Genomic DNA, 72,089 nt, shown 5'->3' with positions numbered 1-72,089 from the left:
CGAAGACCAAATAAACACCTACATTTTCTTTCCTACTCACTGAGGCGGTTTTCATGTGATATGTCTGTAACTCGTCCAGCTAGGGTTTTTTTTTTTTTAAAGAAAGAATAAGCACTCCCTTTATGCTATTCCATCTCAAAGGACTTCTAAGAGAGATGCAGTTGATCTTCCTTGTTCTGAGGTGAATTACACGAGAGGTAATGGAGTGAGTGCCTTGGTTGGTCTGAGAAGATGAAACACCAGAAGGTACCAGGGGGAAATTAGAAAATATAGCACCCTCATACTAACATGTAAGAAAAAAAAACACCCAACACTTTAAAAGACTATATTTCTGTCCCTTCTGACTGCATTTATGTCCCTTCAAGCTACCTTCCCCTTATTGAAGCTTATCTTTGGCAAGCTACTCAATCCCCTGTGGACATGAGAGAGAACTTGAGTCAAATCAAATACGCATATTCTTTTAAAAAATTGTACAATTCCAAGATGGTGAAAGAATTCATAACTTGAATAGAAAAACTTCACGTGAAATCGTTCTTTTGTGTCCATCATCTGTCCTTTGTGGTTGCTCTGTGATTTCAGGATTGGCCTGAGAAGAGGCTAAACAAGGAAAGGATGACTTATCATGAAGAATTAAGTTACTACCCCTCAGGCTCTGGAATTATCAAGCTATAACATGTTTCCAGTTTTTGTAATAACTGTGACGACCCAAGGATGGTTTTTAGATTGTTCTTTGAAGAGCGAGGAAAAATGCACAAAAGAGGAATCATTTGTGATGTGTGGAATTTATATGAAATTCAGGTGTCCATCAATCAAGTTTGTAAGAACACAGCTAAGCTCATTTACTTTCACACTGTAATGGCATCCATGTTATAATGACAGAATTTAGGAAACTTCAGTATCTGTCTAGACATGATGGCCTTCAAAGCATGTACTATTTAATATTGTAGTATCTCCTTAGTACTTGGCCCCCTATAGAATGTTAGCCAATCCTCACTCTGGTGAAACCATTGAACTCACTTCTCTCCAATGGCAAATTTCTGCTTTTCTGACTAGTTTACTTCTTCATATGGTTGAGTCAAAGCCAACGGTTATTTCATTGACTTAAAATCCCATGGCTACAATGTAGCTCATGAGCCACAAAGGTCCATGTGTTCAAGACTTGATTGTTAGCCCCTGGTATAATTGGCTTGAATCTCCAAGAAGTGGGACCATCTTGGAGCAAAGTTAGGTCAGCAAGATAAAGCTGGAAGGCAATTCAACCCTGTCCTTTGCCTGTTTACTCTCTAGTTGCTGTGAAGTGAATAGGATTTCTCCATTGTGCTTTATGCCTATCTCAGTGCACTCCCTTCCTCCCCGCCCCCAGCAGAAAAAACAACTGAGCCCACTTACCATAGACCAAAGCTGTGCAGCCATGAGCCAAAATTAATCTTTTCTTCCCAGGGAAGAATGGAATGGAATGTCAGGGAAAATGGTAGACAACAATAGATTTTAAGGAAGGAAGGAAGGAAGGAAGCAAGTACACCTGATCTAGGGGCTGAAACACTTATTAGCTTACCCACCCCGACTCTCTTTTCTTCAGTTGAGTGTCTTATGAGTGTCCAGATCATTCCAGATCATTCCTTGTCCATCTCCCCCACCTGGTCAGAAGTTCAGGCTCACCCACCCAACATCACAAGTATGTGGTCATGCTCTACTAATCTCAACACCTCAACTCTTGAAATTTCCCTTGGAGTGTCTCATTCCCACTTGAAAGTCTTTGTGTGTTTCATTATGTTTCAAGCCCTCTTTAAAATAGATGGTAAGAGGCAGAATCAAAAGGGGATAAAAGACGAAGGCGGGGAGGAAGCCAATTTTAACATTTCTTTCCAAAGAACAATCTGGTTTGGTATTTCCCCAAGATTATGCATAGAACTTCAACAATGATTCAATATCAGATGATGAAATTGACTGTATCATTTGAAATAGCCTGGGATATCAAATCAGGTTAGCTGGTAAAGAATTGTGGTACCAACTGGGCACCAGTGACTCATGCCTGTGATCCTAATTATTCAGGAGGCTGAGATCTGAAGAATACGGTTCTAAGCCAGCCACAGCAGAAAAGTCCATCAGACTCTTACCTTCAATTTCCCGAACTGGAGAGGTAGAGCTGTGGCTCAAGTGGTAAAGTGCTAGTCTTGAGCTAGACTTGAGCAAAAAGAACCTCAGGGATCGCATCTCAGCACTAAGTTCAATCTGCCTAGTAGATGGGAAGGAATGAAAGGAATAACTTTAAAAAATCCTCCCAAGTGTTAAAAGTTATATATGTGCATATGTTTATTGTGGACAACAGGAGTTAAGAGTTCAAAGTAATGAAAATCACCCTTCTCAATTTCCTTCAGCATAATTTTTCTCCATGTTTTTCTTAATTGCTTTAGCAGTGAACAGCTTTTCATTCAAGGCCGGTGCTCTACCAGTTGGGCCACATCTCCACTCCTCGATTTTTGCTGGTTAGTTGGAGATCTGAGTCTTGGGTTTGGGGCTGGCTTCAATCTTGGATGCTCAGATCTCAACCTCCTGTGTAGCAAGAGTGACAGTATGATCCACTGGTACCCAGCTAAGAAATCCTTAAGACCTAATTGACTCTAATGAATGCTGACTTTGTCCAAGGGAAAATTTCAGAGACCTACATGGATCTTACTAGTCTCAGTCACCTCACTGAATTCCTCACCACCCTGATCGTCTCCATCCTATCCAAGGGACATTAAATTCTCTGTGTCACTTCCCTTGCCACAGCCTTCTCAAACAGACGCATAATCCTTTCCTTCCCAACTTGTGCTCTTCTGTACTGCTTTACACTTTAGTGATGGATTATAAAATGGAAAGACCTTGTTCCCTCACCCCCTTCCCAGACATTTCTCCCCCTAATGCCTTCCTTTCCCCCCAAACAAGAATTAAAAATGATATTTCTTTTGACAGCTGGTAACTAATCCCACTTCAGCAGGAAAGAGAAGAGGAAGCCAGCAAAGGAATTTTCCATTCCTGTCTCTTTCAATTTTTTTCCACATCAGGTACGTCTCAAAAATCTAGACATTTCCAGTGTGTCTGTATATCTCGTTGTTTTGTCTAGCAGAACTGTGGGTCCTTTAACTTCTGTGTGGACGGGAAACCGGACTGAGCTGATGTTTGTATTTGGAGGAGGGAAAATTTGAGAACCTTGGAATCTCCAGGGGAACTATAGCTGAAAGGTGATACCCAGGCTTATGCAAATAGGCTTTTTTCCCCTCCTTTGTAAAGATGAAATTCACACAGTCCATCAGATCACAAGTCAGAAATGTCTCCTACGGAAACAAGAAATACAGTGTTGACTTTTACAATAAGTCTGAGCTCAAAAATATTTTCCCAACTTTATTGCCTTCCTCTGTTTCCTGCCTCCTTCCCCCTCCCTCTTCACCATTTCTTCATTCCTTTCTTCCTTTTCTGTTAGTCACTAAAGAACTTTGAATAATTCACTGTGTTAAAGACCTCTAAAACACCAATGACAAGCTACAGAGTTACCTGCTGGTTCATTCTTCTAATGCTAGCAATCTAGAGAGTGAAAATTTGATGCTACCCTGGTCAGAAAAGTTATCTAGACACAATTTCCAAATAACCCCAAATAGCAATGTTGGAGGCATGGCTGATTTGGTAGAGCACCAGCCTAGCCAAAAGAAGGCTGGAAGTGCAAACCCTAGAAGAGGGGTAGAGTGGGGGCAGGGCCAGGGGGGAGGGGAAAGAAGAGAAGGTCCAGAGGAAAAAGAATCATCTTGAATTTTCGTTTACAAGGACAAATCCAGTCCAGTATTTTCATAAGGCAATTTAAATATATTTAAAGGAATAATTTTTAAGGTGGTGACATGGGTTTTCTAAAGCTGATAAGTTTGGAATAGGAATGAAAGGTATTCGTGTATGTTGATGTCAATCTAAGTGGAATGAATTACTTAATATCTACTGGGATATGTTGTGCTCTGTCAAGAAACTAAAGGTTTCCCTCTGAGAGGGAAGCAGACCTTTGCTGAAATGCAAATCTGGCCCATAGGAGGGGCAAACAAGAGGGAGCTGGGAAGAGTGATCAGTAATAACTGAAGTCAGAGAGTACTGGAGAATTGAGTCAATGTAAATGAGACAAGATTGTCCTTGCTATTTCAGAAAATGATAAAACTAGACAATTTGAGAGAAATAAGGAGCTAAAGATAATTCTAGGTTTTCATGTATGTGGGGAGAATTATTCTAATGTGTCTCATCTTTCCATGAGAAATAAATTCTTTTTTAAAATTTTTTTTTATTTTTTCAAATTTTTATTATCAAACTGATATACAGAGAGGTTACAGTTTCATACGTTAGGCATTGGATACATTTCTTTTTTTTAAAGTTAATTAATTAATTTATTTTTTTGGCCAGTCCTGGGCCTTGGACTCAGGGCCTGAGCACTGTCCCTGGCTTCCTTTTTGCTCAAGGCTAGCACTCTGCCACTTGAGCCACAGCGCCACTTCTGGCCGTTTTCTGTATATGTGGTGCTGGGGAATCGAACCCAGGGCCTCATGTATACGAGGCAAGCGCTCTTGCCACTAGGCCATATCCCCAGCCCTGGATACATTTCTTGTACTGTTTGTTTCCTTGTCCCTCATACCCCCCTTCCTCCCCCTTTCCTTTTCCCCCCCTGAGGTGTTCGGTTCACTTTCACCAAACAGTTTGCAAGTATTGCTTTTGTTGTTGTTTGTCTTTTTTTACCCTGTGTCTCTTGATTTTGGTATTCCCTTTCAATTTCCTACTTCTAATACCAGTATACACGGTTTCCAATATACTCAGAAAATATTACAGAGATAGTGTAGGTACAAACACTGGAAGGTGATACAAGAACATCATCAATAATAGAAGCTACAGATACAGATGGGACGTTGAAAGTAGTTACAACTGTGATATAACAATCGTTTCCATAACATGGAGTTCATTTCACTTAGCATCATCTTATGTGTTCATAAGGGTATAGCTATTGGGCTCTTGTGATGCTCTGCTATGACTTGCCTAAACCTGTACTAATTATTCCCAATAAGGGAGACCATAAAGTCCATGTTTCTTTGGGTCTGGCTCACTTCACTTAATATAATTTTTTCCAAGTCCTTCCATTTCCTTACAAATGGGGCAAAATAAATTCTTTAATGGGATCAGTTAAGTAGATTTAGCCAGGCACTGGATCAGGAGAGAGAGAGAGAGACAGTGACAGAGAGAAACAGAGAAAGACAAGACAGATGAAAGAGATTAGAGAGGAAAAAGGAGGAGGGGGAGAAAGAGGAGGAGAGGGGAGGAGGAAAAGAAGAAGGAGAAAGTGAAGTGAGAGAGAAAAAGGAGAGGAGGAAAGGGAAAAGAGTAGAGAGGAAAGAGAAAGAAAGAGAGGGACAGGGAGGGAGCGAAAGGGACATGGTTTAACTTTGGCTTGGGAAAAGTGCTGTGAAGACCCCATTTCAACTACCAGAATGGTGGATATAGTGGTAAGTACCTGTCGTGCAAGCTATGTGGGAAGTACAAATAGGAGGATCATCATTCAGACTATTCTGACATAAACCTGACACTCTATTCAAACACTAAGCAAAATGAGAGGCATAAGGTGCATAGTGCCTTCCTAGCAAGTCCAAAGTCCTACTTTCAAGCTCTAGTATTGTAACACACACACACACACACACACACACACACACACACACACACACACCTCTGTATATCATGTCTAACTTTATCCAAAATAAATAAACATGTGCTTTTAGTCATTTATGGGTGGGTTGTTGTTTTTTTTGCCAGTCATGGGGCTTGAACTCAGGGCTTGAGCACTGTCCCTGGCTTCCTTTTGCTCAAGGCCTAGCACTCTACCATGTGAGCCACAGCGCCACTTCTGGCTTTTTCTATATATGTGGTGCTGAGGAATTGAACCCAGGGCTTTATGTTTATGAGGCGAGCACTTTACCACTAGGCCATATTCCTAGCCCCGCTTTTAGTCACTTATAAAATAGCATCTTTCATGGGAAATTTAGAACAAATAAAGACTAAGCAGAAATTACATAGTCTAACCATAAAGGTTTTGTTTTTGTTTTTGTTTTATCAAGCTCAGTATTAGATGTCATTATCTATTAGAAGTGAATTCAGAACGGGATTTAAATGAATTTACTTTTCTCTCTTCGGTAAATTGAAATCTCCATGGAGTGGAGATTGGTAGAAGCAAGAAATTATTCAATATGTTTGTGTGCCTGTGTGTCTATGTGTGTCCACTCTAACTGACGAAATAATACTTCTGTTAGAAGAACAGAATGCTCTTGAGCAGTTAAAATGTTTAAGCTTTCTTAAAATGCAAGCTAGGACTATTAGCACTAGAGTTGTGATTTGTGAGGCCATCCTTTTTGTGTTTTGTTTTTTTTCTTTTGGCCTGCCCACAGAAGAGAAAGGTATATATTATGTATATATTATTCTAGTACCCCCTCCACCACCTTGATTCAAATGCCACAAAGCAGAATCCAATGAAAGAATACACAGCCCTCCCAAAATGCATATTGAAAAGCAATCCATTTTTCACTCATCGGATAATGTTTAATGGCTTGGGGAGCCCAACTTGACTTCCCTATGTGAGTAATGAAAGACCAGTTCATTTCATTAGGAAATCAGTGAGATGAATCGTAATGAAAAACCATGAAATTCTGCCAGGATCTAGCAATGGCATGAATAGCCCAGCTTAAAAGTTGAATTTCTTGTTTTCCTTCCTGTGGGGCTCTCTTTGAAAAGGCAAGAAAAAAATGGTACAATTAGTCTTTGGAAAACCCATCACAGAATGTGAGGCACGGCCAGCTAGTTAGGTTCACTGTAGGTAAAGAAAGCCATGGAGGGAATGAGGAATCCAACCACGAGAAGACGAATTTGTAAAGGAAGACCAAGTTGTGTGTTTAGGTTCTCTTACTCCCCTGGTGTGACAGACAAGAGATTTTGTTATATAGGAAAACAGCATTTCCAAGGCTGAGTCCTGAAAAGTGAAAGTATTTAGTGCCACATGGTTCCGACCTCCATGTTTTCTTCCCAGTGGCCTTGGCCAATGTGTCAATCACAATGTGTTAATTTCACAGCACTAATCAGAGTTGCATTGCTAAAGCTCACTAAAGTATCCCTGATTCCCAGGAAAACCCACAGAAGTCTTTAAGAAAAGCAGGATTGGGGACTAGCACTCAGAAAAAAATAACCTTGGTAGTACATTATTTTAAGAAAAATAGGAGTCTAATAAAATAGGCAGCCCCATTTTACATATGTTCCATGTTAAAGAATGCATAAATACTACACTAAATAGGAATCACCATAGCACTTTGCCTTGAGTAATCCCAAAGTTTATTTCTGGACCTGGACATTGTAAGAAATCGTTGTAGCGAGTGAGTTTGGGGGACACGGTAGGTGGAAAGGCATTCTGAAATCGAATGGAAAATCGCAATGCCAGGTGTGAGTGAGCTCATGCCACACACAGTGAACTGGGGGGATTGGTACACGTTTGAGGTTTCCACATGTGTGCTGTGGATTTTACAAAGCCCAGGTGAGCTTTCCTTTGGGGAGATTTGCCTTGTGTTTCTCACAGCACTTGGGAAGACATGGTTTGCTCAAACTTCATGCGAAGCTCAAGCAATCACAGGCATGTTCCAGTCATTCCCTAGTAGATTAAGTACACTGGAATTTGTTTGCTTCTATCTAACCCTAGAAAGAGTAGACTGTGTGTCTTGGGTAATCCTTAATCCTTGAATAGTCAAGTCAAGATTTAAGTTTTTGCTTAACCTTCTGGAGATTTCTAGAAAGTTATTTGGTATTCTGCACACATATAAGAAATTGGATGTTTGTGTATGCAAGGCAAGCACGTGTGTGTGTGTGTGTGTGTGTGTGTGTGTCAGTCATGGGCTTTGAACTCAGAGCCCTAGCACTGTCAATTAGTTGTTTATCTCAAGGCTAGCACTTGAGGCAAAGTTTCAGTTCTGGCTTTTTGGTGGTTATTTGGAGATAAGAATCTCCAGGTCTTTCCTGCCTAGGCTACCTATAAACTTCAGTCCTCCGATCTCAGGCTGATAAGTAATTAGGATTAGCAGGGCATGAGCCACCAGGACATACAGGTAATTTTACCATGAAACTGTACCTGGCCTCAGCAAGACTGTTTCTCTCTTCCAAGCAGAGAACTATAATATGGTAGCCAAAATATATGGTTCAGGAGTATCTTTTCTTCATGCAGTCAGTTTGCTTAATTGACTCGCTTGCATTATACTTCCAATTCATCTTTCATCTTCCATCCTAGGCTCAAGGTTTTAATTCTTCCATTTGTTCCAGATCTTAGTTAAGGTATCCTATAGCATATCAGCTTTACCACTGTTATGCTCCTGAAATTTTATCTAGTGATTTCTTACCCTTCAAATGTTTTTCCATGTTTTTCATTAAAGTTGGATTTAGTCATTCTTTGGGAGGGGGGAGGGAGTTTCTCCCCAATGCTATAGCCTTTTATATACATAAAACACTTGAAGCAAGCAGTCTCCAATATTTTCCAACTGGTCTTTCAACTACTAACTACTCTTTGAGAAGATATTATCTGGATGTAATGTAAATATTAAATACAGTAACACTCATAACATGCATGACTTCTTTATCACAATGTCTTCAACCAAAATTCAATAAAACAACCTAGAAATCATACACATGCATCTGTACATTCCAGATCTTCTTACAAACATCTTTTCTAAGACTGAATTTATTTCTGAAGAATTAGCTAAGGCACCCAGTACCACGTGTCACTTTTAAAGTTTCCTGTAGGCCCTAAAATGTATTGTGCTGATACTATGCATTAATTTTATATCCACTTAGGAATACTTATTTTATGTCAAACTAGACAAAAAGCCAAGATGAAAGAAAATCAGCACTAAAAAAATTTAAAAAATAAAACATCTCACTATCTCTGAAGAATCAGAGGGACACAGACTCCTATAAATGAAAGCTTGGTTTTAGAGGATTTACTTAATCTTTTTATAGTTTGTCCCGGAGTGTACAGGCAGAAAACAACAGAAAGCTGAGGCATCTGAGGACAGGGGTCATGAAGTGATCCAGACAGAATGATAGACGAGGAACAGGGGAAACTGCCAGGGCTAGGAACACACACACACACACACACACACACACACACACACACACACACACCAAAACAGAGCAGGGTAAATGGCTTCACAATGCTAATAAACTTGCCAAATGGAACTGGCTTAATCTTTAGGGAAAAAATATATAAAAATTTCAGAGAAAAAATTTAACCTTCTAGGTATTGAATACCAAACTAGGTTTCTCCTAATTCTTTTTATTTAAATAAGTGAATATCAATCAACCTACCCTGTTAGCCCTTTTCTATATGAGTACTATCTACGAGCAAGATTTGCTCCCTAGAACTTAAAGGAAATCAGTATAAGTTTTATACATAAGATGTCATTGGAGATATGAAGCCATCTGCCCTATATATTATTAAAGGTAAATATTTCCATTTTTTATTAAATAATATACAGGAGGTTCTTAATTTGCATTGTGGTTATAGTCTGACAAATCTGTCAATTGTTGAAAATACCATAAATCAAAAAATCCATTGAGCACACTTAAACTATGAAACTCCATTAGACAAACCTACTTTTAAAACATGATCAGAAAAAAAAATTAAAATTAAAAAAAACATGATCAGAGCCCCTAGATATTAGCTTACATTTGGGCCAAATCATTTGACCCAAACACTAGTTTTCAACAGCCATTGAATGGCTCATGCAATTTGTTAAATATGGTTAAATGGGGACTATAATCTGGGTTCGTTGCCTTTGTGATCACATGACTGACAGGTGAAATAGCTGAGGTCAAATATCTGAGAGAGGATCCTGACGGTCAACACAAGCCCAGGAGAAGATCACAATTCAGCATCGGAAGCATCAGATGTGTATTACTACTGCACAGTGGAAAGACTATAAGTGAAACCATCACAAATCAGAGACAACCTGTAGTTGGTTTTCATGGAGTAATGCAATTCAGTTTCCTAAACTATAGATGGCCAGTGATTCACTTTTCATTCCTTTTTCTTGGAAATCAGAGATTATCATAGCTTGAATGCTGACTTCTTTTTTTGAGATTGACTTTTTTTATGCAAGGATCCCAACTTCACTAAAAATAGTTTCCTACAGTTTTTAGCAAAGACAAGAAACATGTATGTTTTTTGATGATGCTGTTAATTATATTCTTTTTAAAATAGGAACTCAGATGATCAATGGCATGCTTTATTTTCTTTTTGTATTGCTATTATCCTATGCCATTGAGAGACTGCTCTTACATGACCATAATGGCCATCGTAATCAAGCTGCTAACATACAGCATCACAACCAGCCTAAGGTGATCCGTTAAAAGAAAAAGTAAATAAATAAAGTGGAAGACCTATGGATAAGTGAACCATAGTATCATAGTCATTCCAGAGATAAGAATGTTGAATTGTGCAGTGTGATTCATCCAACATTACTTCATGCTCACTCATTTCCCCAGCTCTGGTGTCAATAATTGGAGAAGAACAGAGCGGGGGTCATCAGTTGAAATTACTGGATCTGTTCTGTGTCTGTGACAGGTAACGCTCAGTATGGATCTGCATCAGTCCTTGGGGCAGAAAGGGATGTAGTCACAAAACTGTAACCTCCTTTCCTAGTAAGTCTCCAAAGAACAGAGTAATAGTAATAGTAACTTTGCATTACTATGGAAAATGGTATTACTATCCTGCTTAGTGGTTATGCTAATCATATGCTAATGGTGATAATTTTACACTGATGATGTCAATTCTAACAGGAAATATTAACCTGTCAAGCCTCATTAATCAAGAAAACTGATGACATGTCCTGCCATGGTTCTCTTGGGTTTTTCCTGTATTAGATGGCTATCCACAATAAACTAGAACAAACACTGTCCTAATATCTTTGGTTTCCTTTGTCATGATGAATTTTCAGAGACGAATATCATGATGATGTAATAAGAATTAAGGTTTCTCTCCCTTCTCCAACAGATGCATAAGTATTGCAGTCATCTAGTTTTTTTTTTAAAAAAAAAGAATCATTGGAGGGAAAAAAATCCTAACAAGGAAACAACAATCTGGAAATGTAATCACAGCTAAATTCTGTGTGAAGTGGTTTAAATGTGTTATCATATTTAATCCTTATAACCTTGTGAGTCAACACAAAATTATCACTTCAGTTGTATGACTAAACACAGAAGCCTGCAATTGACCTTGAGGTCACCTAGACATAGCAGGACTCTGTTCTTTCCATCATTGGCCTCTTCCCCCCACTCATAGAACACTCAGGCAGACTAGAAAATGACCTTGCAAGTCCCTTTAATGTGAGAAATTTCCTGTTGCATTAAAACCAATATTGCTTTTCAGCTAAGTGTTTTATAAGGATGGGAAAAGGCACCTTAGCAGTGATCTGAATGCTGCAGTTGTCTTAAAAGTAATCAGCATATGTCACACTTGCTTTTCTGTCTCGTCTTGATCATGAGTGTAATACATTGAACTAGTCACTTTTGTGTTGGGGGTTCTCTATGTCTATTTCCTTAGGAGATGTATTTTCCTGTGAGTGTTGGAAGAGGGCTTATGTTATTATAGAAGGGGTTTGCAAAGTCATACAAGGAATATGCCAAGCGTACCTCAACCAGTCTACATGCTTACTGGAGGTCAAATAGGACATGTCTATTCATTTCCTGGAGTTACTCAGCTCTTGAAATCAATACTAATCTGGGAGTTCCTGGATGTGCAAATACCCAAGCCACAGTGCAAGTGTGGAGACAGGAAGTCACCATCTAGTTCCATGGGATTATCTTAATGGCACATTCACTTGACACTATAACAAGCAAATAGAAATCCAAGAGCTTGAGAAAGAGCTCAGTGCTGACCAAGAACTAGAAAGCTGGCAAGATTGTAATGACTCATTCTAAAATCTACAGGAAGGGGTGATCCAGCCTGCTTTTCTAACTCTATTTTAATGCTTAATAATCATATGTAGTGACTCTTCTACGGACTTACTTGAAATCAAACATTATCTATTTTTGAACTTTAAATATCACTAGAGTTCTTTAACCTTTTGACTCTCTAATCTATGATACTTTAGGTTATTAAATGCAAGGGTAAAATGAGAAAATTTTGTGTGTGTGTGAGTGTGCATGCGTGCATGTGTGGTAGTTTTTCTCCCTTTCTATTTTTGCCTTTTTGTTTCCAGTGATACTTCCTAAAAGCCCTGGCTAACCAAAAATATATTTGCAACACAGATGCACACACACACATGCACACACCCACACACACCAGTGTAAAGTGAGAAAAACTGTATTGGAAGCTTCATAAGCAATATTTACAACAAGAGAATCTATAGATGCAAATTACACACTGGAATCCTTTGCAGAGGGCAAGCTTGGGCTCCTCCTGTCATCGGTGGAATCACTTCCTACTGTCAAATCCAGAACTCATGAGGTCCTTCAAGCTTACAGGTCTGGGATTTCCTTGACCATGCTTTGGTTTTACCTTCCTGGGACTCAGGTGCTCCTGACACAGTGAATTAGGAGTAGGAAGACTGCAGCCCAGATCTGCCTGACCATAAGACAAGATCCCACTATGAACGTAAACAATGCAGAGAAGGATCTGGAGTCATGGCTCAAGAGAAGAGTTCTGGCTTAACAAGTACAAAGCATCTGAGTTCAGTCCCCAGTATTAGCCCCAAACCAATAAACAAAATGTCCCCTTAGTCAGATTTACTGCACAAACGATTCACTAAAAAGCCCAGGCATCTCTGGAAATCTCCCTCATCTAACCAGGAAAAATGTGAATTTCCATACACACTGTTCACATCTCTACAATCACAATCACATTTATAATCGCAAACTCTATATGTTCACACCTTTCTCTTCTTCCACCATATTGGTGAACTTCCCAAAGCCCTTTCTCCACCTTCTTGGTACATACCATTCCCCCTTTTCTATCCACTCCTACTTTTTATGAGAAAAAAGAAGTAAGCATCCCATAGGGGCTTTAAAAATCAATATAAAATGGGACAAATTAGAGACCCTTGGTTATCCTCTACCCTCTCTTGGTATGGGAGACAATGCTTTGGTTCACAGCAAATGCTATGGCACATGTGATTCTGCAAGTGTACATCATCAGAAAATAGGTGGGCCTTGTGAGTGGAGGGCTGGATTATCCATCCAAGCCAATCAAAGCTTTCTTCTTGGCGTTGACATAAAGATGCAGGCTTCCTGTTTGCTATAGGGAAGGCTGCTTTCCTTTGAGGACATTTTATAGGCTTTCCTCAGTTATTCAAAGACCCCTTCACACAAGGACAGTTCATTTTTGGACCTAGCTGCATTTTACAAAGTGACTTACATTTTCTAACCCTCCAAACAACTCTCTCAGGTTGGCTAGTGACATAGCTCAGTGGTAGGTTAGCAGATGCAAGGCCAGTGTTCCATACATAAGTAGGTAGATAGATTGATATGAGAGAGAGAGAGAGAGAGAGACAGACAGACAGATAGATGGATAGAATAAAACACATAAAATAGAAAAAGAACTTTTATTATTTTGACGGTTTCTTTGTCTTTTAATTTTGATGACTTCGATTCTTTTTTTCTGAATAATTATTTATTGTCAAAGTGATGTACAGAGGGGTTACATAGGTAAGGCAGTGGGTACATTTCTTGTACAATTTGTTACCTCCTCCCTCATTTCCCCCCTTCCCCTCCCCCTTTCCTTCTCCCCCTATGAGTTGTTCAGTTGGTTTATACCAAATGGTTTTGTAAGTATTGCTTTTGGAGTCATTTGTCTTTTTATCCTTTGTCTCTAGGTTTTGCTATTCCCTTTCCCTTCCCTAGTTCTTGATCAACCTTTTCCCAGAAGGAATGAATTTTAAAGCCACATCCTGAGATTCAGAGAGAAAAGAAGAATGTCCTTGAAAACAATGGTTGTATTTGATAAATAGATATCTTGCCAAGTTCTTTTTCTTTTTGTAATCCACATTTTATTCACACACATTGGTTTATAATTATTAGCATACATTAGTATACATTAGCATGGAAGGGAGAGGGTTATTGTGAAATTTCCACAAATGTATACAATCACTCTTACCTTCAGTAATACTCTCTTACCCGTCTCCCCATATCCTAAAATAAGTCCAACAGATTTCATTGTTCCATCTTCATACATGCAAGCCAACCATTTCCACCACATTTATCCTCAATCACCTTCCAAGTTAACCTAGTTTCCCCCGCAAATCTCTCTTTCCCCACCCCACAAACCTGCTATTGATCAACAGCTTTCATGGAAATTGCTAATGCTGTCTTCATATATAGTTGCAACAGATTCCAAATTATTCACCTGCTGTCTTTCTTTCTTTTTCCTCTTCCACCTTCCCTAAGAGTTTTAAAAATTCACAAAGAAACTATTCTTTCAAATGCAGGCCAATATATATTTCCTGGAGTTTCATTCTGCAGCCATGATTCCAGGCCAGATTAAAATGTTTAAGTTAGTTTGAACTTTCAAAGCCAATCAGTCCAGGAAGTAAAAAGCCTACAGAGGTCAAATAGATCCTGGCAAGAGAAGAAAACTCAGGGGAGATCCAGTTTCATAGATTCCCTGTGAATGTCACATGAACTAAAAGGAGACCTGGCCTTGGGGAAGAAACTGGCTTCCTGATAGGTAGCTGAGAAAAAAAAAATGACAAGGCTCCAAAATGAAACTGCTAAGTAGTTTAAGTAACTTTGACAACATTCCATGGAGGGGTGATATGAAACTGAATTTCTAATTTCCTCAAACTGAACAAAAGAAGCTACAGCAGTTGCATTGTAAGTCCCTGTAACAGTCCTGCCAAAGAACTATAGGAAAAACATAAGAAGAGCCACTTCTGCACATGACATAGCAACCCAGCAGGAAAATCAAGGAACATATCAATAAATCCCCCAGGAGCTGAAAGAAATCTTCATTGACACACAAAGACAACTTGGTAAACATGCTGTCTTCCTGTTGCACTGAAGAACAAAGCCTCAAGGATGTGAGAGGAGCTTTGTAGTCTGTGAAAAGAGTCCTGGTCATGGTGCTTGTAACAACAAGGTACATTGAAAAAGTAGGAAGTCTGATTTCTGTGTGGGAGCTATGGTGCTATTTCTTATCAGTATAGCAACACTACCTGGTCTTTTGCAATATTCAGATGAAAGAAACCTGTCCGAGAGGAGAGGGGTGGGGAGAAGGCTGTCATAAACTCTAATAAAGACCCTACAAATTTAAGAAAATTGAGGGGTTAAGGTTGAAAGGGATGGGGCAGAATGATGAAAAAGGTGATATGATCAAGATGCATTATATTCAGAAACTGATTTGTTGAATGGTAATTCTTGCCTATAACTACTTAAAGATAATAAAAAATGGAGTGAAAAAAAGAAAGTGTGTCACAATAAAAGTTATGATCATCAGAGAGGGTGTAAGTGGGGAATGGGAACCACAGATTCCATCTCTTGGATGATTGTAAGCATAAAATCTTTAGAAACAACAACAAAACCAAGCAAAAAAAGAGCTGTTAGCACCTCATGTTTGTGGGTAGATCCTATTTCAACAATTCCTTCAAGGCTAGTTTATTTATTTCCTATACATCTCTTCTGCAAAATTCATCCATGTTAGAATAAAACCATCCAAAGTAAGCCCTGAGGGTTGACACCTGCTTAAAAACTTAACAAAAGATAATGTGAAGGGACCTGGTTGAAAAGAAATTTGAGCTTTTAACTCAAATAAATTTAGGCTTAAAAATTAATTCAAACCTGAAATTGTCGTAGGTATAATTTTATTGTGGCTTCGCCATTACCTGAAAGCTCTTATTACTGAATGCATTTCTCTCTTCAGTCATTGGCTCAATGTCATTAGTTAAGAATTACATACTTAAAATTATGTACTTCTCATATTTGGTTCTAAAAATATATTCAATTTCACTGTCAGATTACATCTATGAAAACATTATATTCTTTTTTAATGCAAACAAATGACTTTGACCATATTTATTGTCATTTACCCTCCATATGAACCCCAACCCCTCTCACTACTACCAACCTCCCAACAGAGTCTGTTTATACTTATAATTCCTTAAGTCCAATTGATTAACGGCTTTCGTTGTCTCCAAAGTCTACTAGAGTAAAATAATACTTGACATATGTAATGTTTCTAAAGAGATAAGCCTCATAAGTTAAAAATATAATGAAAATTTAATTTCAAAATACATGAGTTCTGGGCTGGGGATATGGCCTAGTGGCAAGAGTGCTTGCCTCGTATACTTGAAGCCCTGGGTTCGATTCCCCAGCACCACATATACAGAAAATGGCCAGAAGTGGCACTGTGACTCAAGTGGCAGAGTGCTAGCCTTGAGCAAAAAGAAGCCAGGGACAGTGCTCAGGCCCTCAGTCCAAGGCCCAGGACTGGCAAAAAAAAAAAAAATACATGAGTTCCAAGCCAAACATTGGGGGTTCATGCCTTAATCCTAACTAATCAGGACGCAGTAATATGGGGATCACAGTTCAAAGTGAGCCCAACGTGTCTCCAATTAACTACCAAAAGGCCAGAAGAGGAGCTGTGGCTCAAGTGGTAGAAGCTATCCTTGAGCAAAAGAATCCAGGAACAAAGCCCAGGCCCTGAATTCAAGCCCCAGGACAGCATTAAAAAAAATAGGAAAAGAAAAGAAAAAAGTCTTATCCATCTTGTAAAAGCTTAGAAGTTTGTACTCTGATCTTGCAGCATGTCAACAAGCGGAATAAGATAAAACAAAAATATAAAAATGTTTCCTACATCCATCAGAGGCAAATGGCTGGCTATCCCTCAAATTGGGTAGATAGAATCAGAGCCCAATGGGGGCCCAAAGCCTCTTGAGAAACACTTCTGGGTAGAGAAGTAGGAACTGTAATTGATACATCACCAGAGGCTGGCTGTGGACAAGCTTGACAATACACAATTTCAGGGAAACACAGTCATGAGATGGGTAAGAGTGAGGGGGCACACACTTGTGAGCATTGCTTCCATACAGCAGGCTCTCATAGCAAACACTGCTCAAACAACAGCAGCAGCAACCAAACAAATCCCATCATACTTCTTTCATGGAGAGGGAGGAACGGAACCATTGTGAAATACACATGGGTCCCTAACTTACTTTATAAAACCCATATCTCTTTAATAATTTCCCTTTGTACTTTCAGTATGGTATTTAGCACGTTGCAGGAGACAACTCATTAGGAAGTAGGCTTTGGTGAGATTATTTTCTCCCAATTACAGCTAAAGTAAGTGTTCCATACACATTTAAGCTTGGTAAATTAGTTTCATTAAATGTGGTTTTTTGTGGGCTTGTTTTTTGTTTTCTACTTTTACTTAGTGACATTTTCAACGGAGGATCATCTGTATGGAATATTTTCTTCTCAACACAGTCTACTATAAGAGAAAGTAGTTAAATGCAACCTAACCTGCTAGGATTTTTATCAGAGTCTACCTGACCTGATGGTAGGAGAAAAATCACCACCACTTCCTGCTCACCAGCCTTTCCTTCCAGCTTCAGAGGAAGATCATTAATCACATGGGAAGTTTACAGTACAGAGACTCACAAACGTTCTATAACTGGAGTTAAAGAATGTTTTATGCTCCTCAACGTTACCACAAATTAAGAACAACAACAACAAAAACCCAATTTATACCATTTCCTTTTATTCAGCATATCATCTTCAACGTAGTCAAAGTTACCATGTACACTGAGAGGGAAAGCTAGCATCCATCAGAAACAGATTCTATATGGTGGAACATTTGGAGTGTAAACAAGAATTTAAAACAACTATGATTAATAGGCTGTGGGTTCTAAGGATAAACAGCATGTATGAACAAATGGGCAATGTAATCAAAGCGATGGAAATTCTAAGTAAGATCCTGAAATAAACACTAAAGATCAAAAACACTGTAACTGAAATGAAGAATGCTTTTGATGGGTCCATTAGTACACTCAGCATGGCTCAGGAAAGCGTTTCTGAATTTGGGGATATCACAAAAGGAACTTCCCAAACGAAAAGCAAAGAGAAAAACTAAAACTGGAAAAAAAAATCCAGGGACAGAGGAACAATTCCAAAGGCAAACATTTTCCTGATGGTAATTCCAAATGAAGAGGGAAGAAGGAAGTGAATATTAGTAATATCTGAAATAATAAATACTGAAAATCTCCACAAATTAGTGTCAGGCCTCAAATTACAAATATACAATGCTAAGTGAAAACCAAATAAGACAATTCTTTTTCCAAAAAATATACAACACTGACACATAGGCATACTATATCCAATCAACCACAAACCAAAAGTAAGTAAAATGTCCTGGAAGAAATCAGAGGGAGGAAAACATTTGCCCCAGGGAACAAAAGATAAACATTCTATCCCACCTCCTCTCAAAAACCATCTACACAAAAAGTAAGTCAATTAAAATATAGAACTATTGAGAAGGGGTAGAAGTCCCTAAAAATTTGGATCCTGTGAAGGTGTCCTTCAAAACTGAAAGCAAAAATAAAGCTTTTCTTCAGATAAAGAACTCAAAAAAATGTTGTCAGCTGGCCTTCCTTGTAAGAAGTTCTTTAGAAGGAAGAAAAAACAGGTCAGAAACTGACCTACACACACAGGATAAGCAAAGGAAAAATCAGCTAGAGACTTTTATCAGAAATGGACAGATACAACAGTCAGAAAAAGGACACTGATAAGCTGAATCCTGGGTTTCCTCTGAGCTGGACTGAGGGATGGCTGGAACATTTTACTGGAGGTGTCAATGAGGCTATTTCAAGAGATGATTGTCATGCAGAAAAGCAAATGAAGTAGGGAGTATCGCAGTATCCAAAAGTACTGAGACCTAGACACAATGAAAAGGCAGAGGAAAGAGAAGCTTGTGTTTTGACAACACAAAATGCCAGTGAGGCTCTGAGACCACAGGAACTCTCAGTCACCTTGCTAGACAGCTTGGTAGTCACTAAGAAGCTTCACATACTACTGCCATAGATTTGGCATTACTCTTACCCCCAAGGAATTGAAAACTGTGTTCATCCCTAAACTGGAAGGAAGGTAGTTATATTCACTTTGCTCATATTTTAAAACACTTGGAGACAATCAAATGTTATAAATGTCCTTCTTGGGGATGGGAATATGGCCTAGTGGTAGCATGCTTGCCTTGTATACACCAAGCTCCAGGTTCGATTCCTCAGCATCATATATATAGAAAAGGCCAGAAGTGGTGCTGTGGCTCAAGTGGTAGAGTGCTAGCCATGAGCAAAAAGAAGCCAAGGACAGTGCTCAGGCCCTTAGTTCAATCCCCAGGAATTGCAATAATAATAATAATAATAATAATAATAATAATATCCTTCTTTATCCCTGGCTGAAGCGAAACAAAGTAAGCTTCCTATTCTGGATAGTGTCCAGTTTAATCCTTTAATCAGGATTTCAATTCCATGTTCCTTAAAGCCAGGTGATCAGAAACCTCAACTCTCTTAAGTTTGGAAGGTGATCCTATGCTGACAGGTTGTTCAAAAGGCACTGCTTCCCTCCAGTCACCCCACATGATCACTGGATGTTGTGGAGAAACTCACACAAGGGTGGAAGTATCCAAGCAAATCCCCAGTGTTTCCCACCCCTTCAACAATGGCTTGCCGTGGAAGTGGGGACACTGGTTTTGATTGGACAGAGCCTCCAGCTCTCCAGGACCTGTTCACTCTGAAGCTCATGTTGACTTTCAAATTTGTGCGTGCAGACCCTGAAAAATCTCAGACTCCCAGAGAACCAGACTGTGATTTCTCTACCTTGAAAGTTCATTGAGCATTGCCTCTATGTTAGGTAGTGTCAAAGGTACTCAGGGGTTGCATCCTAGTGGTTCACAGCCTCGCCCCCCCCACACCCAGATTCACCATGAGTGATAAAGCAAAGGGAGACCATTGCCAGACCCCCTCCAGGACACTCACCAAAACAAGCATGTTTTCTCTTATAGTGGAGTCCACTTCAGATGTGCCACTAGGATAGTGAAAAATAAACTGATGTAGGAGTTTTATTGTCAAATATTGTATAACCAAAAAGTGGCCCAATTCCAATAAAAAAAAAAAACCTGGGCAGGCTGATGTTAGAACTTGCATCTTCAATTTTTGTCATTTAAAGTAAGTACAAAGGCTTAGGCACCAAGGGGCTCACATCTGTGATACTAGCTACACAGAAAGCTGAGATCAGAAGATCAAAGTGCAAGACCAGCCCAGGCCAAAAAACCCCCACAGTTCTTAAGAGTCTATCTCCAAAATTATCAGTGAAAAGCTGGGCTGGACACATGACTCAAGTGGTAGAGTGACAACTGTGAGCCAGCAAGGCAATGAGGTAGTAACTTTAAACCACAGTAACAAAACAAATCAACAAGCAAATATACCAATGACATTTTAAAACTTACCACAAAATAAAAGTGGAAAAGAAAATATAAAGTTTAGGAAAACAAACAAGCAAGGCAACATAAAAACAGAAGTTTTGAAATACAAGACAAATGGGTAATAAATGTGAAAAATACTTGAACTTCTGTAACCAGTCACACACAAGTTGAATACTCTGAGACACTGTAACATCAGCCATAAAAGTCTATGCAGCTTTGTGTTTGTTTATTCTCCTTTCCAGATGACTGTACTCAGAATTACCAAGAGCTTGAGAAGATATCTTGAAAGCCTGTTGTCAAACTGCTTTCCAAAAATGACACACCAATTTACACTCCCAAGTGGCCAAAAAAAATAAGACTTGAAAGTTTTTTTTATAGTTTTTGACCTAGAAAAGATCACTTCTAGGAATTTATTCTAAGGATAACTTAATCATAGAGGTTGTTTCCCAATTTCTTTAATTAGAATAAGGAAATTATTGGAGTAATCTACATGTTCAGATTTAAGAAAAATGGAAATGTAAAGTATATTTATAAGATATTGTACTGTATTATACTAGTTTAGGATCCAAACACTATGGATGCTGGACCAAAATCCAGCCTACTGCATCTTTGCTTCGGTTTCTCCCTACTTTAATAAATAAAGTTTTATTGAAACACAGACCCATTCTCCCATTCACATATTATTAATGTTTCTTTTTGCAATGCCAGAAGCAGAATCAGGTAGTTGCTGCAGGAAGTCTGCAAAGCCTACATTATTTATTTGGCACTGTAAACCCCACTTACAGTCAATTAAACATGTTGAAAGATTTCTTCAGCTAGGTTAAATGTGAAATTCATAATCTTAAGTGAAATGGGAAACAACTCTTCTAACTATTTGCATAACAACTACTTATAATTAGAATAATTAATAATAATAGTGGCAGGATACCAAAAACAAAGTGAAATTTAAAATAGCGTCTATCATGTGTTAGGGTCAATCAAGCTGCACTACTTTCTGTGGAAAATTCTTCCCAGTGCTAATCATTTCTACAAGGTGCATCATATCTATTTGCTCCAATACAAACAGTTCTGCACAAATACACACATCAACGATCAATTCTGAGACCTGTGTCCCTATGTAGCCAGTGAGGCCACTGTCCAGGATGATGTCATCTCTCCGGCCCTCAAAAGGCAATTGTCACCCACAGCTGCCTTCCTAAGTCAACACTCACACATAGAACAGTACTCATACTTAGAAATCTGAAATTAGGTGCTTGATCTGTACAGTCACAGATGCATGGGAAATTAGATCCCTGGAGTACTCTGTGGTTGTCTTTTTCTTTTTCTTTAAAGTTTTAAGAAATTGCAGTGATGAGAATAGGCCTTCTTTAGCTGCTTGGTTCTGTAAACAAACAGTTCCTTCCCATTCATAAATCACCAGGAAATCACCAGTAGGACAGAGATCTATGTTCACTTCTCTCAGTTGTTTCTGCAGGGTCAAAAAAAATGTTTAGTGCCTGATAGTGCTTTCATTGTTTGCCCAATGGGAAATGGCAAATTCTGCAGCCAGGTTTCTGTCAGGGAGGAGAAAATTACTGTGTATAACACCTTGGAGGTTTGCAAGCTTTCCAGGAGCACCCCAGTGTCCTAATAGAATTGCCAGTGTAGGTTTTATAGCAGAAATTGTAGAACTAAACTTGCACTAAGGATAAATAATCACTTTTTATTAATTTAGAGTAGGTAGAATTATAACAAAGAGTTAGGTAGTCATACTCTAGGCTTGTATTCGAGAATTGCCATTCTTCAAGAAATTCTTACAGGAAGTTGTGGTGACCATTGACTCTAATTCCAGCCCTAGAGAGGCTCAGACAGGTGGAACATTATTTCAAGCTTGAAATAATTCCCAGACCTTACCTCAAAAATTAGTAAAATAATAAAATGAAGCATTTACCTTAGTTGCAAATGTGTTCTTCAATCAAACAAATAAATAGAAAATTTAAATTGCCTATGAACTGAAATGCTAATGATGGTGCAAACTATCACATTTCAAAATAGAAAATGGCATAATTTTTAGTCAATTGATGTGTCACACACAATACGAACAATACTTAATGTTTAGTTTATGTTGTTATTGGGTTTACTCATAGTATAAAAAAATCTGTTTACCCTTCCCTTAAGTGTTTTTTGGTTTTGTTTTCATATACTTAGTGCATTACAGAACTCTCATATATATGTTGAATACAGCAGGTCTTAAATCATAATCTGATTTTCTGGGCAATTCAAAATCTGATGAGAGAACAAGTAACCAGGCAAAGCAATGGGGACAGTCATTGAAAGCTAAGTGCAGAGGTAGAAAAAACTCAGGTAAGCTAAGGAAGATATTGAGGATAAAAGAAGAATGATCTGGGTAGATAAAATAAGAAGTCATTTCAGGGAGAGAGAAACTGGGAGGAGAAACCAGACACAAAAGTGCAAAAGCATGAAATTCGGAGGGAGGGCTCTGCAAAAGAAAGCACAAAAGTAGCCAGCCTCCAGCATATGTCACATTGGATGGCAAGGAGCTCTCTGAGCCCAGATAAAGAGACTGAATTCATCCTCCAGGTAGAGGAAAAGCCAATTAAAAGCCTTTTATAACACCTTAGAAGCATCAATTGGAGAAAATGCTAGAATGAATTGAAATGTTGGAAAAGAATCAGGGACATGAGTCAGAAACGGCCCAGGGTAATACCAGCACAAGAGTGGTTCAAGTGAGAGGGCACTGACTGTTGAGGACCACAGTTCAAACCCTAGTACTTCCCATTTCAAAAAACGAAAGAGTACGCCGGTGCTGGTGGCTGACAACTGAAATCCTAGTTACTCAGTAGATTGAGATCTGAGGATTAGAGTTCAAAGCCAGCCTGGACAGGAAAGACTGTGAGATTCATATCTCCAATTAGTCTCAGAAAATAAACTGGAAGTGGCACTGTGGCTCAAGTGGTAGAGTACTAGCCTAGAGCAAAAGGAGCTTAGAGACAGTGCTCAGGCCCAGAGTTTAAGGCCTAGGACTGGCAAATAAAGAAAAGAACTAAATGGGCTGAGGGAATAGCTTAGATAATGTTGTCCTACTTGCCTAGCAACAAATACAAGCCTGTGTTTAATAATGCCCAGTTACATGAAATAAAATAGATGAAATTTTTAAAAAGAAGTGAAATGAAATAAAATATAGGAACTACAGAGTTCTGTAAGTTTGTAAAGCAAGCATGTATGGATTTAGGGGGTAATGTGTTAAAATTAAATGATGCAATAAGTTCATTTTTCTTTTATTTGGAACCTTGTGTGATTCATAGGGGAATTCAAATGTATCTGTAACATTGCAGTAGACTTCATTTTCGAGCAGTTTTGTGAATCATTGTGCTACTGAAAATGACTTTTTAATTTTTTTTAATTTAGACACGACATATCTTACCATTTATGTATGTTGTCTTTGTTTCTTGAACAAGCAAAACACCTTAAGTGAATTTTGTACTTTTTAGTTTTTAATATATATTTCCTTCAGAACTGATTAGCTGCACACTTTTTTCAAACAGTTGATTGATAGATGAAGACACATTAACTTTTCCATTTAGCTGACACCCATGCCTGCAGCTCATGGCCCTTTGGGAATTATTTGGATCCAAACCATAACTATGGATGAGAATTTTGGAAAAGATTATAGCTCCCTGTCAAAAAATCAATACCAGTCATAGACAGACAGACCAACTGACAGACAGGGAGATAGATAATGAGGACTCAATTGAGATTGGCAAAGTGTTTTACTAAAAGCCTGCATAAAAGTAGTCCCGTGGAAATTAAAAGAGCAAAACCATAGGTTTTGCCAGGATAAAAAAATAATTTAATGGAAGTCATATAACTGAGAGAATGAAGAAATTCCCTATTGTGCATCACTTATAATAACTGAAATCAATTGGAAGCAAAAAATAAATGTCAAAAATAGGAAATGGGTTAAATAAATTAAGTTAACCCTTTCTTGGTAAAGCAGACATGATCCTTATAAACTCTTACTCAAGTAGGCATGGAAATTACTTTTATTTCCTTTGCTATTTTTTCCCTTGTTAGGAGAAAGCAGTGGATTCAGGACATTCTCCTCTCTCATTCTGCATCATGGCTAAGTTATATAATGCCTTAGTGAAATGGGGTGTGCTGAAGGAAGAAAAGGTAGAATTGCAAGGCAACGGATCATCAATTGGCATCTATAGATACTACAATCCACACTTTCTGTATCTGGCCTTACACTTTGCTGAAATTTCCCTTTATGTTGCATCAACTGACATATTCCTATGCCTATGTTATCTTGGCTCCAGCCACATATGCCAATTTCTTTTGCTTTTGGCTCATTTCCTTTCGCTTAGCCAACACAATCTTCTTCCTCTCCTACCAATGGACTTGAGAAAGCACAGCCAAGTCTTAACCTTTTCCTAGACCTGTGTGAAAACCACAGAAGATCTGATAAGCGAGAGACTCTCTACCTTGCTTCTTTTTCCACTCAACTTAATTATCATGGTGCTGAGATTTGGGGTGCGGAGGCCAATTCCTCACTATTCTTGGATCATATACTTCAGAGATGTTATTAGCTCCTCTACCTCAGAGTTTATTTCAAAACAAGCAGAACACAAACTCAATCAATTTCCAACTCTCATCCCTGGGCACCCTACATGCGGTTCCCATGGACACTGCCCACAGTTACGGAACCAGCTTTTCAAAACCTGATTCCCTAGGACACGCACAAATGCACTTGTTTTTCTATTACTTCTAGTTACCTATACCTGGTATAGTATAGTTACCTATACCTGGTATAGTTACCTATACCTGGAGTTTGTAAACTTTTGCCTGTAATTCTGTGACAACAAAGCCACTTGATAATACCTCACCAGGTAGTCACCGAAGGTTCTTAATAAGCAGACACAAGGTCATGCAAACCATGGAACAAAGCATGTGCATCTGGCCTAGTACCATTGACTAAGATATCAATGATATCCACTACACTTCTGTTTACTGGCAACCAGCATTGATGTTTTGTTACATTCACTTATGGATGCATCTGTTTGGCTTGAATCTCCCACTAGCTCATAAGCTGCAGAAGAGAGGAAAGATGCTCAATACCCTTTGTATATCTCCATTTGACAGTCTGTTCTGCAGTGAATACCCAGGAAATACAGATCGATAGAAGAAAGCAAATGTCATCTTTCTGTAACACAAAACTATCACAGAGAGAGTGATTTCAAAGTTTCAGTTAGAGCAACCAGGACTTTAATTTGAAATGTTCCATTTGAATTTCCACATGTGCAGCTCCCATTAAGTATGACAGGAAACACACCCAAATCCATGGCTCAATATTTCTGGTGATGCTTACCGGATGGTTCTCTGTGCTAGTTATTATTCATCTGGCCTTGGATTTTTCTTAACGACCAGGTGTCTTGTTTCCTTCTGCCTGCCTGCACCTGATTCCAGGATGCTGAGGTCAAATGCTCTGCTTTTCAAGTCCCCTGCATCACACTGGGCCCTGTTTTGAACACCTGAAATGTATAAATTAACATGGATTTTATGTCATCCTTTGGGGCAGGAAAATGCAAAACCTGAGCTCTAGGAATGGCATATTTCCTATTTTTATGGGTCATAAAGCTTTTCTGGTGGGAGCAGGTGCCACAAGCAGACACACAGAGTCAATGGACCCCTGGCAAGTGTCTTTCCTCCAGGAGGGCTAACCTCTCCTTCCCATGCTGAAACCGTGTAGGAACTGGTGTCAGAAAGGCCCTCTACTGTATTCAAACGCACATCAGTGTGTAACACAATGATTTTCAGTGAATGTACATCGTTGCGTACTTTTTTTTTTTTTTTGCCAGTCCTGGGGCTTGAACTTGGGGCCTGAGCCCTGTCCCTGGCTTCTTTTTGCTCAAAGCAAGCACTCTACCACTAGGCCATATTCCCAGCCCCTACAATTGTGTAATTCTAAAAGAATCCAAATTTACTCCATTGGTCTAGAAAATGCGATTCACTGTACTTCTTTGCAATCAATTTGCTTCCAATCTAGCTATGGGTAGTCATTGATCAATTTCCTATTTCCAATTTCTCTCTATATTTGCATTTTGTGGAAGTCATACTACTGTGTGATCTTTGGGATTTGCCATATTTCACTTAGCATAATGTCTTTAAATTATACCCTGCATCAGCTCTTTATCTTACCATTGCCCATAGTATTTCTATGTGTAGAATCATTATGGTTTTATTTACAATTTAGTAAATGAACAGTTGAGATTCTTCCACATAGGGATTATTATGAGTAATGCTTCTATGAACATGCTTCTTCATATTTTTTTGTGGGCATACGATTTTTTTCCTTTTAGGTAAAAGCTTGCAAATGGAAATTGGGATTTGTATGCTGAATTTGTGCTTACCTTATTAAGAAGCTTCCAGCATGTTTTCCATAGTAGCTGGCTCATTCAACATTTCCACTAGCAATGTGTGAGAGTTCCTTTTTCTCCAGCTCCTCAACAATTGCTATTGTGTATTTTTATATAATCAGTATCCTCATGGGTATGGCCTGAGCTTACATTTCCCTAGTGACTAATGATATTGGGCTGCTGTCCCTGGCTGTTTATATATCTTCTATGGGGAAATATTCTCATTTATTTAGTTGCTCTTAAAAATCAAATATGGCCATAATAGTCCTTTCCCCAAACTGATCTCGTTTACATATAAGATAACAATGCAAAGTTGTAGAGACTAACCACCCTGCAATCAGGGGGGGAAAGGACTTAATAAGATTAATAGTCAATTTAACAATAAATCAGTTTTAGGAAATTTATGTTTCATTTTACAGTGTACAATAAAAATGCTTTATGAACCTTAAAAAGTTTTCCATCAATTAACTGGAATTTCTATTAGCATAGTTCATGTTTCCATTTTTTATTTTAAAAAAACACAACCTTTTGGCTAACCCTTTACTCTGCTCCTATAATCTTAAACTCCATAGCAGGCCATTATGGCACTGAAAACAGATGGCAAAGGTTTCCATAAAAGAGAAAGGAAAACATACTTGCCTGAAGTGAGGTAAACCAGCACAGAGCTCAGGAGTGATTAGAAATAAATTTAAGTGTAAGGTACAAATTAAAAATAGAAAATGTGGCTAATAAAGATGTTGTATGGAGGGAAATATAATTCTTTAGAATATGGATAAAGAAAAGTGTACACCAATTGATATTATTTTCATTTACTTTTGTTGGCATGGCCATAGGAAATTATTGAGAAAAAATGAAGATATAAACATTCACAATAGTAAAAAAGAGCAAAAAGATTTTCTAGGTAATTTAGAATAGCCCAGGATGACATAGGGGTGGGGATGACATTTGTCTTATTTTTTGTTGGAAATGACGAGAAAATTTTTCACTTTTCCAAATCTTTTTTTTTTTAATGTATGATCACAACACTAAAAATAATTCAACCAGAGGTCACTTTGATCTTTTCTATTAATAAGAAGATACCTGGTGGATTCATTGTTTTTATGTATGAGTCAAGCCTGAAAACTTCTAGCGTGTTTGTTGGAGTTGTGGCCTTTGTTCTCTATTTGTATCTTGTTTTTCTGACTTCATATTCATATTGTGAAAAAAGAAATACCTGAGATTTACCCAAATTCTCATTTTTTTTCATTGAGTAGACATAAAATAACTATGAATTGTTTGGGAGTAGAGGTTCTTTAAAAAAAGAACTTTTATAAATGTGTTCTTTTTGTAAAGAAAATCAAAGTGCCTCTACCTCTGTGACTGCTCTTACTTTCTCTTAATAAGTATGCTATCCAGGAAAAAGCAGGAGCAGGCAGATCTGTTAGGTTAACATTGCAAGGTTAATGTCTAAACCATGCCTCATACATTATCAGCAGTCATATTTGTTGGCTGTTTCTATGACTCAGATTAAAAAAGAAAAAAGATAAAAAAGAAAAAGGACATTCTTGAAAAATTATAAATCAATTACTGTGTAGAAGGATAGTGTTCTTTTATTAAATAAATTACTAAGAAGGTAGGGAAATAAATTTAAGCATAAGACAGAAAAAAATCTGCTGAACAGAATCTCTCTTCCACAATTTGAGTTCCTTCATGTTTGGGGAAGCTCCTCGTTACACAAAAGGTTTGCCAAAATCTATTCTTGTTTACCTGTGCTTACCAATTCTCCCATTATTTGGGCACCCACAAGTGGTTGAGAACCCAGTGATTTACTGGAGTTAATTCATGATATGATCTGGAAGGAAGATGGAAGAGATGCAACCAACAGCTTATAATTTTACCAGGTCTTCTAAGAATTATATTCTGATTTCCCAAATCTGTCTCTGTACCAAAGATCAGTTATCAGACATACACTAAAAGATAAACCAAGCAAACATGAATAGATTCCTTGGTCTCAAATGATAAATGACATGTAATAATCATTTCAACAATACAATGAATGTAACATGCCCCCTATGCTTATTTTCTAACTCAGACTATCTAGTGTACTAGTAATTTGCTTCTGTACCCCCAGATTTCATTCCATTGACATATCTAAGACCTCGGGACTAATTCTTGGGGCACATACTTTTTTTTTTTAGGTCAATTTGGCTTTGAATTCAAGATTTGCCTGCTTAACCTGACAAAGCACCCAGTCATTTAACTAGGTTAATGTTAAGAAGGAGCCTATAGTATATATCAGAAAAAAAATGATTATTTTTAGTGTAGGATAAAAGAAGGCTGGAACTTGGCAGGAGATTCTCAAAGTGTACTTGTATCTCTAAACTTGGATAATCACACATTTGTGTAGTAATCTATACACACAAGACAATGCAGTTGGTTGAATGAGGGTTATTAATAATATCAACACCTTTGCAGGATTCCCAGTGTACAATACTCTCACGCTCTGAACCCACCTGATACTATGTATCTTGCAATATAATTAGGGGAGTTATCATACCCATTTACAGATTAGACCATTAAAACTCATTGAACTTATCCAGCCAAAGCAAGGCAAGAGGTAAGAAAGCTGAGACCTCCACCCTGCTTTATCTGATACCAAAGGCCAGAGACTTGGAAAATGCCATCTGATTCACAGCCACGTGAGTTCTAAGTGTCTTCCAGATCATTTATACATCTTAGCAAGTCATTTAATAATTTACATTTATATAAACCAAATAATTAAATGTCTAAGAAGTACAGATGGAGGAACAGTTCTTACAGCTGTTTGTCTTCATTAAGATTCCCTAGCTAGTCACAGAAAATTCTGAAACTATAAATCTAAGGAAGAGGGAGATGGAATGTTTTTATGTCTGCAGAGACGCACGTCCTACTCCAATTTCATTGTTTGTATTAGTATATCATTTCCCTCTGGCAACGTGTCAGGAGAGAATGACTATGCAATACATAAGAATTAAAGGTGAAGGTGAATATGTTCGACCTTGAACCTCAGTCAAGTTAATAATGTCTTGAATTTCCAGTTGGCTTATTTTTGTTTGCCTGGAAGCAGATTCCTCAACTCCACCTTTGCCTATACTACTTTAATCCATGAGTTCGGACCAGATGAACTGAATTAGTATCACCATGGCCATGGACAGACCAATTCCAGCTTAATTATTTAGTTTCTTCTAGTAGCCAATCAGAAAGGGTAAGGATCCCAGAGTGAAGGCTGGAGACCACTTGAATTTTGTCAAGTCATCTCTATGACCTTTCCTTTGGCCTGGGCTATAAAGTGAAGTCTACTCCCTCAATTTTCAGGATAAAGATTGGAGGAACTATTTTATCACCTCACCTAAACCATGGAGCAACTAGGTGGCAATGTGTCAGAGTCTTGAGGCTTTATCAGGTTCAGTGAAGCACAAGGCTCCATCTAACTTCCTTACTCCAAATTTCTACCATTTTCCCTGTCTGCTTGTTCACCTTCCCTCACTTGGAAGAAGACGTTCCCAGGGAAGATTTCTCATTCTGGAAGATTCTCTTTCGCCCAATAAATCTACATCAGCCCTTGGATCACACAGCAGCTCCTCAGAACAAGGTCTGACTATCCATTTAAAATAGGATTCCACCTTCACTGTCTTATTCCATATTTTCCATTGCTCTGAAAATGACCTAATATTCCTTATGTATGTGGTGATATTTAATAATAGACATTAATTTATTTGTATCTATTCACATCACCTTTGTATCACCTAACAGCCGGGAACTGAACACTCTCTTGTTCAGTTCTCTGTAGACTTCAAAACAGTGTTTTGGGTTTGTTTGTTTGTTTTTCTGTGTGTGTGTGTGTGTGTGTGTGTGTGGTGTGTGTGTTTACTCTCTGGTGGAGGATTTTTTTATTAAAACTTTTTTCGTTATTGTCAAAGTGTGGTACAGAGGAGTTACAGATTCATAGGTAAAGCAGTGAGTACATTTCTTGTTCAACATAGTAGACAGTAAAAATGTGTTGAGTGAAGTATTAAGAAAATAGTGATTTCTTCATTTCCAATGTAAAGCTAAGAAATATGTACATTTTGACAAGATTAAATTGCATGTTCTAACAAATGTAAGCAAACTCCATACATGCAGTGCAGATTCTAAGCATGACTTAAAATTCTTTTTTTTTTTTTTTTTTTTTGGCCCTGGGCCTTGGACTCAGGGCCTGAGCACCTTCCCTGGCTTCTTCCCACTCAAGGCTAGCACTCTGCCACCTGAGCCACAGCACCCCTTCTGGCCATTTTCCATATATGTGGTGCTGGGTAATCGAACCGAGAGCTTCATGTGTAGGAGGCAAGCACTCTTGCCACTAGGCCATATTCCCAGCCCTGAAAGTTATTTCTTGAAGTCAGGCCTGAAGTCATCCCCTGAAGTCAAGGGAATGTGTGCCTTATGATGGACTGTGGAACCCTGGCACATAACTAACATTGTGTTTCCACACTGAAGGCCTTCCTGTGTGGTGACCAGCTTCTATGTTATCAGCTCATAGAAGTCTACCCCCTTTTTCCTTTGAGTCACTTCCTATGAGCTGCATGCTTGATTGTGGTAATTAAAGAAAACATCTCCCTGTGTGAAATTAGGTGTGAAAGAACAATCAAAAGAGTAAAACGGGTGAGAACATTTCTCCAAGCAAAATCAATTTCCCCTTTTCAAACAGCTCACCTACTATGATCTCTGCAGAGGCATCTATTTTCAGTTTATTACTTCTCTGTGATGAGGAACAAGCTCATCTCAGGGAACTAAAAATGCCAGGATAACTCACAATAACCACATTTTTCCGTCCTTGCCAATCAAAACTCACAAGACATCATGGCATTAAAATAAACTCAGAACAGTAACTCACAGGGTTTAGTTTGGGAAGAAGTTTTTTCCACATCCGCTCTTTATTGTGTTTTTATTAGCAGCACAACATATAAATAGATCTCCTGATGCTCTTATTGGATTTCTTTCTGAGATTTAGTCCAAAAGATTCTAAGGACCCTATATCTAGTAACACTATACATTTATGTACTAATTGTTTCTTTATATCTAGAAATATGTTCAATCATTCAACGCACATTTTGAGCCCTTATTATAAGCATGCACTGTGCACTGTTAAATTTTAATTACAGTATTATAAATTATTTTTGAGAGACTTTGCATACAAATCACTTTGACAGGTAGAATTGGAAGAATAAATATGATCAGAGAAGAGTTCCGTACTTCAAAGGTACCCAGCCTAAGAGATCTGGACCATTAAAGCATGTCATTTAGCCAGAGAGAAAGGACAATGATACATGCAGGAAGTAGCTGATAAAAGTCAATGAATGTCCCAGACAGAATAGACTAGAAAAGTAGGGAGAAGAGGAAAAGAGGTCACTTTAGAAGTTGGCATTTAAGAGTTTTTTCTTCCTAATTGTTGTAGAAAGGAAGAAATTCCTCTTACCTTTTGATCCCCCACATGGCTTATGTTGGCATAAACCATAAACTGCTCTAGGTACAAGTTTTCTGGTCTGGCCTCATCTTGCATTGGATGCACCAATGATGTTATCTAACATTAGACACATGTGTGATTAATTCATTTTATAAGGTTTTTGTATGAGAAGATTTAGTTAATGCTAACCTTTTGTGTCCTATCAATAAAGTGTTTCTAAATGAGATACAGTGCTAGAAGAAGAGCTGGGTTTAGTTAACGTTGACCTTTTAGTCTGCTCAGGGGGATTAAAGTTGAGGGTAGTAGATGAGGTAGTGTTATACAAAAGCCATGTGCATTTTGGAGGGATAAAAATGGTGGGGGAGCATCAATTATATTGACATCTTGATGAGGGTTAGAGCATAAAATCCAAATGTCCTTTAATGTAGATGGGGAAATCCTTTGAATGCAAACAGAGCAGAAGTATCATTCCTCATCCAGCTCTGATACATTGAACAATAGGCTTAAACTCTGTCATGGCAACAAACCTAGCCTGTAGTTAGTCAAAGAGTAGGTAGATGAGGAAAGCCTGACTATTCCTCTTGGAAGCTAGACTCTGTATGTATTTACTTGCTTTAGTTAAGCTGATGCCTGTGTTCTTGAACCATGAAGAGAAACAAAAGAAGGACAGAAAAAGTCAGGAACTTTTCATTCTAATACAAAGATCTCCGTGCTATGTCCAAGAATGTTCACACTGTGACATTTGGCAGGGTCGAAGGCATCAGTGAAAATAACTGAGGTCGGTTGGTGAGCAGTGAGTGAGATCTTGATGTGCATAGGTGTCACTGTGGCTAACCTTTTTCTTATTGCTTGAGCCATTTTCTGCAGTTCTAATCTGAGAGTTGGTATACATTTGGAGAGCTATTACTTTTCTGTTTAAGATAGCCAGAGTTGGTATGTTGGATCTTGCTTCAAATATGAACTCTAACTAGAACTAAAAGCAATGTGAAATTTCTTAGGTAATGATGAAATGGTGATTTTTTTTTCCGCTCCTGATCATTTTAACTTGAGTACCTCAGCTATTATTGGAGGGTAACAGTGATAAGCATAGTTTCACTCTTTAACATAATTTCTAGTGATGTCATTGTAGTTTGGAATACTTTCCTAAAACTAGCCAAGAATTGTGTAGCCCAAATCCTTTTCCTTTATACACTCACAAAAAAATCAATAGATGCATTCATATAAGTTCTATAAAGAAATAGCCTGAACTATTTTAAGAAGTTTCAGACTGCTCAGTTGAAAGAAAACATTCGCGGCTTTGAAGCTCTTGTCAAATTATTTACCTTCATTTTTTTGATGTAACAGCTGAAAGATTGGAATAAACAAATATTCATTTGGAAGGATACAGATGGTGAATATTAATTGCTGCATATATCAATTTGTAATGGAGCTTTGTAATTACATTTAATGGATTTTGTAATTGCTAGAAACCTAGGGATGGGGGAGAAATGCAAAATAAGATGCTAGGAAGCCAAGGGAAAGGAATATTTGTTAGAATGGAAATGTACAATGCACTCAATGCACTCATTAAAATTTTCTAATTCAGGAGAACATAAAAGGAAAACACATGGTTTTTGTCTATGAATATTAGGGAGCATAATAATAAAGCAAAAATGACAATCTTTTGACATAAAGCAATTACCCAAATACCTCAATTGGACTACTAAGGATCAGAATGTATCTCATTATTTCGGTTTGTGAGGCAAACCACTTTTGAGAATTACCCAGGATTGCTGCTAAAGGCATGAGGGAAGCTATTCAAGTGAAGATTTTTTTTTCTAAAGAAGGAGGACAATGGAGAACCCTGTACTCGGATCTGTACCTCTTTAAGACACATTCTGATTATTTTGATGACAACTTGAGACCCAATTCTACCCACCCCCTTTTTTAACTGTATTTTTTGTTTGTTTGTTTGTTGTGTCTTTTCTTATCTTTGGAGGACGGGGTACTGGGGATCCAACCCAGGACGTTACACTTGCTAGTCAAGCGCTTTGCCACTGAGCTACATCCCAGCCCCAATTCAACCCCTTGTAAGTGGTGAGGACTAGCAATGGCGGGCCAAGCAGCTGCCATGATCCAGAGTTCATCTTGGGACATTTTTCCCATTGCTTGTTATGTGTAGCTCAGAGAGAAAGGCCTGCGCTTTAAGACAGAGTTGTTCTTGCATCTATGGTGGGAATGTAGGATGTGATGAACCCTAAGTACCCCTTGGTCCTTCCCATCTATTGAACCCACATGATTGGGCTTTTCCTTTTTTTTTTAGAGAATGATGGGTGTTAAGAGTGACTGATCCATAATGGTGGGTTAATAAGTGAGAAAATGACTTGTCGTGCTCTTGTTCATCTAGTTACTACAAACTCTATTTAAAACAAAAATGTAGTGGTGATTACTTTAACTCATTCCTGGAGATAATAATGATGAAATGTTAATCACTCCTTTCTCATCTTTCCAGTGAATAGAGATGATGTGTCATGGTTGGAAGAGCTCTTGATTAGCAAACAGAAACCTGTGTTCCAACCTCATTTGGTCCCAAGTCACCATTCAGATGGCCTTGGGGCATCCTCCTTCCATCTCTTCAGCCTTAGTTCCACATTTATAAAACAAGATGCTTGATTTTTTTTAATAAAAAATAACTCCTACTGTCTTGCGTTCCTGTTACAGATGGTGAATATATGGAAGATAACAAATATTTTTGTCATGGGCTTACTTTTATTTGCATATTGTCAATAGACTATGACTCCTGAAACAAGAAATTGCACCCATTTCCTTCGTCCCAGATTGAGTAATTTTCTAGTGTTCGAGAGACATTCAAATTTTATTCAATGAAAATTAAAGACTGATAAGCGTCCCCAAATCTCTCTCTCTGCCACACACACACACACACACACACACACACACACACACACACACACACACACACCACAAAAAAAAACCTGAGTCTGAGATTGATTAATCCAGGGAATGTAGAAAACGGTGTGAAGAATCTATCACCTGAGAAACAAGGACCCTAGGGACTTTGTCCCCTGATGTGTCTTGGTCATTGATTAAGTGATACTGGCATGGCCAGAAAAATACCACTTATTAGGTAGTAGTTGGATGGATCACCATGCCCCAACTGAATAGCATTCAAGGGAATTACATCAAAAGTATCCACTATAGTCCCAGATTATTATAAATTATCTCTGTATGAATTCCTCTGAAGCCTGGCCATAGCAAGTATTTTCTTATGATACAGTTTCTCCATTTGCTAATGTTCATCTTTCCCTGCTCTCAAACCTCCTAGAAGGCATACAATATGGCTGGCTTAATAGTATATCTTCAAGAGTTAGCATAGCAGCCCACATTTCTGTTTGGGGGACTAAATGATGACTCTATAATAAAAGCATCATACTACTAAATTTATAAGGTTATAAAACTTAATCCAGAAATACTAACCTAATCAGATGTAACTAAATTTAACCAAATGTATAACTAAATCAGATAATGTAGGAAGAGAAAGCCCATTAGGAAACAGAAAGTTCTTTCTTTGTCTATTTTCTGTTATTATAACAAAATATTAGAAGTTGGTTCAATTTGTTTTTTAAAAAATGGTTTACGTAACTCAAAGTTTTAGAGATGGACATTCCATCACTGAAGAGCATTGCTTGTCTGGCAGTTGGTGATAACATCACCATGACAGGGTATGGCAACACAGCAAGAACACATATGGGAGGAAAAGATCACATTGCATGACAGGAATCCACGGTTTTGTAGGTTGGTGTGATTTCTGAAACAATTCACATTTTTGAGAGTCAGCTCAGGGCCCCTTGAAAATTACCATATTCCTTTCCAAGGACAACACCCCCAATGTCCTAAGGACACTATCTCCCCTACCCTTAGAGGTTCCATGAACCATCTCATAGACAAAATGAAGAACAAGTTCCCAACACAGGAACCCATCACAAACAAACAATACAGGAATCATAGCAACTGCCCACAGGAAGAAGAAAAATGAGCTAGACTAAATATCATACTTGAGCTCATTGTGTGAGATCTCCATGACATTGTATTATAGTCCTAAGACCTACTCTGTCATATATACTACTAAGACATCTCTTTTAGGTGAAACATTTTAGAGAATAAAATCTAAAGGAAATAAAGACCAAGATCAAACCAGACACCAACAGGATCAAGGGGGACAAAAGGAATCCAAACAACAATGAACTAACACAAGGCTTCATTTTGGCAGTATCATCCTGCTTAGGTTGAAAGTTTGCAGCCAGTGACATTACATCTTTTAGATAACAAAGAGAATGAATTTTGTTAAAAATGGGTAAGAAGAGATAGGGACATTTTGAAGGAAGAAAGCATCCCTTTAAACTAATGGCAAGAATAAGACAAATAATAATGTTAAGGAAAGCTTTGGCACAGGTACTGTTTTCATCTTTAACAAGCTTATTTATGAACCCAAAGGCCAAGAACAAGGCCAACATTTCCATCTGTGATACAAAAAAGAAAAAAGGAATAAATCCTTTGCCAGTTTTGTTATTGTTAGTGTTGTGAACTCTTCTTATTTCCAATATTAGATTTAAGAAATATTCTGGAGGAGGAAAGATGGTGCCATCACAGTAGGGAGGCACCCCGACTCGCTCCAATTGAATAGCAAGCTGGGAACTCCAACACCCAACACCCCATCAAGAACCCAGCAAAACCAGAAGCCAGAAGCAGTGGAGAAACGCAGGAAAACACAAAGGAGTAAAAAAGAAGAGCCGAAAACCTACACAGAGCTGGAAAATCTCCAGGGCACCCTCCCCCCACCAGCTGACCCTGGCCTGAACAGGGCCAGGCTGGGAAAGGGGAACTCGGCTATCGGCAGACCGACTGCTGGGAGCACAGAGTCCAGACAGTGGGACCACACAGACACTAGGGAGAGTGCGGACCAAGACATATGGTGACGGCGGCGACGAGAAGTTCGGGTCCACACCGGGATCGGACGGATGGTGGCTAGGGAACCAAGCACGGCAGAAGGGGGAAGCCGGGGATGCCACCACGTCACTTCGCCACCCCCTGAAGGACCAATGGCTGCGTGGGACACACACACAATCCAGGACCACTGAGTTCCCCATTACCCCCTCCCCCAACAGGAGACCAGCTATCAGAGACCCAAACCCTACAAAGAAGCTAGATCTCCCTCCCTCCCCCTCCCCACCCTGAGGGAACAAAGAACCTCCAAATCAGGCGGGAAGCTCCCATCAGGCGCTAGGAAGTCAGTTTAGCAGGGGAAGGGCGGAGCGGCCCCAAGGCAGCACAGGATCCTGAACTGGCCGAATCGGCCCTGCCCCCTTCCCAACAGGGGCTGGGGGACAGCTGGCAGTGCAAGACCCACCCCAGGTGCCTGGACCTCACGGACTCTTACAACTAAAATCACAGATGCTGGTGGGCAATACCAGCACAGCAGGGACACCTGGGCCTGATCACATGCCCCCCTCACAGCGGAGGCACAGTCTGAGGGCGCTAACCCGCACCCGGACAGTTGATCCCACTGGGCCCCACACATACTGCCCACCACAACAGACTCGCGGGAGGGCGCAAACACAACCCAACAACCTGGGGCTTGCACTGGGAGGCGTACCCCGCTAAAGTGGATGGGGCCACAGCACCAGCGCCTGTTGTAGCAGGTGCACAGCACACAGGTGGGCAGGGCCCCTGGCGACAGCGCCCGCGCTGGTAGGCGTACCCCACACAGGTAGGCGGGGCCTCAGCAGCAGCACCTGCTCTGGTAGACACTCCTACACAGGAGGGAGGGCAGAGCTATAAAGCAAACCTGAGAAGCCATCCAAAGATCTCCAGATGCGCAAATCACAAAGAAACATAACACAGTTCATCAAAGAACAAGCCAACTCGCCAGCTCCAAAAAGCAGCACGACTGAAGAGGAGATGGAGAACAAAAAATCAAATGAGGCCATGTTAACAGGAATGATGGAAAGCGTCAGAAATGAAATCAGAAAACAATTCCAGGAGTTTAGAGCGGAAATCTTGAAGGACACCAAGGAAGGAAAAATGGATACAATGCAAGACTCCTTTAAAGAAATGGAAGCAAAAAGGGATACAATGCAAGCCTCCTTTAAAGAAGATCTTAACATCCTGAGAATTGAAATGCATGAAAAAATAGATTTAAAATACAACTCTTTAAAGGAAGAAATTTCCACGATCAGAGCTGATCTGACAACCATAAGTAGCTCTCTGACATCCATTAACTCCACAATTGAATCCACAGCACAAAGAATTGACCATATGTGTCGGGCTCCGGTCGCTTTCCCTGGCATGGGGATCAAGGCTCAGCTATGTTTCTCACCACCCCCTTTCTCACCCTCTCTCCTGGTCACCCGGCCGGCAGGTAGCCAGGATGGGGCGGGGGAGTCAGTACTGACCTCACGTGTGTGCGGCCTAAGGAGAACGCTTACCCACCTCATTACCGGTAAAGAAAGCCAGGCATACGCGAGTCTCGGAGAAGCTTCAAGAGCTATCTGATTTATTAAGGCGGGGGTAAAGGGAAATGATAGCGAGAGAAGGCGATCGGCCAGGACGCTGATAGGCTGGTAGCTTATCACATGACCCCCTTGAGCTAACGTCACTCAAAAGCGCGCCGAGCCAGGGCGAGACTGGGAGGCGCCTGGGCTGGCGAGACAGTTGGGGGCTGGGTAGAAAGCCGGTTCTTCTGGTTCCGGACTCAGAGAACCATAGCCTGCTTCTGCATTCTCCTAGGGCTGGGGGGAAGGGCGTCAAGTCCCCCGTCAAGTCCATAAAGCTGGACCCCAACACATATGGAATCCAGAATCTCTCGCCTAGACAATGTAGCAGCCGACAACAACCAGAAAATGACCACACTCCAAGAAACGGTGAAGCTTCAGGGCAGACTAATCCAGGAACTAATGGACAAAGACAAGAGATATAATCTGTGCATAATTGGAATAGAAGAAGGAGCCGAATACCAGAGCAGAGGGCTTAATCATGTTCTCAATGAAGTTATTGCAGAAAACTTCCCCAATCTCACAAGGGACGCCATCCAGGTAACCGAAGCCTATAGGACACCTAGCAGGCCAGACCCCAGAAAAGCCACCCCAAGGCACATAATATTCAAGACTTCAGATCTCAAGATTAAAGAGAAAATTCTGAATTCAGCTAAAGCGAAGAAAGAAATTTACTACAATGGGAAGAGGATTCGAATAACAGCAGACCTCTCCACACAAACCTACCAAGCATGAAGTGAGTGGAAGAACATCATCCAAGTACTTCAGGCTAACAATATGCAACCTCAGATCAAATATCCAGCAAAATTGGAGTTCACATTCAAAGGGAAAACCAGATCTTTCCACACCAAAGAGGAGCTAAAGGAGTATGTGGGGGAAAAAACAGGCCTACAGCGAATTCTAAGAGGGGAGCCCCACCCAACATAGATCGTAAGACACACAGACAGAAACAGAAAGAAACTACAATAGCCAAAGCCTAACAGAAAGAACAGCTCACTAAAGACAAGAAAAAAAAAAAAAAAAACAGGAAAAAACAGCCCAACAAGAAAATGGAAGGAGAAAAAACATCCTTATCCTTGATCTCTTTAAATATAAATGGTTTAAACTCTCCGATAAAGAGGAGCATACTGGCAGAATGGATCCACAAACAAAAAGTTGACATCTGCTGCCTACAAGAGACCCACCTTACAACAAGAGACAAAAACAGGATCCAAATGAAAGGATGGAGCAAGATCTACCAAGCAAACGCACCTACCAAAACAGCAGGTGTAGCCATCCTGATCTCAGACAAACTGGACTTTTCATTAAAATCAACTCAAAAGGAAAAGAAGGACACTTCATATTAATACAAGGAGAAATCCAGAATCAAGACATCACGGTGATAAATGTATACTCACCGAACAAAAGAGTCCCTACATATGTCAAGCAAATTCTCACAGAATTACAGAACAAGATAGATGCAAACACAATCATAGTGGGTGACTTTAATACCCCACTCTCTCCAACAGACAGATCCAACACCCAGAGGATCAGCAAGGGAGCTGAGGACCTAAGTAACCCCATATCCCAAATGGAACTGACAGACTTATACAGAATCTTACACCCTACAGAGACGCAGTACACCTTCTTATCAGCAGCCCATGGATCATACTCCAAAATAGACCCCATCATAGCCCACACAAAGAACCTCAGCAAATACAGAAGTATTGACGTCATCCTATGTATTATATATGACCACAGTGGAATCAAGGTAACCCTCAATGACAAAGGATACCACAGAGGCTATACACACTCTTGGAGGCTAAACCCCACACTGCTATCCAACACTTGGGCCACAGACCAAATTAAAGATGAAATCAACGAATTAAAAAGCCACAATGACAATGAAAACACATCACAAAGAAACCTATGGGACACATCTAAGGCAGTACTGAGGGGCAAGATCATTGCCCTCAGCACTCACATTAAAAGAATGGAAGCATAGCAGGTGAATAACCTCACGATGAAACTAAAACAACTGGAGAAACAAGAAATGACAGAATCTAAAATGACTAGGAGGAGAGAGATCACAAAGATTATAGAAGAGATAAATCTGATTGAAAATAGAAAGACCATTCAACAAATAAATAAGACTAAAAGCTGCTTCTTTGAGAAAATAAATAAAATTGACAGACCCCCTCACAAGACTTACAAAAAAAAAAAAAAGAAGAAGAGAAGAGACTCATATACGTAAAATCAAGGACTCCACCGGAAAAATTACAACTGCACACGATATTCAAACAATCATAAGGAGCTACTTCCAAAACCTCTACTCAGCATAAAACAATAATTTTACAGAAATGGATCAATTCTTAGAGAAGTGCAAACTGCCCAAACTGAACCAAGAAGAAATAAATCAACTAAATTAACCAATAACTTACAATGAGATACAGGAGGTAAAAAAGATCCTCCCAACAAAGAAAAGCCCAGGCCCAGATGGATTCACCAACAAATTCTATGAAACCTTTAGTGAGGAGCTAATACCAATACTCCTCAAACTCTTCCGCAAAATAGAAACAGAGGGAGAAATCCCAAACTCATTCTATGAAGCTAATATCATACTCATTCCCAAACCAGGCAAAGACCCAACAAAAAAAGCAAACTACAGACCAATATCACTAATGAACACAGATGCAAAGCTCCTTAATAAAATATTAGCTAACAGGATCCAGAAACTGATCAAGAAAATCATACATCATGACCAAGTAGGCTTCATCCCACAGTCACAAGGATGGTTCAACATATGTAAATCAATCAATGTAATTCACCACATAAACAGATCTAAAATTAAGAATTACATTGTTATCTCAGTCGATGCCCAAAAAGCCTTTGACAAAATACAACATCCATACCTATTAAAAGCTTTGGAGAGAACAGGAATAGATGGAACATTCCTCAAAACAATAAAAGCCATATACAACAGACCAACTGCTAATATCATATTAAATGGAGAGAAACTTAAATAATTCCCCCTAAACTCAAGAACAAGACAAGGATGCCCACTCTCCCCACTTCTTTTCAACATAGTGCTGGAATCCCTAGCCATAGCAATAAGACAAGAGGAGGACATCAAAAGGATCCACATCGGCAAGGAAGAAATCAAGTTATCCCTATTCACAGATGACTTGATCTTATATCTGAAGGACCCAAAAAACTCAGTACCCAAACTCCTACACCTAATAAACCAATTTGGCAAAGTAGCAGGATACAAAATCAATCCACAAATTCAGCAGCTTTTCTGTACACCAGCAATGTACAAACAGAAAAGGAAATTATGGAAACAATTCCATTTACAGTACCCAAAAAAATAAATAAAGTACCTAGGGTTCAACTTAACCAAGGATGTGACGGACCTATTTAATGAAAACTATAAAAATCTAATAAGGGAAATCAAAGTAGACACAAGGAGATGGAAAGACCTCCCATGCTCATGGGTAGGCAGAATCAACATAGTGAAAATGGCCATATTGTCCAAATTGGTATACAAATTCAGTGCAATCCCTATCAAAATCCCAGTCCCATTCTTCACTGAAATAGAGAAAGCAACCCATAAATTCATATGGAACAGCAAAAGACCTAGAATAGCCAAAGCAATTCTAGGCAAAAAAAGCAGTGCAGGAGGTATCACAATACCAGACTTCTAGCTCTACTACAGGGCCATCATAACAAAAACAGCCTGGTATTGGTATAAAAACAGATCGGAAGACCAATGGATTAGAATTGAAGATCCAGAAATAAAACCCCACTCTTACAGTCAGCTGATATTCGACAAAGGAGCTAAAGACATACAATGGAATAAACAGAACCTCTTCAAATACTGGTGCTGGGAAAACTGGGCAGTCATATGCAGAAAACTCAAAGTAGACCCTAGTCTTGCACCATGCACCAAGATCAACTCAAAATGGATCAAGGACCTCAACATCAGACCTGAATCCTTGAAACTACTGAAGGACAGAGTAGGAAAGACGCTAGAACTTATAGGCACAGGAAGGAACTTCCTGAATAGAGTCCCAGGGGCACAACAAATAGGGGAAATACTCGACAAATGGGACTACTACAAATTAAAAAGTTTCTGCACAGCTAAGGACATAGCCACCAAAACAGAAAGACAGCCAACGATATGGGAAAGGATATTTACCAGCACAGCAACAGACAAAGGCTTGATATCTGTCATCTACAGAGAACTCAAAAAACTAAGCCCCTCCAAGCCCAACAAACCAATTAGGAAATGGGCAAAGGAGCTAAAGAGAGACTTCACAAGAGAAGATATAAAAATGGCAAAGAAACACATGGGGAAATGTTCAACATCCCTGGTAGTAAAGGAAATGCAAATAATAACAACCCTGAGATACCACCTCACCCCATTAGACTGGCCTATACTCTGAACTCAGGCAACAACAAATGCTGGAGGGGGTGCGGGGAAAGAGGAACCCTTCTCCATTGTTGGCAGGAGTGCAAATTAGTACAACCACTTTGGAGAACAGTATGGAGGTTTCTCAAAAAGCTCAATATAGACCTACCCTATGACCCAGCCATACCACTCCTTGGCATCTATCCTAAACAGCAAGCCCCAAGATACCAAAAAGACATTTGTACTTCCATGTTTATCGCGGCACAATTCACAATAGCCAAAATATGGAAACAACCCAGATGCCCCTCCACAGATGAATGGATCCAAAAAATATGGTATTTAAACACAATGGAATACTACATAGAGATTAGGAATGGTGAAATATTGTTATTCGCAGGGAAATGGTCAGAACTTGAACAAATAATGTTGAGCGAGACAAGCCTAGAACACAGAAAACAAAGGGGCATGATCTCCCTGATATATGACTGTTAAGAAAGGGAGATGGAGAGACAGTAGAGACCAAGTCTATGAAACCAAAAACTGCTTGTCAAATAGTATTCCCCACAAGATTGGGGAAGCGACCCAACAGTATGTAACTAAAACCAAACAATTACTCAACATATAAAGGTCAAAAATTGACCTCTCAGGGGATTACAATAGCTCAAAAGCTATGTGTGTACGTTCATATAAGACTACTGTCGACATATTGTCTAATTTCGACATTACATTTAAAACCCTAGGTGAACTTTCTTGGGCGTGGCCACATGGCTACTGTATATGTTCTTGATACATTGTATATTGTATATATGTCTACCTGACCTAGAGAAGGGATAGAAAAACAGGACGTAAGATATCACAAGAAATGTACACACTGCCCTACTATGTAACTGTACCCTTTTTGCACAACACCTTGTCAAAAAAAATTGTGTTCAATTAATAAATTAATTAAATTAATAAAAAAAAGGAAATACTCTATCTTTCCTATCATTCCCAACAACCTAGAGGCTGATTGCAAATAGTTTAGAAGCTGGTAACTTTCTGAGATGGGTTTTTATAATCAACAGTTTGTTACAATGATAGATGTGTATTGGAAAACCAGGAATGGAAGTTCACATAGCTGTGTATTATCCAGTCTGTCTCTTTTTGAGTCACAACCAGATTTTTTTCAGATGGTTCATAGATACTTTAGGCAACACCAGAGAAATATGAAGTCATAAACATAGTTCTCACAGATATATCTGAGCTTCTAGTGTCATAAATCTTTAGTAAATCATCCCTTCAAATTTTCTTTTGCATACTCCACTACAATTAAGGAGATAATCTGATATGGGGGGCAGGAGGAAGATACTTAAGATTTTTCTTTTCTAAGTTATATAATTCTCCAAGGTTACATAGCCTCTAACGGGAAAATATGAAACTCAAATAAAGCATGGAATAAAACTATAGTCTTTGTACTAAAATGTAGCACAGAATAGTTTTTATTCCTTGCATGCTTTAAAATATGCAAGTTTTCACTCTCTCTAGATAGGTTTAGATACCTTGTTCAGAATTTTAAAAATGTATCAAATAAACCTTAGAAACCTCAAGAAGTGTTGTCTCTTTCTAACATTGTTTTATTAGTATATTGAACAATTATCTTCAGTTAAAAATAGGAAGCTCTGCTCAGGCCCTGAGTCCAAGGCCCAGGACTGGCCAAAAAAAAAACAAAACAAAACAAAAAACAAAACAAAACAAAAAAACAAAAATAGGAAGCTCTATGACCATGGGAACTTCTAAAAGTGTGCTATGGATATTTACAAGAAAATGAAATTTGACTTGTATGCATAGGTTTTGGAAATGCTTGCAATTGTTTTCCTATAGCGAATAATACATAACAACCCAACTTGCTTATGAAAAAAATCCATTGAAAATCAGAACCAAGTAGATAAAAGTGATGGTGATAGATCAATCAGCAGATCTACTGATATAAACATTTGACTTAGAAGAATGATAAAATGTAAACTAAGGAAATTGCAGGTTGATTGAATGGTCATTAATACACATAAGAGAAAAAATTACCATCCTACGTTCAGTTTGCCTGTGTCTTCTGCAAAGGAAAGTTTGTTAGCATCAGGTACTAGAGTTTTATTTCGCTGTTTTCTTAGTGCAAGAAAGTATAGTACTATTTCTTTATCAGTGTTACTATTCTCAGTCTTTCCAGCTCCACTTAGGCAGCCAATATATTAACAAACACTACTGAAACTAATAACTTGCCCTACATAAAAATGTTGACATGTTCCTCAAGTAAGACAGATAACACTGCAAGACTAGAAAATGCAATTAACTACCAAATTAGACAAGTGTCATCTGAGATCATGTTTTTCTTACTTTAAAGCAAGTTCGATTCAGGTTTTGTTTTTGTAGTAGATAGGAATTTATTTTTTAAAGTACCATCTTGAACACATAAAAAGATTTCTTATCTAACTAGAAGAGAGAAATTGCATTGAGAAAACTCACTAGGACTGCCTATCTATATTTACTAGTAGAAGAATCAGACACTCCCAGAAAATTAACTTTCCTGGACTATGAGGAGACCTATTATTCCTTGTCCATCACACATCATTCTGGAAGGCAAAGGATGCCTGTGCTGATGCTATGAACAGAAAAGTTGTGAATATGGACTGTTTTGCCTTTGAAATCTTTGTACATTTATGATACCTTGACTGTTCTCTCCAGTGCTCTCAAATTTTATATGCAGATTCTGATTTGCTTCAGATGCTCCAAAAAGTACAAATAATCAACATTTTAGATGAATTTGAAGATCCAATGTAAAAATTACTATTGTAGAAAGATTCTGACTATCTTAGTACATGTAAAATGTGTTTTATGACATGATTTTTAACATTTTTTTCTCACACAAAGACAATATCATTAAACCAAGACAGTACCTGGGTTAATTTCTATAACCAAACTATGACAGTATCTGGGTTAATTTCTATAACCAAACTATTCCCTGGTTGCCATTTGAAATTCCACTTGGAAAATACAACTCTAAAAAAGAGTATTTAAAGGATTAACTGCTATCTGCTGAAGGAAATGAAAGAGGCAGACGAAGCTGAAATCTCCTGAGTGATTTTATATCTATTCAATTTGCAGTCAAGTGGATGTTAAGGGCCCTGATTTCAGAAAACTTGTTATTTCTGCCAAGAGTCACACATTTTTGTCTCAGTATCTTTCTGGGGGTCAAAGAATGATGCATACTGGTTATTTTCTGAGTGACTGGAAATTTCAGCCTTTTTTTTTTTTTAACAGAATGTAGAGTTCTAGTTCCCTCTCAGGAGATAAAAGGATGATTCAGTTTCTCTTAGAAAAAGAAAATGGCTTGTACCTGCCATGTTTTTTACATTTCTTTTTTTTTAATTAAATTTTATTGACAAGGTGATGTGCAGAGGGGGTACCATTACATAATAAGTTAATGAGTACATTTCTTGTCATATTTGTTACACCCTCCCTCACTTTTCTTTCCCTTCTCTAGTTCAGGTAAGCATATATACAATATACAGTGTACCAAAATCATATACAGTAACCACATGGGTACGCCAAAGGAAATTCACCTTGTAAATTAAACATAACAACAACAACAATAAAATTCTCTGACAACAGTCCTCGTATTTGCATTTCCTTGCATACCTGGGATGGTTTGATTTTTATCTGACCTTGGTATAAATTGCAAAGTTTATGAGTCAGAACTTTTTGCTATTAATTTATCTTCACATCCATTCAAGTGAATAGATTTTTTTTTGTAATTTATTTATTAATTAAAGAAAAGGTTTTTTTTGACAAGGTGTTGTGCAAAAAGGGTACAGTTACATAGTAGGGAAGTGTGTACATTACTTGTGATATCTTACATCCTGCTTTTCTTTCCCTTCCCTAGGTCGGTAGACATATATACAATATACAATGTATCAAGAACATATACAATAGCCACGTGGCCTACCAAAGAAAATTTGCCTAGGGCTTTAAATGTAACCTGGACAATAGACAATATGTCGACAATAGTCTTCTTATATGAACATACATACATAGCTTTTGAGCTATTGTGGTCCACTGAGAGGTCAATTTTTGACCTTTATATGTTGAGTAGTTGTTTGGTTTTAGTTACATAGCGTAGGGTCGCTGACCCAAACCTGTGGGAAATACCATTTGACAAGAAGTTTTTGGTTTCACAGACCTGGTCTCTACTGTCTCCCCCTCCCCCCACCTTAACAGTCATATATCAGGGAGATCATGCCCCTTTGTTTTCTGTGTTCTAGGCTTGTCTTGCTCAACATTATTTGTTCAATTTGTGACCATTTCCCTGCAAATACCAATATTTCACCATTCCTAATTGCTATGTAGTATTCCATTGTGTATAGGTACCATATTTTTTGGATCCATTTGTCTGTGGAGGGGCATCTGGGTTGTTTCCATATTTTGGCTATTGTGAATTGTGCAGTGATAAACATGGAAGTGCAGATATCTTTTTGATATCTTGGGACCTGTTGTTCAGGGTAGATGCCTAGGAGTGGTATAGCTGGGTCATAGGGTAGGTCTATGTTGAGCTTTTTGAGAAACCTCCATACTGTTCTCCAAAGTAGTTGTACTAATTTGCACTCCCACCAACAATGAAGGAAGGTTCCTCTTTCCCCGCACCCCCTCCAACATTTGTTGTTTCCTGAGTTCAGAGTATAGGCCATTCTAACTGGAGTGAAGGGGTATCTCAGGGTTGTTTTTATTTGCATTTCCTTTACTGCCAGGGATGTTGAACATTTCCTCATATGTACCTGCCATTTTGTATAACATTACACTAAAGGGCTACAAAAGGCAAACTATTCAAATAAATATTTTTTCGAAACATTTTCATGTTTAACCCTCAAGATCCACCTGTAATCCTAGCTATTCAGGAGGATGAAATCTAAGGATCACAGTTCAAAGAAAGTCCAAGTAGGGAAGTTCATTAGATGCTTATCTCCAATTAATCACTAAAAACTGGGAGTGGAGCTATGGCTCAAGTGCTAGAGCAGCAAGCTTGAGAGAAAAAGCTAAGAGAAAATGCTCAGGCTATGAGTCCAAGACCCAGGACCATCATTCACACATATAAAAAGATGAACCCTCAATAGTTATTGTTTCAGAACAAGAATGAACACAAATTTCTCTGTGAATCTTTGGAAATGAACTCACACTGAGTTCTTTGTTGTATGAAAGACTGCCAATATCAAGTAAGTACATTAAAGTAAAAAAAGTTCATCAATTTCCTGGTTCTAATACCAGTATACCTGGTTTCCAATATATTCAGATAAGATACAGAGATAGTGTAGATACAACCACAGGAAGGTGATACAGGAATATCATCAATAATAGAGGCTACAGTTACATATGGCACATTTACTACTGTGATATAACAATCGTTTCCATAACATGGAGTTCATTTCACTTAGCATTATCTTATGTGTTCATAAGACACAGGGTAAAAAGAGACAAACAACTACAAAATCAATACTTACAGTTTGGTGAAAATGAACTGAACAACTGAACAACTCATGGGGGAGGAGGGGGAAGGGAAAGAGGGAGGGGGAGGGGGGAATGAGGGACGAGGTAACAAACAGTACAACAAATGTATCCAATGCCTAATGTATGAAACTGTAACCTCTCTGTAATTCAGTTTGATAATAAAAAATATATATATAAAGATAAAAAAAAAAGTTCATCAAGCTCCTGGTACATTAGATTTGACCCACATGGCTCCTTTCAAAAGCCACATGGAATATGGGATATAAAGAAAAGGGAAGTGTCCATTCATGCTTTCCTGATGCATAAGCATGGTGAGAGAGGGAGAGAGAGAGAGAGAGGAAGGAAGGAAGGAAGGAAGGAAGGAAGGAAGGAAGGAAGGAAGGAAGGAAGGAAGGAAGGAAGGAAGGAAGGAAGGAAGGAAGGAAGGAAGGGAGGGAGGGAGGGAGGGAGGGAGGGAGGGAGGGAGGGAGGGAGGGAGGGAGGGAGGAGAGAAGACAGAAGGAAGAGGAGGAGGAAGAAAAGGAAGAGGCGGAGGAGGAACAGAGCACTCTCAGGAAACTACATCAGAAGTCATCAGATTTTGGAATGGAGGTTCAAATCTATTTGCCAAAGGCTTTTTGTTACCTACTGTAACTACAGGATCAGAATGCAGTGATACAAACTGGCCTTTGGCTATGCTTTTCTAGGTAGGTAAGCTTCTTTAAATTGTGAGCACTTAATTGTAACAGATGATGGACAGAATTGATTTGAGAATATTCATCTAAAGCTTGGTTAAAAGTCAAGAGGGGTTGCGTGTGTTGTATGTCCTCAGCAGTCCCAGGCGATTAGAATCCTGCAGCTAAGGAAATTGAGGGCTGGCAGAGACTTGGAGATGAGTCTGGCTGGTTTGAACTTATTCAACACAAAGACATGGGGAAATGTCATCTCTGACAATGGCGCTGCTGTGGAGAAAGGCTTGGGGGAATTACTGAACTGAGGGAACAGGCAACTTTATAAAGGAGAATTAATTATGCCATGATTCATAGTCACTGGCTGTACTATAAATAATTTTATGGAAGTGTTTTTCTTTTCCTTTTCCTTCCATTTTTTTTTTCCAGAAAGGCTGTGTGGATGTGCGTTGCTTCCAGAAGTCACATAATTGCACCCAAAAATCATCGAATGTTAGATCTGGAAGAATCTGTAGAATTTGCACAAGATCTCCATTCCCCCTACCCTTGAGTATTTTACAGGTGAGAAAACTGGAGCTCAAAGAGATTAAAGAAGCTTCTAGATGTCATTGAACTGGTGCCTGGCAGGCTGTGAACTCAATCTCTGAAACGCAGGGCAGAGTGCATTCCACCACACCTTGTCATTTTCCAGTGTGGGCAGGGCAAGTGCCCTGGACAGAGCTCTGTTTGCTTCAATCAGAGCACTGGGTAGCTGGAGAACCTGAGGAATTTCTCTTCCCCAAGTTGACTGGTCTTTCTGATTCTTACTTTAATGAGAAGGTATTCTTAGCTCTTTTCCTCCCCTGAGCATCTTTCCAATTCACATTCATCCCTGCCTGATTCAAGCTTACAGGCCAGAAGAACTCAAGAGCTGTTTTTCTTCATCATAAGAAAATCATTGTGGTACTCCTGTAGTGAATGTCTTTAAGGTTACACCCCGTTCACTATGAATTTTGTAGATCTAGGTGTGAATAAAATGGGATCTCTCTTTCATGGTAGCTTATCAGTCATGGTAGCACAGAGAGTATGACTTCATAAAAAAAAACAAAACAAAACAAAAAAAAAAACCAGAGACATGTGGAAGGTCAACTATATGGCATTAGCCTCAGACCTTATAAAGAATGTGACAGACTATGGCTGAAAGTGTTGCTAGCCTGTTCAGTAGCTATGAAAGAATGAACAATTTATTTAAATGTGTTGTGACTCCATCCATGTTTTCTTCTCTTCCATAGAGTGAAGTCAACAGAATCTTCCCACTAGGGTTGCCATAAATGAAGCAATGCATGAAAATGCATGAAAAATAAGACACTGGAAAGATCATGGCTAGTTCTTTGTGTTGTTGTTGATAGTATTACTATTTTCCCACATCACATTTAGAATGCAAAAATTAACCAGAAAAGGTAAATGCAGAGAAATTGTGAAGCAAAGTAGATGTTGTAGTTGACTGACTTTGAAGAAGAGGTAACATTTTTTTGTCAGTTATAGGACTTGAACTCAGGGACAGACAGATCTGTGGAGATGACAAGGGAGCAACTGAGCCCAGTGGAGATAACCATGTTCCCATTCATTTGTTTCCCTCCCCGCCCCCTTTGTGTCATTTTCTCCAGCCCTCCAATCCTCATATCTGACATAAATGATATAACTCCAATAATAATGTATCCTCAAGCTCTCATTCTGGAAGAATCTAAGTTAGTATGAATCTCAGTTTAAGATTCTTTTTATTATTTTTATTGTAAAGGTGATATACAGAGGGGTTATAGTTACACAATCAGGTAATAAGTACACTTCATTTTGAAAAGGGTCACCTCTTCCCTCATTTCCTCCCAGGTTTTATACTTGAGTTTGTTAATCGAATATTTTCCTCCTGAGTGATCAATATGGATTGTTTGCAAAAGTCAGCTCTAGAAGGAAAGTAACGATTAGCGATCAAAAATAGTTATTTATGCCTTTCCAAAGGATCCGAGTAACAGTAAATATTAATAATCAAAAGCATTTATTTATGTTTTTCCAAAAAAAAGGGCACCAGGATTTTGAGAGGTTGATGGAGTAGGTAACTGGAATCCCACGTGAACTATCAAACTTCTCACCATAGTGAGATATTTTCCTACCAGCAATGCAATGTCTGGCAAGAATGTCCAAGAACAAAACATTTTACCTCAGTTCCATATGATGAATTTGACCTGAATAGAATCCAATAGTGTAATGGAGAAGCTATTTAACATCACATAAAAATGCCCAGTTATATAGTTAACTATATTAACTACGAGTGGATTATCCACAATTAAGGCAAGGGCATCCAAAGTGCCTAAAAGAGAATAAGTCAATATAAGTAAATAATGTATACATGTGTGAATGATGCAGGTCTGGGGGGAGGTGGTTTGGGTTTTTTTTTTTTAACCTATGCATATCTTTGGTAGATGATTGTTTTGTAGGAAACTACACAGCTACAAGCTGTCATACTTCATTTGTGTGAATACCCAGAGCTTCCTCCAGCTACTGTTTACAAGCCAGCTTCACAGTGAGATTGTGCAGAGAGAGAGAGGAGGGGAGAGGAGAGAGAGATATGAGAGAGAGAGCGAGAGAGAGCGAGAGAGAGCGAGAGAGAGAGAGAGAGATGACTTTGCCTTCAGAAAACCATGAGCTGTCATTGCCTGGCCTTTACCTCCCTAATTATTATGATAACAGTCCTAACAAATAGTGATGTTATTTGACTTTCATTCATTTGCCTGTTTTTGTTTGTTTTCACTTAAATCATCACAGTTTAAGGTTGCCAGGGCATTAAACTTAGAATAAGAAAAGCCTAAGTTTTCTCAACTGCTTACTGCAGACAAAATAATGATAATAACAATGCTAGCTTTAAAACATTAGTACCCATAAATACCATAGAACATACCAGTCATTGTGCTACTAGTACTGTGTTCATTATCTCATTTAAGTTACCTAAATTTCCCTGTGCATTGCCTGAATCATTTATGAGATGGTTTGTTAACCAGGACAAAGGATGTAACTCACCTGTACAAGATTCGGCAGACCCATTTCAGGTATCTCTAGATTCACAACTCTTTTTCATTCTGCAAACAGACAGAGCTATCTGCCCCTGGGCTCTTACCCATGGAATGACGCTGACAAAACCTCTTGCCCAAGCAGGCATCCTACAAAACCTCTTGCCCAAGCAGGCATCTTAGTAAAGGTGCCTATTTTATGGAGAGTGAGGGGGTAAGAATTAATACCATCCCTTAAAATCCACAAGCCAGGCTACCATTTTTTAATATCTTTTTAGCACATAAAAGTACCATTCGGAGTCATATATGTGAAGTCTCATAGATTGTGACCTTCCATTGTAATCTCTTGAGACAAGTAGCTTTTCCAGATGACCTGCACAGTCCTTGTGTGTCCCAAATCAATTAGGCAGGAGAAGGATAGGCTGATTCATAGATTGGTGTGCCCATACAAAAACAGGGGCTCCTCACATTGTGGGATGGGTCCAGGGATGAGGAGAGGATAATGAGCCTCCCCCCCCCAGAATAATTTTAGTAAGTACAGAAAAAGGGCCTGGCATGGACGTCCACACTTGTAATCCCAACTACGTACACCAAACACATATTCCATGCCCGAGGTGCCTTTCCAGAGCTTGAATTAGTTTTAAATTAATAATTATGCTTGTGCTATTTCATACTTATATTCCTCTGAATTACGTTTAAGTAAATACATGTATCTTTAAAAAGAAAGTTATTTAGGATGAGGGGCTATATCCAATAGTATATTTGTGTGGGTCATTGTTGATGCCAAAAACAAAAAAGGAAGAAAAAAATATCTCTCTTGTGAAAATTGTTGTAATTGTTGTGAAAGGACAAACATGAAGCACAGAACCTAGGCAATGTATATTTCAACCTGAAGGAAAACTGGTATACAATGGCTAGGCCTTCCATTCTTCCACATGCTCCGGAGATTCAGTAAAGACTGCCTCCCACACAGTTCCCTCTGTTGTCCTTCACAGCCTAGATTCCACATGCTCAAGGTTTTCCCTCCTTCCCATTTCACTCCCCTTCCTTCTTCTTTTGAACTGCTGACCCAAGTTAGTAGCCAAACATAATAAGACGGCATTGGATCCCCTGGAAACCCATAAAATTACACACCAGCAACCAGCAGGATATTGGCAGGATATCTGTGGACAACTACTAGCATGGCAGTTTTCTTTTGAAAATAAAGCTGTGCCTTACAATTGTTGATACATTAGTAAGGAAGATACTGCTTTCCTTCACATCTCCTTCCCTGGCTTCCTTACAGCTCTCAACTACTTGAGGAGTGGTGAAATAATGCATTAATTCAAATTCTAGCCCCCTTCTGTCTTGTTCATCTTTAATACTTAAAGCTGCCTTCTTTGTTCATTCTATCTGCCTACTTTCATTAAGCAGTGATGGAATTTTATAAGACCATATTAGATATGACAGAAGATAAACATATGAGCTATACATGTGAATATGTATGTGTGTTTGTGTGTGCCTTCAAATATAAAGTAGTCTAAAATTTAATGAGAACTTTAAGCGGCAATTAGGAAGTCATTTCTCATTTCACTAAGAATATTGGATAATTTGTACGTCTGGACTCAGTAGATTAAAAGAGAAATTTCCACACTGCAGAAAGCAGCAGGCATTAGAGAGATAAGCTAAGGAACTGAGACCAGTTTTTTTTTAAATGCTATTGGAATGGTGATGTACAGAGGGGTTATGGTTACGTAAGTCAGATAATGAATACATTTCTTTTTGAACAGTGTCACCTCTTCCCTCAACACGGTGCCCAGTGAGTATTACTACTGCATTTGTTCACCTTGTGTCCCACCATTTGTGTACCCACCCTTACCCACCCCAAAAGAGATAAATTTACATACAAGACAAAAGGTTCACTAAACAAAAACAGCAACAAAGAAGAAAAAACAAAAACAAAATAACCAAAATCCTGTTGGTTCTATTTCTTGGAGTTCATGTCTATATATCGTTTTATGTGATCATCTTAACTATGTCATAGAGAAGACAGCATAGAGAAGACAGCATTTATTCATGCATAGAGACAGAATAGATCTCAGGGAGGGAGCTTGAGATAGAAGATTAGAAGCAAGAACTCTACCAGAATAGTTTGATTTAGTCGCCACAACACATAAAGCTCATTTAATCTTCCGCAAGCATTTCCTCCTCTTTGTAAGAGAAGGAAATAAAACCTCTGTTGGACAGAAAATTAAATTAAATTTATAAAAAATAAAATCAACCTTTATGGAGAATGTCCTTATAATCAAAAATGGCAAGCCATATAAAATAACAACCTACAAGTTTGGGCTAACAAACTGAAGAATACCCATGTAAAATCTGAAATTATATGAAAATTAGAGCATTGAGTCGTGTGTCATCAGTTCATTCATGGGATCCTAGCTATTCAGGATCCTAAATTCCAGAAGATTAAGATTTGAAGCCAGACTGGGCAAATAATGATAATGATAAAGTAGTAATAATACCACCAGTAAAAAATAAAACAGGAAAGATGTGTGTCTCAAGAGAGACAGAACACCAGTGAAGCAAGTGTAAAGTTTGAATTACCCAGTTGTATCTTACTATAAAGTTATAATAACTCAAATAGTAAATAAAGCCTTTTCATAAAGATGGACAAAAAGATGAACAACACATTAAGAGTCCCTCCAAAATTAAAACCATGTATACAAGATGAGCGCCCATGTTTACACCTATAATTCTAGCTACTCTGGAGGCTGAGATATGAGAATCGTGGTTTAAAACCAGCCCAGGCAGGAAAGTTCATGAGACACTTAACCCCAATAAAGTACGAAAGAAAGAAAGAAAGAAAGAAAGAAAGAAAGAAAGAAAGAAAGAAAGAAAGAAAGAAAGAAAGAAAGAAAGAAAAAAAGAAAGAAAGAAAGAAAGAAAGAAAGAAAGAAAGAAAGAAAGAAAGAAAGAAAGAAAGGGTGCAATTGTGGGCTGCAGCTCAAGTGGTAGAACACTGGCCTTAAGCAGAAAGATGTCCAGGAACAGCATCTAGGCTCCAAGTTCAAGCCAGGACAGACACCAAAAAATAAAAATGTAAAGAACATATATACACACAAAATTGATTTTCTACAAAGAAACTGTTGTGACTCACTGGAAAGAAAGATGGAAGATGATCTGTGCCACAAATTGTGGTGGAACCCAGAAATCCATAAAAATAAAAGACAACCTCACAGCACCTGTGTAACTAACTCCAAAAGCATGCTATGCCTAAGAACCAATGCTGTAACACTTCCTACAACACTTGGCTACTGCTCAGTGCCACAGAGACACCTGAAATAATTCTTTATGTTACTGAATTGGAGCATTGCATTAAATAATTTTACCTTGAAAAGTCCTGATTTTTTTCCCATTAACTTTTGAAACCATTTTGGATGAGCTTTGATGTTCTCTCTTAAATAATATATGTTCCAGAACATTCAGCTGCCTCCTTAGCCACTTGAGCCATGGTTCCATTTCTAGCATTCTTGGTAGTCAATTGGAAATATGAGTCTCAGGGTCTTTCCTACCTGGGCTGGCTTTGAACCTTGATCCTCATATCTTAGCCTCCTGGGTAGCTAGGATTACAGATGTGAGCCATTGGTGCCTAGCCTGAATAAAGTTTTTATAGCAATTCGTATATAAGTTTTCGTGTGACCTTAAACTGATAGGTTTTATAGCAAGAATACGTCTGAATATAGTGAGAAATGACCAATTTATTTCCAAAGTTATTCATTTCTCATTCCCATGAACACCACATGGTATTTCCTCGTGTCATGTTCTTACCATTGATTAGCATTCTTCATGTTTATTTGCTTAACTATTGGAATACATGGGTAATGTTGAGAGTATTTCTTGAGAAAATAGCAAAGAAATATGATTTAGGGGTTTCTCAAAGGCCTCTCACAGTCACCCAGGCTTCTTTTATAATAATGGTTCTGGCTGTACCTTAAATTTCTTTTCAGGATATGGACATTTAAAACTACTTCTTCATTTAAGTGCCAAGTTCAACTAATAACCATGGACAAGGATGTGATCTTTTAATGATCAAGTACCAGCTCCTTATCCTTTGATAAGGATATCCCTGAACTGGGCCCATAACTTGCAAATGTATTCTTTTTGGTGTTGGGGAATTAACTCTTAGTAGTTCATGAGTAGTTCAATCCTTTACTTGGAAAAGCCAACTCAGATTTTCCTTTCTGTCCTCAATGGTAGTTCTTCACATATGAAGAAAATCAACATTGAGAATGCAAATGGTACAGACTAAGAAAATAGGAAAACATTTGATATACAAAGTACAATCACAAGGCATGTAGGATAGTTACATTGGCATCTCACACAATTCATTTAATACTAGTCTCTGCACTACAAGAATTATCCTTCACTGTCTTTCCTTTCAAGGCTTATCTCAATTAAGTCATTTTTTTCTCCTAGCTTTGAACTTTTAAGGAAAAGGAGCAAGATAAAAATCTGTGGGTTACTTTTGTAATATGTTACATTCTCTCTCAGTGAATTTTCCATGGCTTCTGTTTAGGAAAATCACAGAATATACCAAAATGAGTTAATGATGGGTTTTATGTTTATCAAAGGCCGCTGAGTCCCGGTGCAGGGCTAAGCTGACTCCCCATGGAACAGAAGATCATGGGTCTGTCCAGAATCAGAGTCATTGAGAAGAAACTGGTTGTCACGAAAAATGGTTTTGATCCTCACCAAAAGCTAGAGCCATGTAAACTTCATCTTCTGATGATAGTCCTATCCATTTTATTTCCTTTAACAGTTTGCTATCTTCTTGCCTGGCTTATTCTGTTGACAGACTGGATCTGAAAACACATTTTAAAATGTTTTTGAGAGCAATGCATTTTCAGAGGAGAACTCTCATGTTTCAAAAAGATGAAATTTTATTTTGAATGCTTTATGGTTAGTCTCACATAGAACCTGATTCAAACAGAGGCCAGTTAAAATGTAACAAGACCTTCTTAAGTCAAAGAAGATATATCTGAATCACTGGCAGTCGAATAATTTAGATCATATTTGTGCTTTTCTCTCTAGATGTTATCAAGTGCTACTCAATGTATTATTCCATAGATATACTAAGGTATATAGGACTATTATCAGAGGAATGATTATTAAGTGGTGTAAAACACATTTTCATGTTCATGGTTACCATAGCAAGTGAGTAATTAATTTTAACTGTATTGCTTTGAACTGTAAGTTCTCTGAAAATGTAACTACTAATATAGGCAACTGGTTAAAATATATATATATATATATATACATATACATATATATATATTTCGAAACATTTCCCTGTTTACTGTAGTTTCTTTCTCCTTATCTGAAGTTTCATTTTCTGTGGTCTCAGTTACCCATGGTCAATCATGCTTCAAAAACATTAGATGTAAAATTCCAAAAAGGTACAGTGCATGAGTTCTTAATTACAATTGCCAATTGCACCTGAAGGTCTAGATGTCTTGATGTACCCACAGTGGCTTGTAAAAGTGAATTCCCCACCACCAGCCTCATGCAATGCCTCCTGCTGGCCTAACTCTGCCAATCCAGGCACTCAGACCTCCCCAGGCCTACTTGTTAGGCTCCTCTCTAAACATGTATGCTAGGAAACATGTTTATTGTGACTTCTGCTGTTCTTAAAAAAATAACATATTTTATTATTATTTTAGAGGTGATATACAGAGGGGTTACAGTTACATCAATCAGGTATGAGTACATTTCTTTTTGAACTATGTCACTCTTTCCCTCACTCCCAGTTTTGTCCCCCCCCATCTCCACTTATATCTATAGTTCATTTTCCACCGTGTCTAGTGAGTACCACTGCTGCATTTGTTCACCCTTTGTCCCACAATTTCTCTGCCCCCTTACCCTCCCAAAGGCAAATAAACTAACAAACAAAACAAAAGGAAAAGACAACAAAAACAGCAGCAACAACAAAAATACTGTGTTTCCTTTTCTTAGAGTTCATTTTGTAAAATATTTACTTATGTTCATATGCACCTACCTATTGAATCTTTGTGATCTGCTCCTATGATTAGTCTCTTTTGGTTTCACTGTGTGAATGTCTACAGACTTATATAATTTATCATGTATATATTTTTTTTTTAATTTTTTTTTGGCCAGTCCTGGGCCTTGAACTCAGGGCCTGAGCACTGTCCCTGGCTTCTTCCCGCTCAAGGCTAGCACTCTGCCACTTGAGCCACAGCGCCGCTTCTGGCCGTTTTCTGTATATGTGGTGCTGGGGAATCGAACCTAGGGCCTCGTGTATCCGAGGCAGGCACTCTTGCCACTAGGCTATATCCCCAGCCCTATCATGTATATTTTTTAACCATCCACAGTATTTATTTATAGACTTATAGGCACATGCTAGTGACTGCAAATGAGGGAAACCATGCAACCTATGTTACAACTGTTACAATGCATTTTTAACTTTGATCTCCTGTATTCTAAGTCCCCAATACCACCAAGTGACATTTCATAAGTTAATTAATTCCACCTTTTATGTAGGTAATTAAGTGAACCTTAATTATACAAACCCTGTCATTCCATGCACATCCAACTGTTCTGATGGCTACCAGACTCACTTGCTTAAAACTCTACTTTAGTAAGCCATTTGCCTATCCACAAATCTCAAGTGGATGCCCGTGAACAGTCCATGAATCCCCAAATCCAAAACTCAACAATTAATGCAGACTGATATGTCCTTTTTCGGGGTTTGTAGCTTGTTAGTTCCTCATCATATATTCCAATCACCAGCTAATAGTTTCCTTACAAACCTCACTTGGGGTTTTGCTACAAAAATTTGTCCATATTCTCTCCAACTACAAATATGTTCCAATTTATTTACCTATTGAAATGGAGTCTTCTCTTTCAGAATATTCCCTTCTAGTTTACTGTACATCAGTATAAGCCAAAAAGAACATTTTTTCAAAAAGCAACATCAGAACTAAGAAGCCCCAGGAATCTGTGCTTTTAATGAATGCACTCAAATTATTACTTCCGAGTTGGTCTTGGAACCAAAACCATTTGAAAGATATTACAAAGACAGGAACATAGAATACATGATGTTTTCCCACATGTCATTTGTGGAAAATTATCTCACATTCTTTAGAATGCATTGAACACTTCCTACCTGAAAGGGGAGTGTTCTTTTCAGACAGATGCTTAGATTGGCACTGTGATTCTATCACTTCCCAGCGATGTGGTCTTGGGCAGAATGTTACACATCAGTCACACCAGTTTCTTTCTTTCTTCTCCTGCCAGTAATGGGTTGAACGGAGGGCCACTTGCCACTCACAGTTAGCTTTTTCATTCAAGGCTGGAGCTCTAACACATGAGTTGAAACTCCACTTCCAACTTTTGCTGGTTTCATTAGAGACAAGAAGCACACATACTTTCCTATTCTGTCTGGCTTTGAAACCTGATCTTCAGATCTCAGCTTCCGGAACAGGTAGGATGACAGATCTTAAGATCACGGTTCAAAGCCAGCCAGGGCAGAAAAGTCTCTGACAATCATCTCCAATTAATCACTAGAAAACTGGAAGTAGTGCTGTGGCTCAACATGGTTGGGCACTAGCCTTGAGCATAAAATGCTCAGAGACAGCACCTTGGCCCTGAGTTCAAGTCCCATGACATACATACATACATACATACATACATACATACATACATACATAAAGTTACATGACATTAGTACCTGAGACAGGTTCTTACTCACCCTGCCTTGCCTGTAGAGGTATTGACTTTAAGGGTTAATATTCAATGTCTTACTTTGGCAACAATACAGGAAAGGAACTGTCACTCAAGCGCTTAAGCTAGCAAACAAACAAAATGATTCTATGTCTAGAAATTGGATTAGTATTCCATAATCCCTGGATGTCTAGTGATTGCAGTGTCAACAAGAAGAGAAAAAGGATGTAGAAAAACCTCCAGCAGTCTGGCAGCTGGTTATTCCTCATTTGGAACTTTGATAACTGCTATCTGTGTGGTTCAAATAGAAGATCCCAGTGATATCTCATTGGTCAGACACAAGTGGGCAAATATTAATACCAGAACATCAGGGGACAGTCCTATAAGCCAGCCATATGGAAACTTCAAAAATCACTCACTTAATCCCACATAATTTCCAAACTTTCATCCATACACAATATTAAATAATCCACCCAACATCCTTTTGATTATGTTTATAAATAGAGCCCATTGCCAGGCACTGGTGGCTTACCACTCAAGAAGCTGAGACATGAGGACTACAGTTCAAAGCAAGCCTGGGTAGAAAAGTCTGGGAGACTCTTAACTCCCATTAACCACCAGAAATCTTGAAGTCAGTCAGTGGCTCGAGTGACAGAGTACTAGACTTGGAAAAATAAATGTAAGGAACAGATCCCAGGCCCTGAGTTCAAGCCCCGGTCCTAGCTAATAAAAAAGATGTTTTCTTGAGGGTTTTTTCCATAATCACACACATATTTATTTAGATTCTCTTGATTGAATGACTGTTTTTAAGAATGTCTGACTTTATCCAATCTTCAGCTTTCATGTTTTTATAACATGTAGTAGTTACGCTTCTTTCCTATTAGAATATTTTCTTCTACATTGCCACCATTCCCAACACAGCTGTGTATTGTAACTTTAATAAAGAAGACAGCACTAAGATCCCCTTTCCCTTGGTAATTTTATGCCATACACTCAGCCCTTATACTTTTCTTCTGGCTATGAGTATGAGAGAAGGCAGAAAATAAATGTTCTTATCAACTTTGGAGAAAACAACATTCATGGTCTCAGGCAGCTAGTGGTCCAAGGAAATCGTCCTTAACAGAACTATAGACTACAGAAGCCTCCTCAGACAATTGGAGGTATCAGCTGGGAAAAGGACCATACTGTCTTGTAAAGAATCATTTGTTTCTTACTCATTCTCTTAACTTTATTTTTGGTGGTTGTACTGAGGTTTGAACTCAGAGCCATGAGCTTGCTGGCTAAGGGCCCTACCACTTGAACCACATCTCCGGCCCTTGCTTTTAGGTTAAGTCTCACTTTTCATCTGGTCCTAGTCTTTGACTGATGAGGAGACATTCTTCTTTCCTCCCTCAACTGTGGCCTCCTGATGCCTGGAACAGAGTGAACTTAACAGAGGCTCTGCAGCATCGACATCAGGATGCAGAATCAGGTGGAGCAGGGAGAGCAGATGTAGAAGGACCATCACAAGACACATGGCTCAGAGAACTGCAACAGTCATGGGACTCTAATGTCATGGAAGCTGCATCTTTTTTTGACAGAATAATAATATTAGATAATATTAGGGCTGGTGAAAACAAGATCTGTATATTTTGCACATTGCAGGAAAGTGGCATTTGTATTCTTTTATAATTGTTATTTTGTTTGGTTGTACGGAGGGATTGAACCCAGAGCCTCATGCATGTGAGGCAAGCACTCCATCATGAAGCTACATTCCCAGCCCTATGTTTGTATTCTTGCATTCCACCTTAGACTCAATAGTCAAATCAGTTAAAAAAGAAAGAAAGAAAAGGAAAAGGGAGTGATGGCAGAAGTCTGTATGCTATGAACTGAAAAAAAAAGTAAATCTACCATGCCAATACAAACATTAAGCTTTCAGAGTCTGAAAACGTACAATGTGATGGAGAGATTTGAAGGAAGTCTTAATTTTTGCTTCCAGATGTCTGCACCTCTGTGGAGCCTGCTGACTGTGACTGTGGGCAGGACCCATGACCTTCTTCTGATCCATAGAAAGTGAAGAGGTGATGGGTGTCATTTCTGGGCTATGACTTCATGATCATGATATGCCCATGAATACAGGTCATTATATAAACCTGCAGGATCTTGCTAAAGATGCTTTCTCTTGTTTGTTTTGGAGGAATGAGCTACATTAGAGTTAGATGCCTGAAGATAGTTAGAGAGAGACAGAGACAGAGACAGAGAGAGAGAGAGAGAGGGAGAGAGAGAGAGAGAGAGAGAGGAAGAGAATGACTTTGGCAAGGAACTGTCAGCATCCTTTTGATGGTGAGACTGGTCCGCAGACCATGAGTATCTAAGAGCCAAGGATTCAGTCTTATGACCACTAACGGATTATTTTTTTCTAGCAACCAAAGTATTTTGGTAGTTTGATCCATCCCTACTAAATAAAGCCTCTACAGAATTACTGAGCTCTGGCCAACATCGTTTTGTCATTCTCATTGTAATGTATTATTATTGTTTGAATTTTGTTCAAATGTTACTTATAAATAAAAAGGTAGAGATTTTAAGTATACCGTATGATGATTTAGTATATGCATTATTGTATGATTGCCACAATCAAGGTATTTAATGTGTTTAACACCTTGTACAGTTATAATTGGTGTACGTGTGTTTGTATGCACATGTGTGTATAGAAATATTTGAGAACTACTCTCTGAGAAAACTGCAATTATCTGAACTAGTATTGTTAATTATAGCCACCGTACTATAAATTTGATCCACAGAAATAATTCTTCTTCTATCTAAGGCTTTGTACCTTGTGATTAACATCTCCTTTCTTCCATCCCTCACCTCCTGAAAATGAACATCAGACTGTTTCCATGAGTTTGGCTATTTATATTTTATATATAAATGAAACCACATGGTGTTTGTCTTGATTTGACTTATTTCACTTAGCAAAATGCCCTCAAAACATTCATATTTTTCTAAGTGACAAAATACCCTCTAAAAAAAATCCTGGCTGGCATTTTATTGACAGATCTACCTGGATCTCTGACCAGAGAATCTGAAAGATAACAATAAATGTGATGAGTGTGTGTTGTTTCGAGCCATAAGATCTGTCACCATTTGTTAAGCAGCAATCAAGAACTAATGCAAAGGGCTGGGGATATGGCCTAGTGGCAAGAGTGCCTGCCTTATATACATGAGGCCCTAGGTTCGATTCCCCAGCATCACATATACAGAAAATGGCCAGAAGTGGCGCTGTGGCTCAAGTGGCAGAGTGCTAGCCTAGAGCAAAAAAAAAAAAAGAAGCCAGGGACAGTGCTCAGGCCCTGAGTCCAAGCCCCAGGACTGGCCAAAAAAAAAAAAAAAAGAACTAATGCAAAAAAGTAACTCATTTTTCTATATTGAGCTATTATTAAATCCTTATATTTTCTCATATTCCATACAATAGGGTCTCATGGCTGCACTATTAGTTATTGAAAATCTGTGCAAGACTTTGCCACTTATAAATTGTTCTCATTGGTATGAAGTCAACTGTTTATTGAGTCACTAATTTTACTGTTATCAGATAAGAGGTGAAGATACTGGAAGCTGTGAAATGTATATTGACTTAACTAAGGATTAGCTAGATACTATATGTCAAATCTGGGCTTCATTTGTTTGAGCTCTGCCTACAAATATAAGTTCATTACACTGCACCACAGTAGCTTGTTCAGTTATCTTAAATAATAACAGCACCGTAATTGAACACAATTTTCAATTTTCTGCCTTTAGAAAAGCCAGGTATATTTATTCTGTTGCCAATAATGACAAAGACCCTTCCGTTTTCCTCAAAAATAGGTGTGTCACTGCCACCTGGACTAAGAAGGTATGCCCATAAGAAAAATCCACAGAAAATTCAAACTCCTTTTGCTAACAATGATTTTTAAAAATCTGAAACAGTTTCTAATTGCAAAAAAAAAATGTGTTATTAGCAAGCAGCAGCAAAGACATGAGGCCAACAATAAGAAGAATTTTTTACCGTGTCTACCTAGGCTTAACTTCTTTTATTCCTAAAATATCTGAAAATAAAAGGACTTTGGCAAAACACTTCATAATCGAGGCCCAGACTCTAAACTTTATTAGTAACCAGAGCAGATGGCAATATTAACCAAAAGTATTTCTTTTTAAAGACTGCTCTCAGTTGAAAGAAGTATTTGGAAGTGATGTAAAAGGCTTAGAATTTTACCTCTTTTAACAGACCAATGGTGGAAGTCTAACTGTGAGGTCTGTTGCTGGCTTTTGAAATCCAAAATTGTTGAACAGTAAGTGAATGACAATCTCTTGAAATGAAGCAGAGCAGTGTTCTGCTGTTGGAGATCAAAGGCATTAGCACAAGTCATCAAAGTGGGCACCTGTAATAATACAAAAAGAATGATTAGTATGATCCTACCCTGTGTTCTACCTTTGTTTATTGGATAGCTGCCATTTGCTTTTACCCCTTGCTTTTTTCTCTTTACTTAAGCCTATTAGTAACATATAAACCTATGAGAACTTAAAAATAACTTTATGACAAGTAAAGGGATGTGTGATTGCCAAATATTTAATAAGCTTCTAGAAAATATTCTGCTTTAGTTCAGCTCAAAATTTGGCCTGAGATGAAAGAATTTCTTTGATTGTCGATTACTTGTTTTTCCTGAACCTACATTTTAAATGACAACAGGTTTGGAGAGAACTTGAGCCTCTGTCTGATTCTAGGTTGGAATGCTCTTACTGTGTATCTGTGTGTCTTTTATCAAGCCCCTTGATTAGAAAAAGAATGGATTGGGTTTTGTTGTTGTTCCATCTTTCCCTGTTACTAAATTCATTCCAAATCTTTCCCTGTCTTTGCACAAATTAAAATGTATTCCAATATGGCAGAACCTGAAGAAAAAAGTTCTACTACTACTGTGGGTCTCACCTGTGTGATTCCTTCCAAAAATCACTTGGCTTGAAATTGAATCCCTCTTTAGGAAGAAAGAACACTCCATTGGGTTTCAAAGCATTAATGCTTAAAGTTTAAACAACTTAAGGATTTTTTAGTTTTTATATTTTTATGCAGAGCACATGAGAATGATTTGATTTTTCTTTAACCTTACCTAAACAAATAGACTCATTAGACTCCAAAATACTTCATCCTTGTTTGGTATCTCTACCCAGGAAGCTTTAGGAGAATAAAACAGAAGTGTTGTGCTCAGACATGGATTCTAAATCTTCTAGCTCTACAAATTTCAATCTATTGTGTCATCTCCTTTAGTGTGGCTGCTAATTCATACAATACTAGGAGTAGTCATAACTTCTTAGAGTTGTAATAACGCTTGAATAAATAGCATGTAAGGCCTTTCCAACACATCAGAATCATGGAAAGTCATGTGGAACTATTATTTATTGAGTAGAAACAGCAGACTTTACTTTAGTTGAATCAATCTATGTATGTATGTATGTATGTATGTATGTATCTCTCTCTCTCTCTCTCTCTCTCTCTCTCTCTCTCTCTCTCTCTCTCTATCAATCTGTGTTAGTACTGGGGCTTGAAATCAGGGCCTCCCACTTTTTGCATAACATTTTTGCTCAAGGCTGACAGGCACACTACCCCTTTAGCCACACCTCCATTTCCAGCTTTTTATGTTTAATTGGAGATAGGTGTCTCACAAATTTATCTACTCAGCCTAGTTTTGAACCATCATTGTCTAAGCCTCTTTAATAACTAGCACCGGCACCTACCTTCTTCTTGCCAAAAGGAGGGGGAGGGGGGAGGAGAGGAAGGGGGGAGGAGGGGGAGGAGGGGGAGGGGAGGGGGAGGGGAGGGGGAGGGGAGGGGGAGGGGAGGAGGAGGGGGAGGAGGGGGAGGAGGGGGAAGAGGAGGAGGAGGGGGAGGGGGAGGAGGAGGGGGAGGGGGAGGAGGAAGGGGAGAGGGAGGAGGAGGGGGAGGGGGAGGGGGAGGAGGAGGAGGAGGAGGAGGAGGAGGAGGAGGAGGAGGAGGAGGAGGAGGAGGAGGAGGAGGAGGAGGAGGAGGAACAACTTTATTGCACTATGATTGACCTTCAGTTCCGATTTGGTTAGTCTGAACCTAACCAGGCCACTCCACCATTTACACAGTCCCCAAGGAATTGTGAGGAGCTAGAATTAGGCTGTTATTTGTCACTTGAGTAAACTACAGAAGCAAGATCTCCAGAATTTTGTCCCTGTAATTTCCTCTAACGCAGGTCACAGGATCTGGGAAGTGCATTTGGACCTTGCCTAGAAGCAGATCCCATGAGGGAGCCTTGTCTGTTGTTTCTAGTCGCATCACACTGTTTTGGCCTAGTCACACTTCTCCAGGACTGTCCACTTCTTTCTCAAACCTGCCATTAAAAGTACTCCATTACCCACTTCTTGGAGACTTCATTTCTTTTGGAAGTCTCACATGTTATTTATATTATGAATATTTATATGTTTTTCTCTTATTTATCTGTCTTTTGTTCTAGGGTCCTTTTATAGTTTGGGTTTAAAAATGTATCCCCAAGGGTTATGTGTAAAACTCAGGTTGGCCCTCATGGGAATTGGTAGAATCTTTAAGAAATGTGGCCTTGTAGAATATCTTCAGGTCACTAAAGATATGGTCCCTTGAAGGATATCAGAGGACCCAGGCCCAGCTTTGCTTCCTTGGCTTGTCTAGTCATGAGTACAAAAGCCCCAAAGGAAAGGGACTAATGGGTCATTGATTGGATCCCCTAAAACGATGTGCCGAATAATGTGTTTTTTTTTCTTTTGATAAGTTGATGGATGTTTGATAAAAGGTCAGAAACACAACTCACAATAAATCCAAAATGGATGGCTTGCCACTGTAACATTATAAGCATACTGGAGGCACTTATAAGGATGGGAAGAGGGTCTTGCCAACATAGAATAAAAAAATCAACTTTGTTCTTCTCCTTGAAGAGTGCTTCTGGAAAGTATGTGGCGCATAGGTTATCCATTGCAGGAAATAAACAATTTTTATGTCATGCCGTAGTGTGACATTACTTAGAATTATGATGATTAATGTATTTATGAATGCTCTCATTAGGTTTTAAGGCTCATCATTTACAGTTAGATTCCCTAGGCCTTTTAAAACTATTGTTCAAGCTCAATTATTGTCAATATAAAGACATATTTAGGGGCTGGGAATATGGCCTAGTGGTAAAGTGCTCACCTCGTATACATGAAGCCCTGGGTTCAATTCCTCAGCACCACATATATAGAAAAAAGCCAGAAGTGGCGCTGTGGCTTAAGAGGTAGAGTGCTAGCCTTAAGCAAAAGGAAGCCAGGGACAGTGCTCAGGCCCTGAGTCCATGCTCCAGGACTTGCAGCAAAAACAAAACAAATAAACAAAGACATTTTTATTGACACTTGAAATTTAAAAGGAACCGGCCTCTCTACAACATTATTCCTTTGAATGAATGAATTCGTACATCTTCCCATTAATTTGAGTCTTTGTTTTCTTTCACTAAAGTTTTAATTTTTTTCTCTTGTGCTTTTTTTTCTACTTTCTCTCTGGAATTATTTATTTGTTGCCTACATTTTAAAATTGGTGATTGTGGAGAAGACATGAGAAACTTAGTATTATTTAGAAGACACAAGTACTCATTACCCAACCTGTGTAACTATAACCCCTCTGTACATCACCTTTATAATAATAATACATTTTTAAAAAAACATACATTGAAAAGTCACAGATCCTAAATCTAAGACTGAGAGATCAGAGTAAAAATGATAGCAGTGCTAACCACTTCATTCTCCTATAGCTTCCTAGCTCAAAAGTAAGGACAGGTTGGATAAATTCCTCTTTAGCTTCATCCTTTCTAAGTTATTATGCAAGAAGCGTAAAAGCAGGTGGAAATTCCTCTCAAAGGGTATGATGTAAACTAAGCTGTGAATAGAAGAGACTGTGTACATGAACAATCTAATACTTGAAGAGGAATTGTGTTTCTTACTCTCCCCCTACAAACACTATTTTCCATTGTGAAATGTATGGCTAATACTCCAAGCACCTGCATATAATTAACTTTGTTAATTATCTTCTTGTTTATGGCTTCTCCTCATAGCCAAGAGTGCAATTAATGTGTGCAATCAGTTCCAAGTTCAGTTATGGGGCTTCAGCATTGCACAAAATAAAAATTCATAGGGAAATTATACTAGCATGTTTTAGTCATCGGATACTATGTGTTTACACAGAAACGCCTTCTAAGCTGATATCTAAAAATTGCTTATTTGCCTTACTATCCATAAGAAATCAGACTTATAAGAAGCCATCTACATATGAACTTTTGGTAAAAATCTAAATCCTTGCTTGAATATGGATAATTAGAAACACTGAGGAAAGGCACAGTGGCCTTATCAGGTGGTTATTTTCTATGTATCAAGCTCTTGAATCATACAACTTAATACAAGTCTCAAGTTGCAGGAAACTGCAAAGAAAGAGAATTCAGAAACATCTGCTTCTATAACTAAATTCTCCCAAATTAAGAGAAATGAAACAATTAATCTGTAAGCTAAATTCTATACTGTTATTTTCTATTCAAAACATAAACTCAATGGAACATGTGGGTGATTACAAGGAACAGAATTCGGGCTGGAGAAAGCCTCTATATGAAGTCAAGTTTTTACTTTCAACTGATACTTGGTCTACATCACTGAGCAGGAAAGACGCAGCACAACAACATAAGTCACTGAGATTTGCTGAAATCAAAGCAATCTTTTGCATGGTATTCTTTGTAGAAATGTCTTGGGTCCCTGTAGCCAGATGTATTGGGGGTGAATTTTCTTCATGTTTGATCATCATAATCCAAACTATTCTTCTTATTACCTTCCATGACTTTCTCATCAGATTCCTTGCTTTCCTATCTGCTCCTCTGAGGACTAGATTCATCCAGATTGATATACCTATTTCAAGAGGAAGATGGAAAATCTGAACTGATGACACACTAGTTGGCAAAGTCTCAGAGACAGTGGCATGTGGGATTGCACTTCCAGCACATACATCTTAAAATAGGTCCATAATCACACATGGGAGCTGACCCTGCACCACACTCCACACAAGAGCTGAGGTCCCTGGAGTCAGGTTGACAATGTGAGAAATGGTTTTTGCCAATAGCAGACAGTCAGCTGACACATTCGACAAAGTTTTCAGAATATATATGCAGGGTGTGTCGCAAGAGTTGCAAAACAGAGAAGATAACTAGAGTCTTAAACATGGAAGGTTTATTACAATTATGCAAGATTTACAGCAATGGTTATCAACTAAGGGTAATTTTCTTCCCAGGCACCATTTGGCAATGTCCGGAGGCATTTTTGGTTGTCTTAATGGAGGCAGCGTTTGTTGGAGAGGGGATTTACTTTCACCTGGGGGACAGAGGTTGAAGATGTAACTAAACATCTTACAATGCAAGAAGACACCCCCTCCCCACAAAGAATGTTCTCATTCAATATTGTAGAATAAAGATTGAAAAAAATCTGGATGAAAATTATATGTTGGGAAGACATAAAAAGAACATTTAAAGGTATTATCCTTAAGTAGTTATACAAAGGGGTTTTAATTGCCTATGTCAGTTTGTAAGCACACTGTACCATGAACAATGTCATCCTTTTCATCATTCTCCACCATCTTTCCCAATCCCACCCATCCCTTCAATTTCCCTAGTTCCATTTTTTCATATGTATATCTAGGATTATGGGTGTATTCACCTATCCTTCCTGTCTCTGTTCATTTAAACCCCTTCTCCTTCACATCCTCCTTCCCACAACACACGTTCCAGCTTCCTGTTATTCATTTTAGTAAATGGTTACGTTCGATGTTCAAACAACTTGCACCACTGGACTCCTTCTCTGCCTATACCATACTTTAGTTAACATGTCTGTGTGTGTATATAGATATATACATCTATTTATGTATATACATATATACATATAATATGAATATAACCCTGTATATGTTTAGGTCTATGATTGAGTTCATTTAGAGAGAAATATCAGATTCTTGCGTCTGAGGAAAGGATATTCTTACTACTTCACTTCTTCAGCAGGTCAGAAAATATATTCCAACATGTCCATTATTCCATGGTAAAAGATATGCTCTTCTTTATTATTTCATTTCCTAGATGAGCAATAAGGACAAAGTCGCAAGTTGTCTCCATCATTTCCATAGGACTTCCAAAATCAGAACATACTCTTAGTCTTAGAAAAATGAAACAACAACAAAAACAAATTTTTTCAGGAAATGCTTTTCCTTTGTTGGCCAAGCTGGAAGTCTACAAATGAATTCACTTTTCAAGCTGGTATTTAAAGGCATTTTATGAGTCTTAGGAATGTCCCTCCAAGCCTTGAAGGAGTGACTGTGTTGAAAAGCTATAAAATTAGTTTCAATAAAATAGACATTATTTTAAATTACTTCATGAGCCTTAGCACAAATATGTAGAGCAAAGGAGAAGTTTGGAGAAAACACTTCATATTTAATATTTCCAAACAGGTTTGCATATGGTCACCAATGTATACTCTAGGTGTTTCTACATTGAAAGAAAAGAAATGGAGGGGTGAACAGCTGAAATCAAGCAGATGAAACCTCCAAAAAATTATTTATATCCACTGTGATATCACCATTTCTTCTTATGGTCTGTGTGGAAGTGGAAAACCAAAGATCTAGACTGTAGCTTTGAGGTTCCGTGTTACACTTACCAAAACCAGAACATCTAGGCAATGAGGAGGATATTTGAAGAATGGGAAGCTCTAGTAACCCATTCACTTGGGTATACATTTCCAACATTAAAATTTCAAATGCAAACCAAAAATCAGCACAGAACATGCCAATCCTTATAAACTAGCATAAGAAAGTAAAAACCAAGACTACTGGGAACCAAATGACAAGTAATGGTGCTAGGTATGTCTGTTCTTTAGTTAGGTTAAATATTCCTGTGGATGAAGATATATAAATAAGTAGTCATTGTCTGGGCTGAAGATTTTACTGTCATTTTCTGATTTCAGTTTGACATTTATACTTCAAAATATTATATTTAGGGCTGGGAATGCAGCTTAGCAGTAGAGTGCTTGCCTAGCATGCATGAAGCCCTAGGTTCGGTTCCTCAGAACCACATAAACAAAAAAGCCAGAAGTGGTGCTGTAGCTCAAAGTGGTACAGCTCTACCTTTGTGCACAGAGAGGCTCAGGGGCAGAGCCCAGGCCCTGAGTTCAAGTCCCAGGACTGGCAAATATATATATATATATTCACACACACACGTTTGCTTAATAATAATTACAGTACACTTTTTATGCAGTTGGATCTGTGTCGATTACAATTGGAGAAATGTTCCACTTTCAGACATTCATAGGTCAGCAGTATTGGGGGAATAATTCAACCATAAGTGCAGGATAAAATCTTTACTGTTGTAAGGGATGGTAGTGTGAAGGAGCAGTGATCTCCAACTATTCATACACATTGCATCCGCTCTGCTTTGGTGAACAAAATCAGATTTTAAAAAAAGGAAAATGAATCGACAAAAAAAAAACTCTTCGAAGAAAACCATATGAAAATAAATTTGGTAAATAAATATTTACTATTTCTTTGACCTTTATTCTTCTCTTTTTTATCCTTATTTTATCATTAAAATAATACTGTGTTTCTTTTTTTTCTGTTCCCAGCAGTCTTCAAATGCAACCACATTCTGATTGATGGGAGGCACAGACAAGGCTGCACCTTACAATACATGAAAAAGTGTTGTGCAATGCTGAGATTTGTTTTCAAACTTTAAAACAGGCCACCAAAGAAGATCCCTTCGAGATTCAGAACAAAGCTCA

The sequence above is a fragment of the Perognathus longimembris genome, chromosome 17, assembly GCF_023159225.1.
Source record: "Perognathus longimembris pacificus isolate PPM17 chromosome 17, ASM2315922v1, whole genome shotgun sequence".
NCBI lineage: Eukaryota > Metazoa > Chordata > Mammalia > Rodentia > Heteromyidae > Perognathus > Perognathus longimembris.
The sequence above is the reverse complement of the archived record's forward strand: the minus strand, read 5'-3'. Positions refer to the sequence as shown.